The sequence below is a fragment of the Aotus nancymaae genome, unplaced genomic scaffold (assembly GCF_030222135.1).
Source record: "Aotus nancymaae isolate 86718 unplaced genomic scaffold, 86718_ANA_hifiasm-v0.15.2.pri h1tg000267l, whole genome shotgun sequence".
Lineage (NCBI taxonomy): Eukaryota > Metazoa > Chordata > Mammalia > Primates > Aotidae > Aotus > Aotus nancymaae.
The window spans coordinates 584,609-645,556 of record NW_026988682.1 but is presented as its reverse complement, the minus strand read 5'-3'; the positions used below and the strand labels follow the sequence as shown (position 1 = coordinate 645,556).

The window sequence follows — 60,948 nt, the reverse complement described above, 5'->3', positions numbered from 1 at the left end:
TCATGTCAAATGGTAATCTGAAATGTTAAAAGAAAGGTCTGGTGGTTGGTGATTGGATCATGTGGGTGGATTTCCCCGTTGCTATCCTGGTGATAGTGAGTTCTTACATGATCTGGTGATTTAAAAGTGAATAGCACCTTCCCGTTCTTTCTCTTCCTCCTTCTCCTGCCCTGCAAAATAAGCCTGCTTCCCCTTTGCCTTCCAACATGATTGTAAGTTTCCTGAGACCTGTGCAGTCATGTTTCCCGTACAGTTTGCAAACCTAGGAGACACTGAAACCTCTTTCCTTTATAAATTACCGAGTCTCAGGTACTTCTTTATAGCAGTGTGAGAATGGACTAATACAACTGTGGTCCCATCCTCCTTTTATTGTAAAATATACAAACACAAATAATGATATAAAAAAATAAATGCACAATGTAAATTTATAGTAAATAGAATTATAATAAATCAAACATCCTTGTAATTCACCACCAAGTTACAAAATAGAACTTTGCCAATGGCTGTACCCAATTATAACACCTTTTCTCCCATTCTAAGACACCACTGTCAGGATATTTACAGTAATATTTTCCTTGCTTTGCATTATGGTATTAGTATGTGAAAATGTATCATTAAAGTACATAATTTAGTTTTACCTGCTTTGAAATTTATACAAATGTAATAATGTAGTATAAATTTCCGTTGTGTGACTCCTTCCATTCAATGATTGGTTCAAGTAAGTACTGAGGTCAAGACTGTTGGGGTCCTGCGCTCCTCAGGGCAGGCAGGCTCCTTTCCCGGGGTGGGCCCCAGCAGCACCTGCACCATGTACCTGCATGGCCTCAGCATGAGAACACCAACTGCCGGGCACGCGAATGCGCATGCGCAAGCAGCAAGACACAAGCGCCAGCGCTGAGCCAGGGCTTGTGTTACAGTGACCGCCAATGTTGCGTGAGGAATGGTCTCAGTGGCTTGGCAAAGCAGTGGCCATCTGTGGCAGTGCCTCAGTGTTGGACAATGTCACCATCCCTGGGGGATCGTCGCCATGGTCCCGCGATTTTTGGAGACTGGCAGGCTGAACTAGGCAGAGAAAAGGTCCAGCAGGGCTTCAAGGATATCCAGGGCGATCTCCAAGGACACCCATGATGCTTCAAGCCTGCCCAGACAGTGTGAGGGTGCGTGTCCCTGAAAGCGGTATCAGCCAGGATTTCCAGGTATGGCCTGCCTCAGTGCTGATGGACTTCTCCCTCCCCGAGGAGCCTCCTGCAGAGAGCAGAAGCCCACAGCCTCAGGGGCCACCTGGCAGTGTGTTTCTGTGTGAGTGTTGGATGTCTCCATGTCTTTCTGTGTGTGTGTATGTGTGCATGCATGTATCTTTCTGAGTGTGTTGAGTGTGTGCATGTGTGTGTGGGTGCAACATGCTGACACGAATATGGCCAGTGCAATCCAGTGCGGTTTCTCTGTAGTCCACCTGCCTTCTGTTGGGGTTCTGCCTTCCTCAGGTTCTTCCTCCAGAAGGCTCCCCTTCCCCTGCCTGTGTCTGACTCCAGCTTTCCTTTCTGCCCCCTCTACAACCCTGTCACCAGTCAAGGCACATTCCATCCAGGTCCCCTAGTGAAGGGAGCAGTAAGGAAAGATGGATAGAGAGGAGACCATGCTGGACTTTGCACCAAGGCCCTCTTTCATAGTCCAAGCACCAAGTGGTGCTGACAGGAAGGAGGCTCAAACCCAGCAAGGGTGTTATGCTGGCCTCAGTTATGAGAAGCTCTCCATTTGCTCTGAAAACAAGAGATGCAGGGAAACTATATCTAGGGGAATAAACTTCATCTTGTCAAAAATAAGATAAAAAGGAAAGAAAAGGAGCTAAATAACAACTGCCTGAGCCGGGCACGGTGGCTCACACCTGTAATCCCAGTATTTTGGGAGGCTGAGGAGGTCAAGAGGTCAAGACCATCCTGGCCAATATGGTGAAACCCTGTCTCCACTGAAAATACAGTAAGTAGCTGGGTGTTGTGGTGCATGCCTGTAGTCCCAGCTACCCAGGAGGCTAAGGCAGGAGAATTGCTTAAATCCGGGAGGCAGAGGTTGCAGTGAGCCAAGATCACACCATTGCACTCCAGCCTGGTGACAGAGTGAGACTTGGTCTCAAAACAAACCCAACCAAACAAACAAAAACAATTGCCTGACAATGGGCAGTTCAGGGGAGTGTATAAACCTTCCTTTCCTGGGAAGCTGAGAAACAAGAATTGAACAATTAGTGGGGTGCAGAGGCTCACAGTTCTAATCCCAGCACTTTGAGAGGCCAAAATGAGCAGATCACTGTGGTCAGGAGTTCAAGACCAGCCTGGCCAACATGGGGAAACTCCATCTTCACTGAAAATACAAAAATTAGCTGGGCATAATAGTGTACGCCTATAATCCCAGCTACTCAGAAGGCTGAGGCAGGAAAATCACTTGAACCTGGGAGGCAGAGGTTGCAGTGAGCTGAGATCAGGCCACTGTACTCCAGCCTGGGCAAAAAATGAAAAATGAAAAATATTGTTAATCAAATGAATAAAAGAGAGTTTGTATTAAATGAAACACCTCAAAAATAGCCTCATAAACAGGAAATATATAGAACACAATAGCTTAAATGAGGTGAATTTGTTGTTTTGTAGGCATGAAATGGCTGAATATTGGGAGTTTCATAAGTGTTAAGCCGTAGATATTTAAGCCCAAAGATATTTTTGACAAAAAAAAAAAAAAAAAAACACACAAGTGAAAGTGAGTAAATCTATTTGAAAATGGCAGTGTTCAACTAAAAGTGCAAAAATGGTAGCTTTATGTTTTTCATAAGAAATGTGTTTTTTTTAAATTTAATTTAACTTTATTATTTTCTTGGAGACAGTCTTGCTTTGTTACCCAGGTTGAAGTGGATCTCAGCTCACTGCAACCTCTGCCTCCCAGGTTCAAGTGATTTTCCTGCCTCAGCCTCCTGAGTAGCTGGGATTATAGGCGTACACTATTATGCCCAGCTAATTTTTGTATTTTCAGTGAAGATGGAGTTTCCCCATGTTGGCCAGGCTGGTCTTGAACTCCTGACCACAGTGATCTGCCCCGTCTTGGCCTCCAAATGTGCCGGGATCACAGGCATGAGCTACTGCACCTGCCCAACAATTTCTTTTTCTAATATGGACCTGGATGATCCCCCACCAAACAATTTCCATAGGTTTCAAATACTCTTCATTTTGACATTGATAATATAATTTTCAAGTGCTTATTACATTATAATATTTATAAGCCAAAAAGCTAAAACTAAAGTAAGTTCAAATACTACTATACAATATAGAAAAAAATTTTTCAACACTAAAACAAACTTCAAAAATAGACTCTATAGGAAAAATACAACTGTTTAAAAGCATTTGATTAAAAATGAAATACTCATTATAAAGCTAGACAAGCTCAACACTTTCTTTTACAGAAAAGAGTGCTATATTGTATTGGACAAGGAATCTCTGATTCATGCAGCTTTGCTGCCCACTAACCTCAATCAATAACCCCCGCAAAACAGAAATCAATGTTTGCTTTAATAACAAAGCAATGGATAATACTAATGATAATACTATAAGATGGATTCATTCAATGTCGTTTCTAGTAAACAGAATCATTTTCCTTCCATAAGGCAGTGCATTACCAACTACAAGAATCTAAAGGGAATGAATTTGCAGAATGTAAGAACAACAATAAGAAAATCTGTAATAAAAGATCCCCTTTCAAGGTAACCCCAAAGTGTTTTAATGCCTTTTTTTATTACAACACACAGATGCATGCACACACATGTGCTCTCTATTATGGTAAGGTTGTGTGAAAGGAGAATATTTTGGGCCCCCCAAATCACTAAGCTAAAGGGAAAATTCAAGCTGGGAATTGCTGAGGGCAAACCTGCCTCCCATTCTATTCAAAGTTATCCATTTGCTCACTGAGATTAATGTCTGTCTGACTGCCTCCTTTGGAAAGGTTTATCAGAAATTCAAAAGAATGCAAGCTTTCGTCTGTCACCTCTTGTGCTCTGAATGTCCCCTTCCTGCTTTCAGTCTTTCCACCTTTGCTTTCCAGACCAAACCAATGTGCTTCTTACATATACGGATTGGTGTCTCATGTCTCCCTAAAATGTATAAAACCCAGCTGTGCCCTGACCACCTTGGGTTCCTGTCATCAAGACTTCCTGAGGCTGTGTCACGGGTACGCATCTTTGACCTTGGCAAAATCAACTTTCCAAACAGTAACTGAGGCCTGTCTCAGGTTTTCTGGGTCCACACTTGCATTGCCACAACAGTATGTTCAAGGGTCCACAGGAAGGACTAGGGGCCTAAATGCAGTGATACCTCCCAGTAACCCTGGTTTTCAGAAGCGAGACGGACACCTACATTACCAAAAAAGGAACTGGAGGCTGCAGACAGAACTTTGAGTAATGTCCTTGGTATGGAATAAGGTGATCCAGCTACATAAAGTCTTGAAGTGTCCCCAGTTCTCTGGCCAGATCTTCCCAGCCATGAGGTGAGCCACAGAAAATTGATGGCTGGTGATTTATTGGCTTAAAATCAGTTACTGGTTTTGCTTTGTTTTGTTTTTTACAATGATTCAAAGATTTAAAAGAGTTGAAGGGAGAGTTAGACAGTACTGGTTGGGTCATCTGTCAACTTTGAATTCAGGGTTATTCTAGACACAGGTGAGGCATTCTAATGGCGGCAGCCAGTGAGCATGTGGGAGGGACAAACTGCACAGGACCCTCCACCTGTCTGGGGAACCCTGAGGAGGCCCACTGACCACCTCAGAACTTATCAGAAAAGTTCTTTGTATGCATGTATTGTTAGTTCTTTTGATTTAATTTCCTTTTTTCATAATTTTTATATGATCATGGAAGATTCATGTTGCTTTTATCATTTTTTAATTTTTTTTAATTAATTTCTTTTTGAGACTCAGTCTCCACCCAGGCTGGAATGCAATGACAAGATCTTGGCTCACTGTAACCACCACCTCCCGGGTTCTTTTTCTGTTGTTTTGTTTTTTGTTTTGGGATGGAGTCTAGCTCTGTCACCCAGACTGGAGTGCAGTGGTACGATCTCAGCTCACTGTAAGCTCGGCCTCCCACATTCAAGCAATTCTCCTGCCTCAGCCTCCCCAGTAGCTGGAACTACAGGCACACACCATCACGCCTGGCTAATTTTTGTATTTTTAGTAGAGATGGGGTTTCACCATGTTGACCAGGCTGGTCTCAAACTCCTGACCTCAGGTGATCTGCCTGCCTCAGCCTCCCAAAGTGCTAGGATCACAGGCACGAGCCACGATGCCTGGCCACCTCTGGGATTAGGTGATTCTCCTGCCTCAGCCTCTCAAATACCCCCAATTACAAGCACCCACCACCACTCCTAGCTAATTTTTATATTTTTAATAGAGACAGGGTTTCACCATATTGGCCAGGCTGGTCTCAAACTCCTAACCTCAAATGACACACCCTCCTTGGGCCTCCCAAAGTGCTAGGATTACAGGCCTGAGCCACCACCTTGCCTGGCCTACTTTTATCTTTATTTTATTTCTTATTATTGCATTTGTTAGAAAAAGAAATGGGAGTGATTTTTTAAATCAAACCTTTCAACCCACTTTAAATTACTGTACAAATACAATAATTTTCTAAGTATGCCTTGTGAAAAGGCACAATGACAACAAATCTAGTTCAAAGCTCATAATGGGCTTTTATTAGCAATTCTAGAATCAGGCAGCACCTCATTGTATGAAACAGAATAAGTGTTCTGATGAGCTGAGTGGAGGTGGTGTGTTTTATAGTTGGACACAGAAAACAAAAAGCAGATGGGCATTTCAGAGTTACTTTCCCTATACGGTTAAAGCAAAGGAGACTTCCCTATTCTGATGACTGAAGTTGGCTGGAATCTCTCACTTTTTAGAAAACTGGCCCATTTCAGGCTGGGCATAGTGGCTCACGCCTGTAATCCCAGCAGTTTGGGAGGCTGAGGAAGGTGGATCACTTGAGGCCAGGGGTTTAAGACCAGCCTGGCCAAATGGCAAAACACTGTCTCTGCTAAAAATACAAAAATTAGCTGAGTGTTGTGGCAGGTGCCTGTAATTCCAGCAACTCAGGAGACTGAGGCATGAGAATCACTTGAACCTGGGAGACAGAGGGTGCAGTGAGCCGTGATCTTGCCACTGCACATTAGCCTTGGCAGCAGAGTGAGACTGTTAAGAAAAAAGAAGGGGATGGGAGGGAAGGGGAGGAAAGGGGATGGGAGGGGAGGGGAAGGGAGGGAAGGGGAAGGGAGGAGAGTGGAGGGAAGGGAAAAGAAAAGAGAAAATAAAAGAAAAAAGAAAACTGCCCCATTTCAAAGTTCAGTTGGATTACACAGTGCTCAGCAAGAATGAGTCCTTTCTGTCTTGGGCTGGTCTGCTGGGGCCCAGTGCAGGGGCCAGTCCTGGACAACAGCTTCCCATGAACCTTCTGTCACCACCTTGACATGGATAAAGTTGGGAAGTGCAGTGCTGGAAGGAATTCTCAACTGGGGATAGTAATTTCCCCCACCCTGGGGGCACTAGAATTATAGGGAGACCTACTGGGTAGCTGTGGTGCCTGGAGGGTGCTGCCAGTGGGTGGTGTCTGGGATCGGACATGTGCAGGGTAGCCTCCAGGATTATCACAGTGACCCCTTTGAGAAGCACCACTCAGAGCACAGAGCGCTGTCCTCACAGCAGCTACCTCTGAGGTTCCTGGGACAGCTGGAGGGACATATCCGAGGAAAAGGACTGAGCCACCATTTAGAAACCCAGGTTGTGACACTTCTTGCAAATGGCATATATATATCTCAGAAAGCTACATAGATAAGAGCCATGCCAAACACAGTCAACTTGGGCAAACCTGATGCAAACTATATCCTAATTTGTGGGCTGATAAGGCTAGAGTTTGCCTGTGTTCTGTGTTTTCTACATTCAGATCACCTCTTTTTTGAGAAGAGGGCTTGCGCTATCACCCAGGCTGGAGTGCACCCATAGCACCCTACAGCCTTGGGCTCCTGGGCTCAAGTGATCCTCTTCCTTCAACCTCCCAAGTACCTAGGAACACAGGTGTGCCTCACTGTGCCCCGCTCCATGTAGACCCTTCTAAAGAGGCTTCTCTAATATCAACTGTAGTTAAAGACTTAAGTGCAATAACCTGTTAGCAATGACTAATGGTGGCAGAATAAAAATGTAACAAATGAAAGAAAAGGTTACATGAAATTGGTTTTAAGTGGTAAGATGTAAACCTTCCTGACAATGGATTCCTTCAGTCTTTCAGTTTCAATTAATTCCACCCACATAGTTTAAGTGTTTGACATGGGTGAGATTCTCACAATTATTACCTGGCTTCCTCAAGAACTCTTCTCATCACTGTATTTTTTTCTTTCTGGTTGGCATCTTCATTTACATCAGTTCCACCAAAGATGATTCCAAAAGGGATTCAGTGGCCTGCAAAGCAATGACAGTCACAAAGCAGAATTTAGCCCTAGCAACAGCCTTAATCAACAATTCCCAAGCAAGAATTTTAAACACCGATGTTCCCAGATCACAGGAGCCATGTTCTGCTGTATGTTTAGCTGCATCCACCTCTCCTGAAGAGCAGAATGGGTATCACTACAATAAACGCAGCACCAAGAGCAATCACGGGAGGCCCCACCAGTGTTGTCAGGGCTATCCTTCAACTAATTCATCTTAAACTTTAGCAAATAAAAAATTTTGTTAGCCATCATCTATCAAAGCCAAGCTTATCATTCCTAGGAAATGGGCTAATCTGGAATCATTAAAATTCATGACAAAAAAAAGCACTCTCCAAATGAGTCCTGTTGTTCATCATCACCAGCAGGCACCATGCTAGCTTGGGATGAAAACAGGGGAGAGAGAGGCATCACCTTATGGATATCCTCAAGACCACCTTGATGATATCCTAAACTGTTCAGTACAGCAGGGGTGATGAATTATGAAAGGCACAACTAGGATGAGGGCCAAAATAATGCAAGGTGCTTAGGGCATAAAGTGGGAAGGAATTTGCAAAGGGAGTATGTGTTTTCCAAGTGACAGGCCCCTGTGCAGATGGGAGGCAGCAGGTGAGTCCATGCCCTGCCTCCTTGATGAACATTTCATGAGCACAGATGGGCAGGGCAGGGCATTAGGCCTGTCCATCCCAGGCTGAATGATGTGCTCATCAAAAGTGACTCCCCGAAAGGGCTCCCAAAGTTAACTAAAAATGTCAAGAGACTATTGCCAACAAATCACCCAGTAGACCAGATCTAACTGGAGTTCACCCAGTTAGATTTCTCAAACAAACTGTTTCTATCAAAATATTTAAAGGAGAAGAAACTGATCTTTTCTTTTATAGGGCTTTGAATTGTTTTTGTCATGTAAATTAGCAGATCTTGTCTTCTTTTTCTCTATCTAGTTCACTCGCACCCTAGAATTCCACTGCTATAAATTGAGGCTCCAGATATTGAGCCCAACAATAATACGTATGGCTCCAGCAAGGCTAAAAGTAGCACAATTTGAGAAGTAGCCTGTAGGTTGTGTGCATTGGTGAAGACCAACTCTTATTTTTGGAGCTGTGTGTGTGTGTGTACTCACACAGAAAGACTGGCCAAAAAAAGTGCATCTTGGTGAACAAAAGATTCTTGCACAAAAACAAAAACCATAAGCACACATTTCTTTATGCACAGAACATCTGTGACAGTACAGAAAATAACTGTTGTCACCTCTGGGGAAGGGACTTCGAAGGCTACAGATCTGGGATAGGCTGGTCACAGAGGCTCACACCTGTAATCCTAGCACTTTGGGAGGCCAAGGCGGGCGGATCATCTGAGGCCATCAATTTGAGACCAGCCTGGGCAACATGGCAAAATTCCATCTCTATTTTTGTAAAAATACAAAAATTAGCCAGGTGTGGTGGTACACACCTGTAATCCCACTAATCAGAAGGTTGAGGCATGAGAATCACTTAAACCCAGAAGGCGGAGGTTGCAGTGAGTCAAGATCATGCCACTGCACTCCAGCCTGGGCAATAGAGCAAGACTCTCTCTCAAAAAACAAACAAACAACAACAGAACAAAACAAAAAGATCTAGGATGGGAGTGAGACTTACTTTTCACTCTGTAACACTTTATGTTGTTGGAATTTCTTATTATAGACCTGTAAGAACTTTTCCAAAAACACTGAGAGACACAGAAATGCCCACCCAGCAGAGAGAGTTCACCATGGGTGATGGGTCTAGGCTTTGGGAGATGTTGTGACAGAATGAAGATTTTTCTCATATGGGAAGGACATGAATCTGTGGAAGAGAGAATAATTGCTCCCAGTGATGTCCACATCCTAATTCCCAGGACACATGAGGCTGTGACAGGGGAGGGCATTTTGGCAGACTATCCAGACAGGCTCAACATAACAACAGGGGTTGTTACCAGTGAAAGAGGGAGGCCAGGTACAATGGCTCATGCCTGTAATCCCAGCACTTTGGGAGGCCAAGGTGAGCGGATCACCTGAGGTCAGGAGTTCAAGACCAGCCTGGCCAACAGGATGAAACCTCATCTCTACTAAAAATACAAAACTTAGCCAAGCATGGTGGGAGGCACCTGCAATTCCAGCTACTCCGGAGGCTGAGGCAGGAGAATTGCTTGAACCCAGGAGGCGGAGGTTGCAGTGAGCTGAGATTGCACCACTGAACTTCAGCCTGGGGGACAAGAGCGAGACTCCATCTCAAAATAAAAAGAAAGAAATAAGTGAAAGAAGGAGGCCAGACAGTCAAATTCAGAGTGAGGAAGAACCCACCAGCCCGATGGCTCTGGAGATGGAGGAGGGCCATGAGCCAAGACATGTGGGTGCCCCTCAAGGCTGGAAAAGATGAGAAACCAGATTCTCCCTAAGAGCTTCCATGAAGGAGTGCAGCTGCGGACACCTTAAGTTCAGCCTGGGAGACCCACTTCAGCTTTCCAACCTCCAGATCCAGCTCCCTGGTCATAGCCTCAAGGGTCCTGGAAATTAGGATTCGGACATCTCTGGGAGCAATTATTCTCCAGAACTGGAGGTCAGGTGAGGAATTTGTGATGCTTGAAGCCACTGGATTTGTGGTAAATTATTACAGCAGCAGTGGGAACTGATACACTCTAATGCCACAAAGGGACTATATTAGGACATTTTCAAGCTGCTGATAAAGACATATCCAATTGGTATGGCAATTGGATATGTCTGGGCAATTTACAAAAGAAAGAGGTTTAATGGACTTATAGTTCCACATGGCTAGAGAGGCTTCCCAATCATGGCAGAAGGTGAAAGGCGTGTCTCACATAGTGGCAGACAAGACAAGAGAGCTTGGGCAGGGAAACGCCCCTTTATAAAACCATCAGATCATGTGAGACGTATTCACTATCATGAGACTAGCACAGGAAAGGCCCACCTCATGATTCAATGACTTCCCACCAGGTCCCTCCCACAGCACATGAGAATTGTGGGAACTATAATTCAAGATGGGATTTGGGTGGGGACAAAGCCAAACCATATCTGGAATGTTCCCCCAATAAAAACTGCTACTGAAGAAGGCTAAGGAAAATAATAGGAAAGTCTTTTTCAGTGAAATTGCCAAAGACAGAAAAATAGACACCTAAAAGATACACACTATCAACGAGGTTGTTTAAAAGGTGTGAGCATATTTAGTACTTAAGACGACAGCCCTTTCAGCAAACTCAATCAGCCCAGCAGCAATAACCATATTGTCAAAGCTAATTTGACCTATTTGGAGAAATCATAGGACTTTCACTCCAGACAGCCCCAGGTTAGAATCCTGGTTCTCCACCTACAAGAGGCATGATTTTGTGCAACTTACTCAGTTTCTCTGACCCTTCTGCTATATCATCTGTGAAATGGAGATCATATTAATTAGCTGACTGGTGAGACTATATATGACATTCTGGTACAAGGCAGACCTCGTGAGAGCTAGTTTCACCATGTTTTATACTAAAGAAGTTTTAAATACATGTATCCAGAAATTAGTACTTAGAAGGGAATATGGGATATTTCATTTTGCTTTCTATTTTTTCAATGCTCATTCTATTGTTAAGAAAATAAAGTTTTAAATAAGTAGCATGTTAGCCTTAATGGCAAAAGACTATTATAAGGCTGGGTGCAGTGGCTCATACCTGTAATCCCAGCACTTTGGGAGGCTGAGGTGGGTGGATCACTTGAGGTCAGGAGTTCAAGACCAGCCTGGCCAACATGGTGAAACTTTGTCTATACTAAAAATACAAAAATTAGCTGGGAATGGTGGTGCATGCCTGTAATCCCAGCTACCTGGGAGGCTGTGGTAGAATTGCTTGAAACTGGAAGGCAGAAGTTGCAGTGAGCCAAGATGGTGCCATTGCACTCTGGCCTGGGTGACAGAGTAACACTCTGTCTCAAAAAAAGGCTATTATAAATTCACCCATGATTGCAAGTGAAAAATTCTAGAAGTACTCTGCTATGGCATGATGTAGAGAAAATATTTTTGCAAACTCTCTTTTTGTTATTGTGTATATATATGGTGTACAACATGATGTTTTAAATTATCACTACATTGTGGAATGGCTAAATCAAGCTAATTAGGCCAAACCCAGTGGCTCACACCTGTAATCTCAGCACTTTGAGAGACCAAGATGTGGGGATTGCTTCAGCCCAGGAGTTTGAGACCAGCCTGGGAAACACAGCAAGATTCCATTTCTTAAAAAAAAAAAAAAAAAAAAAAAAAAAAATTAAGCTAATTAACATATGTATTACCTCACATATTTATCATTTATTTGTGATGAGAACACTTAAAACCTACTACTCTCTTGCAATTTTTAAATTTAATTTAATTTTTAATTTTTATTTTTTGAGACAGAGTCTCACTTAGTTGCCTAGGCTGGAGTGCAGTGGTTCTATCTTGGCTCACTGCAGCCTCAGCATCCTGGGTTCAAGGTGCTACTCTTGTCTCAGCCTCCCAAGTAGCTGAGATTACAGGCACCACCACCACGCCTAGCTAGTGTTTGTATTTTTAATAGAGACAGGGTTTCACCATGTTGGCCAGGCTGGTCTCAAACTCATGACCTCAAGTGATCTGCCCACCTCAGCCTTCCAAAGTGCTGGGATTACAGGTGTGAGCCACCACACCTGGCCCCTCTCTTAGCATTTTCAAGTATACAATACATTATTACTTACTACCATCACCATGCTGTGCAGCAGATCTTGAATGTTTTCCTCCTAACTGAAATTTTGTACTTTTTGACCAATCCTGAGCACCTGGTAGCCATCCTACTAACCTCTGCCTCTATTTGACTTTTGAGATTTCACATGCAAGTGAGATCCACGTGGTGTTTGTATTTCTGTGCCTGGCTTATTGTGTTTTGCATTATGTTCTCCAGGCTCATTCATATAGCTACAAATGACAGAATATCCTTCCTTTTCCATTACATATATATACACCACATTTTCTGTATCCATTTACCATCAGTGGACACAGGTTGATTCCAGTCCTGGCTATTTTGAATAGTGCTGCAGTGAACATGGGGTTGCAGATATCTCTTCCACACACGAATTTCATTTCCTTTGCACATATACCCAGAAGTGGGATGGCTGGATCCTATGGTACTTCTGTTTTTCATTTTTCAAGCATATAACTGCAAACTCTTATTCACTTTTCAAAACCCTATTCAGTCATCCCCTCATTTCTGAAGTCTTCTCCAAGTCTCTCAGAAGTAAATTATTTCCCTTCTATGTCATGCAATGTATCATAAGGTCTTGGGTTTTATTTGTAGACTGGAAGATTCTCTTATTTATGTCTGTACCCCTTGCTCTAATGTCATGGCTATTCAAAGTTAGGTCCTCAAACAGCATTTGCTGAAATGCACTGAGGATAAAGAGTGGTACACAGCTATTTTCCAAGGGGGTTGACTCAGAGCCACCCAGTAACTGGTCTTATTCATAAATCAGTGCTTGTGCTAGAATTTTGTCTTTTATCCCAGCTTTGCTGAGATAAACAGAAAATCATAGTTTCCTAAATGTGGCTTCTTAATCAGCCACCCGACCCTATCTGATTCCTCCTTAGGTTCAAGCCTAAAGCATATTCTTAAAAAGAAACAGAAGAGCTTCATTACCATACTCTCGGCCAGCATCAAATTAACTCGTAAGTTTTTCCTTGTGTGCCATTTAGGGAATATAGGCAAGAGCCCAGAAAGCATACTACCTGTGAACAGGTTCTATTCCGTCTCAGTTAAGGACACCTATAAAGTTCTGTTCTTATACACTTGAAATGATGGATTGGTATGCATGTCAAAAATATTTTACAGACATGCTCAAGAAGGAGAAATAAATACCATGTGTTACTTTGACATTCATATAGTAATTGGTCCATAACTGAAAGAATGAAAGTTGACATCATTCTTTAAAACATTTTCGGGCTGGGTGCGGTGGCTCAAATCTGTAATCCCAGCATTTCAGGAGGCCAAGGCATGTGGATCACCTGAAGTCAGGAGTTCAAGACCAACCTTGCCAACATGGTAAAACCCCATCTCTATTAAAATATAAAAATTAGCTGGTCATGGTGGCGCATGCCTGTAATTCCAGCTATTTAGGAGGATGAGGCAGGAGAATTGCTTGAACCCAGGAAGCAGAGGTTGCAGTGAGCCAAGATCGAGCCATTGCACTCTAGCTTTGGTGACAAGAGCCAGATTCCATCTCAATAAAACAAAAAATTTGCATTATACCTGCAATATATCTGTAATGTGTATTAATGTTGATAATGTGCTATTTTCCATTATTTTCATATACTACTTAGCTATTTTATTTATTTGCTCAGCAAATACTGATTTTAAACCAAAAAGCAAACTTCCACTTGTCCAAGCTGTTAATGTTTTACTTAGCAGTATTTAATATACACAGTTACATAAATGTGACTAGTTATTACTGACAATATGTATCAAAAGCTTTAAAGGTGCATATACTCTTTGATTCTGCAAGGTAATTCTGGAAAATCCTAAAGAAAGTGGGCTCCAAAGGTTGATGCAAAACCCTGTTCATCACATTGTTTATAACTGAGGGGAAAAATGGAAATAAGACATGACCATTCATAACTATGCTGCAGAAGAACATTCAATGACAGAGGAGATATATACAATCTAACATGTTGCAAAGTAGGTTACTAAATTATAAGTATACTATGATTGCAATCTTTAAGATATACACACAAACTACAGAGCAAGAGTCAGATACAGCAACATTTCTTCATTCAAAGCATTTATCAAAGTGCTTAGCTCATACTAAATACTCCATAAAGAATTTTTTAATATCTTATATTTAATAAATATATAGATACAAATATACATAAATAAACATATAAAATATATTTGTTTTAATATATAAATTTTTTTTGATATGGAGTCTCATTCTGCTGCCCATGCTGAAGTGCAGATGCATGAACTCAGCTCACTTCTACCTTTGCCTCCCAAGTTCAAGCGATTCTCCTGCCTCAGCCTCCCAAGTAGCTGGGATTACAGGCACCCACCACCACATCCAGCTATTTTGTGTGTGTGTGTGTGTGTGTGTGTGTATTTTCCATAGAGACAGGGACTTCATCACGTTGGCCAGGCTGGTCTCAAACTCTTGACGTCAAGTGATCTGCCTGCGTTGGCCTCCAAAGTGCTGGGATTAGAGGTATGAGGCACCAAGCCTGGCCTACAGATATTATTAAAAAGAAGATGCAAGCTTATATTGTAAAAGTATATCTTTTTTGCAAAGTCAATTTTGAATAAAAAACAAAAACACACACACAGTGGTCATCTCTGGGTGGCAAAATTGCAGGTGCCATATTATCTTCTTTGTATTTTTACCTAGTTTCCAAGTCACCTCCATACGTAATTTAATACTATGCAGCCATAAAAAAAACAATGAGTTTGTGTCCTTTTTAGGGACATGGATGAATCTAGAAACCATCATTCTCAGCAAACTGACACAGGAACAGAAAATCAAACATCGCATGTTCTCACTCATAGATGGGCATTGAACAATTAGAACAAATGGGCAGAGGGAGGGGAGCATCACACACTGGGGTCTGTTGAGGGGGGCTAGGGGAGGGACAGTTGGGGGGGAAGAAATGCCAGATATAGGTGATGGGGGATGGAGGCAGCAAACCACCTTGCCATGTAAGTGTCCATAAAACAACCCTTCATGATCTGCACTTGTACCCCAGAACCTAAAATACAATTAAAAAAATGCCACAGGGAATACACATGTTGGCATTTAAATTTATTGTTGTCATTCCTACATAATAAATTTTCGATTCTTTTGTTTAAAAATAAATATAAAAAAAATAAAAGTACTATCTGAAAAAAAATTAAAGTCAATAACTGCTATATATTTTAAATTACAGTTTAATCAATAGAAGGCTGTCTAAGAAATGCATAGTGTATGCATAGAATGAACTATCATACAGCCAGTTAGCCACAGAATAGAGCAACTCGACATCCGCAACTGTTGCAGAGAAAGTCCCCGACACCTTGGTAAGTGAAAAGCTCATGGTGCACAGGGCAGGTCTTCTTATTGACAATGGTGCTAGTGCTTTTTACACATTATGCTACACAGAGATTTAACCTTCAAAAACATAACCCTGAGGAATAAGCACTGTTAAACTTCCATATGGACAACAATCAGGAATGAACAAGCCAAAGTTTAACCAAATTTACTCAGAGTAGCATGGCTTCAGTTCTCAGTGTTTGTGAGACTGAACAATGCAATTGATTTTTCCCCTGGGAACAGGTTGGTTTTGCAGAGGAATACTCTCCACCTTCAACTCTTAGGAGAAGCAAACCTAACTTCAGATGATTTTGTGTTTATTTGCAGCAGAGATCAAGCATGGTAAAATTGAGAACTGTAAGTGAAGGAAAGAAAAACAAAAACCCAGCAACCTGACTAGGGGAGAAATAGGTTCTTGCCCATCTGAACTGGAATAACCCTTCCATACAGTAATTTGTCAGTGTCAATCAAAACAAAAATTACACAGCCCTTTGGCCTACAGGTTTTCCCAGGGATTTATATTTCTAACATCCTCATACAGTGGAGTAAAGAAATATAATAGAAAATATGCCAGTCTTCCTTGGAATAGCAAAAAAACCAAACCAAAACAAACAAACAAACAAACAAAAACAAGAGAAACAGTTTTAATAAGTACAGTGCATTCTTACAGTGGAATACCTCATAGCCAATAAAAAGAATATGATAGACATGGCTTTGTGGATTTGGAAAAGTAGCTAAGCTAGGAGTTAAATATACAGATTTAATCCCATTCATGGGAATGAAATGTTCCACGTATGTGCATAAAACACTTTAAAAGAAACAATAGGGGCCACACACAGTGGCTCATGACTGTAATCTCAGCACTTTGGGAGGCCAAGGCAGCCAGATCACCTGAAGTCGGGAATTTGAGACCAGCCTGGCCAACATGGTGAAAGCCTGTTTCTACTAAAAATACAAAAATCAGCTTGGCGTGGTGGTATATGCCTGTAATCCCAGCTATTCCAGGTATTCTGGAGGCCGAGGAATGAGAATCACTTGAACCTGCTAGGCGGAGGTTGTAGTGAGCCCAGATCATGCCACTGCACTCTAGCCTGGACCACAGATTAAGACTCTGTATCAAAAAAAGAAAAGAGAAAAAAAAAGAAGAAAGAAAATAAAAAATAGATATCACTTTACAGAAAACAACACAACTTATTGGGGGTGGGGTGGGAGGAGGGAGAGCATCAGAAAGACTAGCTAATGAATTCTGGGCTTAATACCTAGGTGATGGGATGATCTGTGCAGCAAACTACCATGGCACACGTTTACCTAAGTAACAAACCTGAACATCCTGCACATGTACTGCTGAACTTAAAAGTCAAAGAAGAAAAGAAAAGAAGGCAACATAACTCACAGTCAATAGAATCACTAAACTCAGGGCCAAGGCTTTGTGACTGCATAAAAGAGCTGCAACAGTCAGTGACCACCTTTCAAAGGTTCCTGCTGAGCTATCAGGGGTCCACCTTGGGACTTGAGGTCTCCCACCAATGGCCTGTGAGTGCACCGTCATAGATGCACATCTGCAAGCCCCAGTCAAACCACCAGACAAGACTGTAGCCTCATGGGAAACCCTGAGACAGACCGCCCAGCTAAGCTGCTTTTGAATGCCCTCAGGAACTATTAGATAACAAATGTACTGCTATAAGCAACTAAGTTTGGAGGGTAATTTGTCACATAATAATAGTTAACCAATACAGTATATATATATATATTTCTAGGAGAATATACACAAGAAAATGATAACTGTAGGTTGCCTCTGGAAATGAGAAATAATACAGTGAGGATAAGAGGTGGAAGACAGGCTTGCTTTTCATACTATACCACTCAGTTACATTTTACTCTACACTGGGGTAATTTTCATGTATTACCTGAGAAAATAAAGAACACATAGTAAGATGTGCCCATATATTGAAGAGACTGTTCAAAGAGGGCTCAACGTTCTAAGGCATAGGAGGCAGGAAAAACAGCTGGAGCTTAAATAAGGTTTGATACAGTGTAAAGAAATTTTTTTAAAAAATCACTGTTAGCAAAAAACTTCTAAAAATGTTAGAAGCATGACACATTTCTCTGACCAAAATTTAATCTGGTGTGTTGATGACTGGAGATAATTTTGATCCTCAAATGATATGCTATATATATTACCCTTAAAATGGTGCAGCACAAATGATACCACTACTGTGTCATTTAATTCATGTTTGAGGAAAGTCACTCAGGCTGAACAAAAGCAAAAATATCTGTCTTGCTTTATCTGTTGCCTCCTATACTCTCAGTAAAGTCAGATGGGTCTTAGGAGTGTTAAGAAAAATGTTCTGCAACCTGAAAAGAAGGTCAAGAATACAATAAGAATAAGTAAGGTGCACATGCATTTTCTTGCAATGTCCTAAGATGCCACATTTAAAAGGGTCTTCCAAAGATTAATTTTATGATAGAGTATATTGTTGTTTGACTTCATTATGTACTATTTATTCAGAGCTCATATTCTGTGAAGTTACGTTGAGTCATTTGTAGCTTCATGTCAGGGAGAGATGTAAATCATTTCTGTCCAGTAGAAAAGATATTTCCAAAGCTTGGGGCCCATTGCCTTGTTGGATGTCAGTCAGTTCTGCAACTAACCTAGTGAATTTACTCTGATATTCTTTATCAAATTGCCAATTTAAACTCCAGTTGCTCAAATGTGCCTTAAACTGGTTTTAACATCTTAGTAGTTTCCTCATAAATTGATGGGTTGACCAATGTCTTTCATAAGTGCTTTTTTATATTTGTAAAAGAATCCTTTTGAAAAAATATATTTTGAAAGATGAAATATGCATTGAAAAAATTCAGGGCCAGGCTTATGCCTGTGATCCCAGCACTTTGGGAGGCCGAGGAGGATGGATCACTTGAGTGTTGCCCCAGTGTAGAGTAAAGGAGTCCAAAACCTGCCTAGGCAACAATGGTGAAACTCTATCTCTGCAAAAATAAAAATAAAAATTAGGGAACATGGTGGCATGCACCTGTAGTTCCAGCTACTTGGAAGACTGAAGTGGGAGGATTGCTTGAGGCCAGGAAGTGGAGGTTGCAGTGAGCCGAGATTGCATCACTGCACTCCAGCCTGGGTGACAGAGGAAGACCCTGTCTCAAAAAACAAACAAACAAACAAAATTCAGATGATACTCTTACTATGGTAAAAAACAGCTTCAATATACATCTATTCTTTATTGACACAGTTATAACATTTAAGAAAATTATGTACTAGGAAAACAAATCGAAGAGATTATTGCATGTCTCCCATTTCTGAATTGAATAAATAGGAGACATTGTTTCCTGCATTATTGGACATTGCAGGCACTTCTGGTTTTCAGTATTTCTGGTATTTTACCTTTGAAGAGAAAGAGGGTTACCTTGCAAAAGGTGGCCTCCCCTATAGAGATGAAGAGCCAGGGCAGCCTCACAGTTCTCAGCCAAGATGAGATTTGCAATCTCAGATGGGCTTTCAAAGTCAAACGCATCCTTCAGAATGCACACATGCCCTGCAGCCTCTAGATGGGCACTTTATCAAAAATACAGAGAAAGGAGAGGATGAGGGGAGAATGTTAATATGTAAAAGGTTGCTGCTACAATTAAGGTTGTTGTTGTTGTTGTTGTTGTCGTTTTTTAGACAGAGTTTCACTCTTATTGCCCAGGCTGGGGTGCACTGGTGCAGTCTCAGCTCACTACAACTTCTGCCTGCTGGGTCAAAGTGATTCTCTTGTCTCAGCCTCCCGAGCAGCTGGGACTACAGGCACACAACACCATGCCTGGGTAATTTTTTGTATTTTTAGTAAAGACAGGATTTCACCATGTTGGCCAGGCTGGTCTCAAACTCTTGATCTCAAGTGATCCACCCACCTTGGCCTCCCAAAGTGCTGAGATTACAGAAATAAGACACTGCCCAGCTGCTATGATTAAGATTTTACATCAATTCTATAAGATTAATTATTTACTGAATTGCGCTTTGTAAGAACCCTGCCTTAAAATACAAGAGAAGGCCCAGAGTCAATGACATTAACCATTCATCTGCCAGTCTCAGATACGCAGGACTGTGGCTGGGACTGAGGCCACTGGAAGGAAGGCTGATTCTGGAGGCCTTGACAGCCTTCAACCATGGGACACCCACTGCCCTTTCCAGTGGCATTTGCCATACCAGATAGCTCCTTTTCAATCTCCTTAATTCCATGTTTTTTCTCCTGTCCCTGAACTGTGGTATCTAAAGATTGTTTTCAGGCCTCCGTTGCTCAGTCCTCTGAAAAGACTTCAAAAGTCACCTATTAATATAGCTTCAAAAAATACTTCCTGTTCTTTCCATTCTACCTGCTACACACACACACACATACACACACTCACACACACACACACACACAGCATGTATTTCAAACATTTCTCTTTCTCTCCACCTTAGTTTAAGTTTCTGGTAACATAAATATAAAAAACAAACCTCATAAACAAAAAAAATTTTTCCAAAAGTGACAACATAAACAAAATCAGAAGACAAATAAGAAACTGGGGAAAAAAACTATTTACAACTCTTACTAAAGAAAAAAAGTTCATCTGCTTAATATGTAAAGATCATTCATAAATCAATAAGAAAGAAAAAAAGTGGGAGAGAGATCCAAGATGGCTGATCACTAGCAGCTCGGGATTGTAGCTCTCAGTGAAAGTGCAGAGAACGAGAGGACGCCACACTTTCAGATGAATTTTTCTTGCTCACTGACCAGGAGATTCCCAGTGGAGGAGCCCCACAGGTCACCAGCGCGACTCTTGTTGCCGGCGCAGCGGTTTTGCTGGCGCCTCAGCACAGCAGTTCTTGGTGCAGAGTGAGCAGGTCAGTGTCCCCTTTTGGCTGATGTTGTTTGGAGCTCCAGGAAGACAGAGTCACCTATTCAGCTGATTGAAGGACGGACTCAAGAAGGGAGCTAGACTGGAGATTCCCTGGCAGAAAAGCACCATCAATCTTAACATCACTGTTTTGGCCGGCATAGTGGATTGCTCAGATTTCGGTGCTGGGAATCAACAAGTTGGACATCCACTCAGAGATCTAATTTGAAAGTCAGTAATCACAAAGACGACAGGTGGATAAATTTACAATGATGGGAAGAAACCAGCATAAAAAAAGCTGAGAATACCCAAAATCAGAATGCCTCTCCCTCTACAGGGGATCACAGTTCCTCATCAGCAATGGAACAAGGACTGATGGAGAATGAGTGCTTTCCATTAACAGAAGTAGTCTTCAGAAGGTGGATGATAAGAAACTTCTGTGAATGAAAAGAACTTGTTCTAAACCAATGCAAAGAAACTAAGAACTTTGAAAAAAGGTTTGATGAAATCCTAACGAGAATAGACAATTTAGAGAGGAATATAAGTGAATTAATGGAGCTGAAAAACACAACATGAGAACTTCATGAAGTATGCACAAGTTTTAACAGTCGAATTGATCAAGCAGAAGAAAGGATATCAGAGGTTGAAGACCAACTTAATGAAATAAAATGAGAAGTCAAAATTAGAGAAAAAAGAATAAAAAGGAATGAGCAAAGTCTCCAAGAAATATGGGACTATGTGAAAAGACCTAATCTACATTTGATAGGTGTACCTGAATGTGACGAAGAGAATGAATCCAAGTTGGAAAATACTCTTCAGGATATTATTCAGAAAAACTTTCCCAACCTAGTAAGGCAGGACAATATTCAACTCCAGGTGATACAGAGAACACCACAAAGATATTCCTCAAGAAGACCAACCCCAAGGCACATAATCCTCAGATTCATTAGGGTTGAAATGAAGGAGAAAACACTAAGAGCAGCCCGAGAGAAAGGTCAGGTTACCCACAAATGGAAACCCATCAGACTTACAGCAGATCTCTCAGCAGAAACCCTACAAGCCAGAAAAGAGTGGGGGCCAATATTCAACATCCTTAAAGAAAAGAACTTTCAATGCAGAATTTCATATCCAGCCAAACTAAGCTTCACAAGTGAAGGAAAAATAAAATCTTTTGTGAATAAGCAAGTACTTAGAGATTTCACCATCACCAGACCTGCTTTATAAGAGCTTCTGAAAGAAGAAAGGAACAATATATACATATAAAGGAACAATCAGTATCAGCCTTTCCAAAAATATTCCAAAAAATATATCAAAAAGTAAACAGCATTAACATAAACTTACATCAACTAATGGGCAAGACAGCCAGCTAGCATCAAATGGCAGTAAATGAAATATTGGTTGGCTGCTTGTTTGTTATTTTCTTCCCTTATTCCTTTCTGTCTCCATTGTTAAGCACAATTATTGGCATAAAAGAGGTTTTCAATTCCCATTTTTAGACTGCATTCTAGCCTGGGCAATAAAGCAATACTCCCATTCTCTCTCCCTCTTTCTCTTCCTTTTTCTTCCTCTTTTTCATTATTTTTTTTTCTTTCTCTCTTTCTTTATTCCTTTTTTTTTCTTTAAAAAAAGATTAAATGAACTAATGGATATAACTAATGCTTAGAACAAGCCCTCAATGTGCTATAATTATTACCATTACTGTTACTATTACTACTACTACTACTACTAGTAGTAGTAGTATTTTTGCTGTAGGAAAGAGATAGTTGTTGTATTACCAGGTGGAGTCAGGGTCTGCTGTTCCTGACCTTGCCTCTAAGAAGTTTCTCCTGATTCCTAGAGTTTAAATTAGGTGTTCCTTCCCTGTGATCCTCTGGCAACCTAAACTGGCCTGCAGTTACACAGCATTGTGTTGTCTGTTTACTTGGCAATTGTCTTCATCAGCTCAGGACACCACAACAAAATATAATAGATTAGATGGCTTGAACAACAGACATTTATTTCTCACAGTTCTGGAGGCTGGGAAGTCCAATTTCAAGGTACCACCAGATCCAGAGTCTGATGAGGGCTCCCTTACCCTCCTGCAGACAGCAACCTTCTCAGTTTATCTTCACAAGATGGAGAAAGAGAGTTCTGGTCTCTTCCTTTTCTTAGAATGATGTTAATCCCATCAGGAGGACCATAGTCTCATGACCTCCTCTAAACCTAATTATCTCTCAAGGACCTCATCTCCAAACACCATCACATGGGCCTTAGGGCTTCAACATATGAATTTGGGGAAAACACGAATACTCAGTCCATCACATTAATCTTCCTGGATAGCTTAGGACCTCTGTGAAGGCAGAGAGAGCCTTATTTTGCTTACTAATTTATCCTCCTCTGGGCCAAATGCAGTGCCTCACACATAATAGCTACTGGAACTATATTTATTCTCTTAGATGAGTGTGAATCAGTGTCCACATATCTCTTCTCACTCCTTAAAAAAAAAAAAAAAAAAGAAAAAAGCTAACAACACAGGAAAATAGAGATGAAGGCTGGGTGAGATGGCTCACGCCTGTAATCCCAGCACTTTGAGAGGTTGAGGCAGACAGATTGCTTGAGCCCAGGAGTTTGAGACCAGCCAGGACAATACAGTGAAACCCCATCTCTCCAAAAAAAAAAAAAATGAGCTGGGCATGGTGGCACATTCCTGTAGTCCTAGCTACTTGGAAGGCTGAGATGAGATGACTGCTTGAGCCTGAGAGGTTGAAGCTGCAGTGAGCCATGATTCTGCCACTGTACTCCAGCCTGGTGATGGAGTGAGACACTGTCTCAAAAAAAAAGGGGGGAGCCAGCCTCAGTAGCTCAAGGCTGTAATCCCAGCACTCCAGGAGGCCAAGGCAGGCAGATCACTTGAGGCCAAAAGTTCAAGACCAGTTTGGCCAACATGGTGACACCCCGTTTCTACTAAAAATACAAAAATTAGCTGGGTGTGGTGGCATGTGCCTGTAATCCTAGCTAGTAGAGGGGCTGAGGCACAAGAATCACTTGAACCTGGGAGATGGAGGTTTCAGGAGCCAAGATCACACCATTGCACTCCAGCCTGGGCAACAAAGTGGGGCTGCATCTCAAAAAAAAAAAAGAAAAAAAGAAAAAAGAAAGAAAGAAAAAAAGAAAAGAAGGAAGGGAGGGAGGGAAGGAGGGTGAAAAAGAAAAATAGAGGTGGGCACAAAATTGCAGTCCATAGAAGAAGAAATACAACTGAGCTCCTGAAAAAAGAAAATGATGCTCAACATCAGCCATCCTTTTAACCCAGAAAATCTGTAAAGATTAAAAAATTGACCTGAGACACCAAAAGCATTGGCAACAAAAGCCAAAATAGACAAATGGGACCTACTCAAACTCCACGGCTTCTGCACGGCAAAAGAAACAGTCATTAGAGTGAATCGGCAACCAACAGAATGGGAAAAAATTTTTGCAGCTTACCCATCTGACAAAGGGCTGATATCCAGAATCTACAAGGAACTAAAACAGATTTACAAGAAAAAAACAAGCCCATTCAAATGTAGGTGAAGGATATGAACAGATACTTTATAAAAGAAGACATACATGAGGCCAACAAACATATGAAAAAATGCTCACCATCACTGTTCATTAGAGAAATGCAAATCAAAACTACATTGAGATACCATCTCACGCCAGCTAGAATGGCGATCATTAAAAAATCTGGAGACAACAGATGCTGGAGAGGATGTGGAGAAATAGGAACACTTTTACACTGTTGGTGGGAGTGTAAATTAGTTCAACCATTGTGGAAGACAGTGTGGCGATTCCTCAAGGACCTGGAAATAGAAATTCTATTTGACCCAGCAATCCCATTACTAGGTATATATCCAAAGGATTATAAATCATTGTACTATAAGGACACATGCACACGAATGTTCATTGCAGCACGGTTTACAATAGCAAAGACCTGGAACCAACCCAAAGGCCCGTCAATGATAGACTGAACAGGGAAAATGTGGCACATATACACCATGGAATATTATGCAGCCATCAAAAATGATGTGTTTGTGTCCTTCGTAGGGACATGGATGAACCTGGAAACCATCATTCTCAGCAAACTGACACAAGAACACAAAATCAAACACCGCATGTTCTCATAGGTGGGTGTTGAACAATGAGAACACATGGACACAGGGAGGGGAGCACTACACACTGGGGTCTGCTGGGGGGAAATAGGGGAGGGACAGCAAGGGGTGGAGAGTTGGGGAGAGACAGCAAGGGGAGAAATGCCACATATAGGTGAAGGGGAGGAAGGCAGCAAATCACACTGCCACATATGCACCTATGCAACAATCTTGCATGTTCTTCACATGTACCCCAAAACCTAAAATGCAATAAAAAAAAAAGAAAAAAAAATTGACCTGGGGCTTCCTGAAATAAACACTCCTGTACATTATCTGTGAGAGAGTAAATTGGTACCTCTCTGGTGGGCAATGCAACGGCAGCTAGACAAGCTGAAATGCACAAACCCTGTATCCTTTGCTGGAAAACCAGCCCAGGAGGTCCTGCCTCCAGCCTTTTTATGGTAAAAGCCACCACATGCCCTTCATTGTCGAAGACAATTTGGGTTGAGTGTTCAATTCAACTGAGCTTTCAATTCAATTTAATTACTTGAGGTGAAGGATCGCTAACCCACACCACCATCATAACTTAGCGCCCTTATTATTAGTTTATACAGAGTCCATCGCAGTCTCTCCTGCCCTCAGTCCTTCCACTATGATAGTCTTTTGGCCTCCCCAGAACTCCAGACCAGTGACCTCTACCCGCTATGACTCCGGCCTTTTCTCCCAATTCTGGTGAGATTCCATGCTCCACCATTTCTATTACTGTCCTGTCAACGTCTTAACCACTCCCATCCCCCAGTCTTTCTGTAGCAAGCGTGAGAGCATCTGGCACGACGCCAACCCTGGAGACTCTACAGGTCAGCTTTCTCCATGGCAGTCCCGGGTGCTGGTGCCTGCCGGGGAACCCCCAAGGCAGAGGGTAAGCCCTGGAAATGTGAGATGGGGTCTTACGGGGTTCACTGCTGCACTGGCACCTCCCCTGCATTTTCAGTGAGCAGGTGCACCTGCTGTATGCCCAGCATCATCAGGGCACTGAGGGTTCAGTAAGGAACAAAATATGAACAAACACTTGATTCCGGGGAGGCAAAAGGTCCAACATTCTTTTTTGGGGGGGAGGTGAGGGGACAGAGTTTCACTATTGTTGCCCAGGCTGGAGTGCAATGGTGTGATCTCAGCTCACCGAAACCTCTGCCTCCTGGGTTCAAGTGATTCTCCAGCCTCAGCCTCCCGAGTAGCTGGGACTACAGGCACCCACCACCATGCCCAGGTAATTTTGTAGAGATGGGGTTTCTCCATGTTGTTTCAGGCTGGTCTCAAATTCTTAACCTCAGGTGATCCACCCACCTCGGCCTCCCAAAGTGCTGGGATTACAGGTGTGAGACACCACCAAGGCCAACTTTCTAGAGCAGGGAAAAGGTCAATAAGCCAGAAAATTCAGCCAGATCTCCTCTATGTCAGAGGCAGGTTTGTGCTCTGGAGGAAAACCAACAGCTCCAAGGAGGCAGGGAAGAGTGTGTGGGGAAAGGGGCTGCTGTTTGAGAAGGGTGGGCAGGGGAGGTCCCACTAAAGAAGCTGACACTGGAATAAAAGCCTGAAGGTGGCTGGCATAGTGGCTTACACATCTATAATCCCAGCACATTGGGAGGCCAAATTGGGTGGATCATCTGAGGTCAGGAGTTTCAGACCAGCCTGGCCAACATTATAAAACCCCATCTCTACTAAAAATATATAAAATAGCCAGCTGTTGTGGTGCATGCCTGTAATTCCAGCTACTTGGGAGGCTGAGGCAGGAGAATCACTTGAACCAGGGAAGTGGAGGTTGCCATGAACCAAGAAAGTCCAGCACACGGAAGTGGAGAGCAGATTGGTGGTTCCCAGAGGCTGCTGTGGGGCATGGTGGGGGGCAGAAGGAGGAACAGGGTGTACAGCATGATGATCATCATCAATAATAACATATTGTATATTTCAAATTTGCTTATTTAAAAAAAAGATTTTAGGCCAGGTGGGGTGGCTCAGGCCTGTAATCCCAGCACTTTGGGAGGCCGAGGCAGGTGGATAACCTGAGATCAGGAGTTCGAGACCAGCATGGCCAACATGGTGAAACCCCATCTCTACTAAAAATACAAAAATTAGCTGAGTGTGGTGGCAGGGGCCTGTAATCCCAGCTACTCAGGAGGCTGAGGCAGGAGAATTGCTTGAACCTGGGGGATGGAAGTTGCAGTGAGCTGAGATCTTGCCACTGCACTCCAGCCTGGGTGACAGAGTGAGACACCCTCTCAAAAGAAAAAAGATTTTATAGGTTTTCACTACAAAAAATACTAAGTACAGTCGTCCCTGGGTATCTGCTGGGGACTGGTTTCAGGACCCTCGTGGATCACAAAATCCAGGGATGCTTAAGTCCCAGATATAAAATGGCACAGCATTTGCATATCACACACACTCCTCCTCCCATATACTTTAAATGATCTCTAGATTACTTATAATACCTAATACAATGGAAATGCCATGTCAGTAGTTGTTATGCTGCATTGTTTTGGTGGGTATTTTTTTTTTTTTTTTTGAGGCAGAGGTGTCTCACTCTGTTGCTCAGGCTGGAGTGCCGTGGCATCATCTCAGCTCACTGCAACCTCTGTCTCCTGGGTTCAAGCGATTCTCCTGCCTCCTGAGAAGCTGGGATTACAGATGCATGCCACCACACCTGGCTGATTTTTGTATTTGTAGTACAGACAGTGTTTCACTGTGTTAGCCAGGCTGTTCTTGAACTCCTGTGACCTCATGTGATCCGCCCAACTTGGCCTTCCAAAGTGTTGGGATTACAGGCAAGAGCCACCATGCCCAGCCTGTACTGCTTTTTATTTGTATAATTATTTTAACATTTTGAACTGTAGTTGCTTGGAGCTGCAGACATGGAACCCACAGATACTGAATACCAACTGTCTTCCAGGCGATAGACATGTTCATTAGTGTGATATAATCATTCCACAGTGTGTAGGCAGACACACACAGACACACCGACACACCCTGACACGCATACGCACACAGGCAGACACAGGCAGACACAGCAACACACCCAGACATGCATACACACACAGGCAGACACACGAACACACCCAGACACACATACGCACACAGGCAGACACACGGACACACCCAGACATGCATACGCACACAGGCAGACACAGGCAGACACAGCCAGACACAGGCAGACACACGGACACACCTAGACCCACAAACACACACAGGCCGACACAGCTACACGCAGAGACATGCAGACACACGGACACACCCAGACCCGCAAACGCACACAGGCAGACACACGGACACACCCAGACCTGCAAAGAGGCCGACACACGCAGACACACGGACACACCCAGACCCGCAAACACACACAGGCCGACACAGCTACACGCAGACACACGCAGACACACGGACACACCCAGACCTGCCAATGCACACAGGCAGACACACGGACATACCCAGACCTGCAAAGAGGCTGACACACGCAGACACATGGACACATCCAGACATGCAAATGCACACAGACCGACACAGGCCGACACACGCAGACACATGGACACACCCAGACATGCAAATGCACACAGGCTGACACAGGCAGACACACACAGACACATGGACACACCCAGACACGCAAAGGCACACAGGTCGACACAGGCAGACACACGCAGACACACCCAGACATGCATTCGCACACAGGCAGATACCCAGACATGCATATGCACACAGGCCAACACAGGCAGACACACACAGACACACGGATACACCCAGACATGCATACGCACACAGGCTGACACAGGCAGACACACGCAGACACACGGACACACCCAGACATGCATACGCACACAGGCAGACACACACAGACACACAAACATACACACACAGGCAGAAACACACAGACACACACAGGCACACAGACACATACGCACACAGGCAGACACGGAGACACACACACAGACACGCAGACACAGGCAGACACATGCAGACACAAAGATACACAGACACACATACACACACAGGCAGACACACGCAGACACACAGACACACAGACACACATACACAGGGAAAAGAAAACAATGAACAGAAGAGAAGGTGCCTTACAGACTGAAAGAAAACTATGGAAAATCCTGTCTTTGAAAGGGGTCATTATAAAATATGTGCAAGAAACTAACACTACCATGTGGGGGGAAACAAAAACAGAAACAAAAACAAACACCCAAGCTAAGTCTGGGCAAAGGACCTGAATAGACATGTCTGCAAAGTAGACGTGAAACACTCACAGGTAAAAGAAAAGTCTCTCAAAAGCGCTAATCCTCACAAGAATGTCAAGGAAAACCACACTGAGATACCACTTCCATCCACATAGAATGAATGTTACCTAAAACAGAAATAAAAGTTTTAAAAGGAAACAACTAGTATAGACTTTCAGAAGGGGAAACTCTTCTCATACACTATTGGTGGGAATGTCAATGTCTACACACACTAGGAAAAACAGCTGGAAGTGCCTCAAACAAAGTAAAAACGCCATTTCATCTAGCCATCATTCCATTCCCATGTGGAAGAGATACCTGCCTTGCCCTCTGTACTGCAGCACTCACGATAGCCAAGATAGGAAATACACCTACCTGTTCATCCATTGATGAAGGGATGAGGAAACTGCAATATACATCCAGAGCAGAATATTCTTCAATCATAGAAATGAGTGAAATCTCGTCACTTGCAGCCACGTGGAAAAACCTAAGGAACATTATGTTAAATGAAATAAGCCAGGCAGAGAAAGGCATGTACTGCATGATCTCATGCATGTGGAATCTAAAACGCTTGACCTCACAGAGGTAGAAAGTTCAACAGTGGTTACCAGAGGCTGTAGGGAAGGGGGGCCTAGGCAGGGATTGGTAATGGGTACAAAGTTACACTTAGAAAACAGATCCTGCCCTTCTCTTCTATAGCAGGGGAACCAGGGTTAATATTGCAGTGAATTTTCCAAATGGCTGGAAAGGATTTTGAGTATCATCTCCACAGACAAATAATGCCTAGAGGACTTCATAGATGCTAAATATTGTGATCTGATCAATATGCTAAGTGTACCCATATCAAAATGGCCCCTGTATCTTCTAGTTATAATCTCTAGGGTAATCTCTTTTTTTTTTAATTAAAAAAAGGATACCAATGACACTAAAATTTACATGGAACCATGAAACGCCCTGAATTTCAAAGCAATCCTGAAAATACAAAGTACATGGAATGCATCACTGTCCTCCATTTGAAATTATATTGAAAAGCCAGTTATCTAATCAATAGATGACTGGCACTAACCGAGAAACCCAGACCAACAGACAGAATGAGGGAGCTCAATCACAAACCCAGATTCCTAGGTAGTGTACACGTTTTGTAAAAGAACAATGAAAGACACAACAAAGAAAGGGGAATCTGTTTAGTAAATGGATTTGAAAACTGGACATCCCTACATAAGTAAAATAGGACCCCTATTGTGTAAAAAGACCAAAGATTAACTCAAAATGAATTGAGACTCATAAACAAAAGTTGAAAGCATCAAACTGTTCCAATGAGAAGACGTACGTGTGTGTATATTTAGGTCAATGTGGATCTGTGCTCATAATGTGCCAAAACAAAATAAAAAATACAGGGGGAAAAACCCATAGGTGATGGATTAGTTTGCTCATGATTCTGTTTTTCCTCATCAGTCAGCTACATCAAAGGACAACAAGAAAACAGACACACGTGGGACTGCATCATATATTAGAGTTTGTGCCCAAGCAGATTGTTTTAAAAACTGCAAATAAAATAAAAAATTATCCTGAAGTTTACAAGAAAGGTTTTGGCAAACCTACATCTGATGAAAGGTTGTCTTCAAAATGTCTAAGCAACAAACACTACTTACTAGCAAAAACACAAAAGAGAAATTAATAACTAAACAAAATGGGGCCAAAGAACCTATATAGACATTTCTGCAAAGAAGATATAACATTGAAAACAAGTTTTAAAAACTTAGATAATATCAAAAATCATGAGAAAGATGTAAATCAAAGCAACACACATCATCTCACTATAATTCATAGGGATGTTATCAAAGCAATAAAATACATTAAAAGAGACACAAATGCTGGTGTAAATTTCCACAGAGGAACTCATTTGGTAAGAATGTTAATCAGTATACATACTACAGAAACCAATGAGAGGTTTCCCCAAAAGTTTAACCTATAACTACCACTTCATCTAACAAGTCTACTACTAAGTATACTTTCAGGCAAAAGAAATCAGTCCATGCAAGAGGCATCTGCCATCCTATGTGGACTGCAGCACTATGCACAATTGCCAAGACAAAGAATAGACTTACCTGCCCATCCACAGATGAAGGGATACCTGGTGGATGTACACAAATAGAATCATCTTCAGCCAGAAAACCAGAATGAAATTTCATCATTTCGAGCCACACTGTTGAACCTGGAGGACATCACAGTATATGACCTAAGATGGGAAGAAAAAGAAAAACTAATGTAGAATCCAAAATAAACGGCTTTATTGCATAGGTCTAGAAAGCACAATAGTAGTTACTAAAGGTTGGAGGGAAGAAGGGGCACGGGCAGAGATCAGAAATAGGCAGGCACAAAGTTACACTTAGATGAGAGGAATGAATTGTTTCTCACTGTTCCACAGCCAAGTGACCAAAGGTTAACACAACATCACACCCTTTTCACAAAATCTGGGAGATTCCAAATGTTTTCACCACAAAGAAATTAACAACTGTTTCTGATAATAGAGACTCTACATATCCTGATTTTATCATCCCTCTGTGTCTGCATTAATCAAAATGCCCCACTCTAACTCCCTCCATTGTATACCTTTACTATATGACCAACCTTTTAAAAACTATGTAAATACGCAATGCTAAAATTCATGTGGACCACAAAACACACTGAATTTCCAAAGCAATCCTGAGAAATCCAAACTACCTCAGTTGTGTCACACTTCCTGATGTTAAATTTCATTGAAAAGCTAGGAACCCCATTCCACACAGAGCAGTGGAACAGATTAGAGGACCCAGACGTAAACCCTCACCCCTAACACCATCTGATCTTCAACAAAATCCACAAAAATAAGCTTTGGAGAAAGTACTCTCTCCTTTCAATAGATGGCACTGGCATAAATGACTAGCCAGCTGCAGAAGAAAAACAGTGGGCCCCGTGTCTCACAGTGTACAGACATAAACTCAAGATGAATGAAAGATGTAAATGCAAGACCTCAAACTATGAAGAGCCTGCAAGAGAACCTAGAAGCACCCTTCCTGACAGAGGATCTGGCACAGCATGGATGTGTCTCAGTCTCCAAAAGCAAGTGCAACTAAAACAATTATTGCTCAGTGGCACCTAATACACAAAAGAGCTGCTGCACAGAAGAAATGACCAACAGAGTGAACAAACAGCCTGCACAATGAGAGAAAATATTCCCACATATGCATCTGATGAAGGCTAATATCCAGAATCTACCTTAAAGATATTAAGAAAATAAATCAGGAAAACGAAAACTCAGTGAAGAAAGGGCAAGTGGTATGAAAACATGCAGCTCAAAAGAAAGCTTTCAGCAACCAACAGACATGACAACATTTCTCTACCTCGGTCATCATGATAAAAAGGCAAAGCAAAAGGCCCACGAGATAGTATTTCACACTGGCCAGAATGACGATTAGGACACAGTCCACAAGAACAAATGCAGGTGAGGCAGAGAAGAGGGATGCTGCTCTGCTGCTGGTGGAAATGCAAACCAGTTCAGACACCATGGAAAGCAATGTGGGGATTTCTCAAATGACTTTCTCCATATCACTAATACTCACAAAAACATCCATGAAAACCATGCTAACATTCCGTCTCCTTCCACTCACTATGAATATTACCAAAAACAAAACAGAAATTTTTGAAGGCGCCAGCCAGTGTAGACTTACAGAAAGGTAACCTCTTCAACACTATTGGTGGAGGTGTAAACTAGTACACACACTATGAGAAACAGCAAGAGGTTCCTGAAAAGCTTCACAGTACAACTACCATGTCAGCTGGCAGCCCCACCACTGGTTCCACATTTAAAGCAGTTGAACTCTCTGGGCTGAAGAGAGCTATCTGCCTTCCAAGGGTACTGAAGCCCTCGTAACTGTGGCCAAGGTACAGAACCCACCTACCTGTCCACACACAGCTGCAGGGATGAAGAAACCACCATACAGATACACCACAGAGTATGTTCCAGCCATAAAGCTTCGGGAAATCCTGCCATCTGCAGCCACATGAAGAAACCTGGAGAACATCAGGTCCAACAAATGAGCCTGGTAGACAAAGTCCCATTTCACACGATCTCAAGCATGCAGACTGAAAACATCTTCATCTCCTAGAAGCAGAAAGTTCAATAGGGGTTACTAGAGGTCACTGGGAAGATGGAGAGGGCCTGAGAAGGAATCAGTAATGGGTAAAAAGTTACCCTCAGATGACAGCAATCAATTCTGGTACTCTATTCCACAGCAGGGTGACTGGCCTTAACACAAACATATTATATGTTTCAAAGCAGCTAGAAGAAAATATTCTGAATGTTGTTACCACACAAAAAAATCATAACTATATGAGGTGAAGAGATGCTAAATAACCCAATTTGATCATTACTCAACATACACATGTATCAAAATCTTCCCTGAACCCTCTCATTATATACATTTACATATGGCAAATGGTGTTTTAAGATATATAAAGAAAACAATGCCAAAACTCTCATGGAAATGTGAAACACCCTGAATTTCCAAAGTTATCCTGAGAAACACAAACCATGTGGCAGGTATCACATTCCCTGAGTTCTAATTAAATTAAAATCCCTAATTAACCAACCCATATGTTACTGATAAACACAGAGAAACACAGACCAGTGAGCAAAATGAGAGCGTTCAATAATAAACACAAATTTATATAGAGTGAACACATTTTTCAAAACACTACCAAACTGACACAATGGGAAAGGTTTTCAAAACTAGGTATCCATATGCAAAAGGATAATTCAGGGCTCTTATGGTATGAAATACACAATAATCAACTGAAAAGTATTAAAGATTATACACAAAACTTGCAACCATAAAGCTCCTATAAAGACAACCTTGAGTGTGTGTACATTTATGGCAACTTGGATGTATGCTCACGATTTGCAAAAAACAAAAATACAAGGAAAAGAAAATTATCGACAATGGACTGCTTTGGTAGTGATTTTGTTTTTTCTTGATTAGTAACCAACAGCACAGCTAACCAAGAAATTATACACATGTGGGGCCTGAAGAGTTTGTGCCCAACAAAGGAAACAATGAACAAAATGAAAAAGCATACTAAAAATTATAAGAAAAGTTTGGGCAAACATTCAGTTGGATAAGGGGTTATTTTTGAAAAGATACGAGCCAGTAACACTACAAGCTGGCCAAAAAAAAAAAAAAAAAAAAAGGCAGAAAAATAACCAAACCAAATAACCTGAAGAGATATTTATGCAGACAAGAAACTGATGCAACATTTGCAAAAATGTGGTTACTATTACTATGCATGAGAAAAATGAAGATCAAAGCCACACTCAGATCTTATCTCACTCCAACTAGAATGCACATTACAAACAGATTAAAATATCTAAAAAGACAACTTCTAGTATGAATTTCCACAAAGGGGAACTGTTTGTGGAAACGTAAATTAGTATTAATGCTATAAAAAACAGTTGGGGGTCCTGCAAAGAATAGAAAAGAAAAATACCATACCACCTACCATTCCCACTACTGGGTACATTCAACCTACCTGTCCATCCACAGATGAAGGGATCAAGAAACTCTCATATACATACACTAGGGAATATTCTTTGGCCACCAAAATGAACCTGGAAAACATTATGTTAAATATAATGAGCTGGGCCAAGAAAGACAAACACTAAATCTTAAGATGTCTATCTTAAAGAGGTAGAAAGCACAATATTGGTTACCAGGGTCTGGGAGATAGAGGGGGAGTAGGGATTGGTTATGGAAGCAAAGTTCTCTTCTTAACCTTAAAGGAATAAATCTGAGTGTTCTCCTCCTCAGCCTGGTGACTGGAGTTAACAATATTATATTTTTCAAAAGAACAAGAAAGGAGAATTTTGAGTGTTCTCTCCACACAAAAATAATACCTTATGAGGGAATAGAGATCCTAAGTACCCTGATTTGATCATTACCCAATCTGTATGTGTGAAAATGTACCCCTAATTTTGCACCTTTATGTTGTGATAAAAAATTAAAAGAAATAAATACATATTGCTAAAAATCACAGGGAACCATAAAAGCAATTCATATCTAAAGGAATCCTGAGAAATACAGTCAAAGTGAGGACCCACAATCCTTGATATTAAATCTCACTGCCAAGCTGCACTTATGCAGCAGATATATGGTACTTGCATAAAAACAATACCTAGAACTGTGGACAAAAACAGGGAGGACAAAACAAGATCAACACAAATATGGACACAGTCAACTCACTTTGATAAAGACCACCACAGTGTGGAAGGCAGAATTGTTCAATGAATACCTTTGAGAAAAATGTTATCTGGATGCAGAAGAGAGAAACAGGACCCTGATTTTACATAATATATGAAAATCAACCCCCACACCCCCCGCAAAAAACAAACAAACAAAACCCTGAAGACCAGCGCAAAAGACCATAAACCACAAAATGTTTTTAACTAAAATACAGGTTGAGCATATATTCTGGGTCACTTGAATCTCTGCTCACCTTGGCAAAGAGAAAAAGAAACAAACACCCTGGAAGAAAAACCTCATTGACAATTCAATGCTTTGTCACTGATATGTATTTTCTTATATGGGTGACCAAAATTACATGCATAAAACGCAAAAGTAAACATGGACTACATCAACCTGAAAAGTTTCTGCACAGCAAAGAAACTACTTTCCAAACAAAAAAAGCATCCTATAGATTAGGCAAAAATTTCAGGTAATCATGTAATTCATGAGTTGTCATCTAAGGTGTACCCAAAAAACACTACAAAGTAGCAAAAGAATCTAATATTTCGCAAAGGACCTCAACAGACAATTCTGTGACATAAAATCGAACAACAGACAAAAGGTCCTCAAAATTAACGATCCAACAGTTAACTAACTGCATGTGGTTTAATTGAAAACCACACACAGATAATCTCACACTTATTGAATATTCCTAGAATGTTTCTTAAAAATACGAGAGGCCAGGCTCAGTGGCTCACGCCAGTAATCCCAGAACTTTGGGAGTCCGAGGCAGCAGATCACCTGAGGTCAAGAGTTTGAGACCAGCCTGATCAATATGGAGAAACCCCGTCTTTACTACTGATACAAAAATTAGCCTGGCGTGGTGGCGGGCCCCTCCTGAGTAGTCCCAGCTACTCAGGAGGCTGAGACAGGAAACTTGCTTGAAACCGAGAGCGCAGGTTGCAGTTGGGCCAGATGGCACCACTGCACTCCAGCCTGGGCAAAGCGAGATTGTCTCCAAAGAAAAAAGAAAAAAAAAAGAAAGAAAAGGAACACGGGTATGGTTTTGGAGAAAAGAGAATTCATACACTGTAGATGAAAATGAAAATCAGAATACACACCACAGAAAACAGCTAAATACCTGGAGACTCCTCAGAGAATTGACACTACAGATGTCCCCTGCTCTATGGTGCTCTAGGGAGGTCTTTCTAAAGTTTCTGAGACATCAAAATAACCCTGGACCTCAGCTCAGAAGCCCGTGGGGCTCGGAGGGTCCCAGGTCCTGCGCTTCACCACAGCCTCTGGGCCAGGCGCTCCTATACGCTGGACACGGGTCACACACTGTTCCCGGCCAGGGTGTGGACGCTGGGGCGGCCAAGACCCCACAACCGCCGCCACGCCGACTACTGGGGCCCAGACGCCCACAAGGAGTCAGGGCCCAAAACTGAGCGGCGGGGAAGGAGCAGGGAGGCTCGGAAGGTTCCTGGTGGGGTCCGTGCCCTGCCACTTACCGCGGAGACCTGCCTCCTGCTCCCCCATCACATGGAAGCCACCACGGCTTCTCCGAAGCTCGCTGGGACCGCGCCGCCGCTTCCGGACTCGCCGCTTCTTCTCGCTGGGACGCCGACTCCTCTTCTGCTCACTAGGACTACGCCGCCGCCTCTGGCCGCCGCTTCTGCTGGCTGGGACCGCGCCGCCGCCTCTGGCCGCCGCTTTCGCTCCCTCGGACCACATCGCCGCCGCCTCTGCTCGCTTCAACGACGCCGCGGCTTCTGCCGGACCCCCACCGGAAGCGCTGTCTTGGCTTCCATAGAGGCGCGCACACTGGCAGCGTCCCTAGCAACAGGCTGAAGCACCACCCCCTCTTAAAGGGGCCGCGGCTCGGACTGCACAGAAGCAGCTTCACATTGCTGCGCAGGCTGAGCCTCTGCCCAGCCCCAGCGGTGGACGAAAGGCTCCAGTCTCTCCTTCCGGCTCTAGGGCCCTAGAGGTGGCAGGAGTGGAGCCCTGTGATCCCAGCCCCGAGATCTGCTCCCTTTGCCTCGGGAGTTTCCAGGATCTGCCCCTGCCCTCCTCTGGACCTCAGCTTCACGATCCGGAAAGGAAGCAGCCTGGCTAGAGCTCTGGGGTCCCTCAAGCGCGGCGCCTCAGGATGCAGGACGGGCTCCCTGGTTCCCCTGCAGAGGGGGCCCTTAGAACCACGGAAAGCTGGGGGCTGGAGGGACAGTCTCGAGGGCAGCAGGGCCTCCCCGATCTCCCTGTCCGCATCCGTCCTGTGGGAGCCTGGGGCCTCGCTAGGGCCCAGACATCGTGGCCTCACCGGGGCTGCCTGGGTCACCGGCTCACCAGAAGGCAGGCAGGGGCCCTGGGGTCCAGTGCTGCCGCTCCTCAACTCCATCCTAGGTCAGCCCCGGAGGGGCCCTGCGGACTGGACCCAGCCCGCCCCTTCCCAGGGGACCCACATCACATCTGTCTCTGTGACACCCACGGGAGGGCCGTGCTGGCCTCTCCCGGGGATCTGGGGCGAGGCGGGGCAATCCCAGCCACCTGGACATCATGCTGAAGCCTCGTCTCTACTACAAACACAAAAATTAACCGGGCGTGTTGACGCCCACCTGTAATTCCAGCTACTGGAGGGGCTGAGGCAGGAGAACTGCTTGAACCCGAGGAGGAGGTTGCAGATTCGGTTCACTGCAGTCTCCACCTCCCAGGCTCAAGCAATTCTCCTGCCTCAGCTTCCCAAGTAGCTGGGATTACAGGCACCCGCCACCATGAGCGGCTAATGTTTGTATTTTTAGTAAAGACAGGGTTTCACCATGTTGCCCAGGCTGGTCTCAAACTCCTGACCTTGTGATCTGCTGTCTCGGCCTCCCAAAGTGCTGAGATTACAGGTGTGAACCACCTTGCCTGGCCGGGTCAGCAGTTCAAAACCAGCCTGATCAACATGCAGAAACCATGTCTCTACTAAAAATATAAAAATTAGCTGTGCATGATGGCACATGCCTGTAATCCCAGCTACTTGGGAGTCTGTGGCATAAGAATCACTTGAACCCGGGAGGTGGAGGTTGCAGTGAGCTGAGATCGAGCCACTATACTCCAGCCTGAGCGACAGAATGAGACGTCATCTCAAAACAAAAACAAATACAAAATAATACTCAAAATAGTAAAGACAAAGTAGAATGGTGGTTGCCAGGGGCCGGAGGAGGAGGGAACAGGGAGTTTGTGTTTAACTAGTAGAGAGTTTCAGTCTTACAAGAGAAGAGCCATCCGGGCATGGTGGCTCACACCTGTAATCCCAGCACTTTGAAGTGCTGAGGCTGGCAGATCCCCTGAGGTCAGGAGTTTGAGACCAGCCTGGCCAACATGGAGGTACCTCGTCTCTACTAAAAATACAAAAATTAACCGGGCATGGTTGCGGATGCCTGTAATGCCAGCTACATAGGAGGCTGAGGCAGGAGAATTGCTTGAACTCAGGAGGTGGAGGTTGCAGTGAGCCATGATCCTGTCACTGCACTCCAGCCTGGGTGACAGAGGGAGACTCTGTCTCAAAAAAAGGAAAAGAAAAGAGCCATGGAGACGGATGGTGATGATGGTTGTGTGACATTATGAATATGTTTAATATGTTTAATATCACCCAACTCTGTACTTAAAAATGGTCAGAATGGTAGATTTTATGTTAAGTATAAATTACCACAATCATAGCTCGCTGCAGCCTCCAACTCCCAGGCTCAAGCAATCTTCCTGCCTTACTTAGCCTTCTAAGTAGCTCCTGAGACTATAGGCATGCACCACTAAACCCAGCAAATTTTTTTTTTTTTTTTTTTTTTTTTTTTTTTGTTGAGTTGGAGTCTGTCTCTGTTGCCCATGCTGGTCTCAAACTCCTGGGCTCAAGCAATCTTCCCACCTTGGCCTCCCAAAGTGCTGGAATTACAGGCATAAGCCACCATGCCTGGCTTCTCTTTGTAGTTTTTAAATGACTAATGACTAATAAATTTGAGCATTTTTTCATATGTTTTTTGACCACTTAGATGTTCTATTTTGTGAAGTGCCATTGAAGTCTTTTGCCCACTTTGAAAAATAGGTTAAGCCTGGGCAACATAGAGACCTCATCTCTTCCAAGAATAAAAATTAGCCAGGTGTGGAAATACACACCTGTAGTCCCCCCTACTTGGGGGACTGAGGCAGGAGGATTGCTTAAGCCCAGGAGTTAGACGCTGCAGTAAGCTATGATCATGCCACTGCACTCCAGCCTGGGTGACAGAGTGAGACCCTGTCTCAAAATAAAAAATAAAGAAATTTGAATATAATTATCTTTTTTAAAAAAGATAATGGATGCCGGGCGCGGTGGCTCATGCCTGTAATCCCAGCACTTTGGGAGGCTGAGGTGGGTGGATCACAAGGTCAAGAGATCGAGACCATCCTGGTCAACATGGTGAAACCCCGTCTCTACTAAAAATACAAAAAATTAGCTGGGCATGGTGGCGCGTGCCTGTAATCCCAGCTACTCAGGAGGCTGAGGCAGGAGAATTGCCTGAACCCAGGAGGTGGAGGTTGCAGTGAACCAAGATTGCGCCATTGCACTCCAGCCTGGGTAACAAGAGTGAAACTCCGTCTCAAAAAAAAAAAAAAAAAAAAAAAAAAAAAGATAATGGATTCTGTTATTTTATTATTGTCAGAACAGAGAAAATGCTCATTTTAAAAAACCTAGATGAGGGGTGGACCAGTAAACATCACTTGTACACACAGAACCTGCTGACTCACCAGGCAAAAAAGAGGCCTCCAGTGAGCAAGTCTACCTGCTAGATGCTATGTCATCTCTAAACTTCATGCGATCTGGCCAGGCACAGTAACTTATGCCTGTAAATTCCTGTAGGCTGAGGCAGGAGGATTGCTTGAGGCCAGGAGTTTGTGACCAGCCTGGGAAACAGCAAGACCCTGTCTCTACAAAAAACTTTTTAAAAATTTAGCTGGGTGTGATGGTGTGTCCCTGTGGTCCCAGCTACTTGGGAGGATGAAGGGAGAGGGTCACTTGAGCCCAGGAATTTGAAGCTGCAGTGAGCAATGACCATGCACTACAGCCTGGGCAACAGAGCAAGACCCTGTCTCTACAGATAAATAAATAAACATCAAATGATCTGTACTAGGATACAGGCAGGTGTTATTATCCCCACTTTTCATCCTCAACTCTGAGTTGAGTCAAATATCCACTCTGATGGCCTTTGCTTCCACTCCCCTTAAGGCATCCACAGGAACAGCTACTTTACATAGAAAAGTAAATCTCAGAGGGTTGAATAACTTGCCCAATTACTGTAAAAGGTAGAGCTTCAGTGATCATCCAGGCCTGTCTGATGCTAGTATTCTCTCTCCAGCCCTCAGTGTGGCTTCTGTTTATTTATTTTAATTTTTTTTGAGATGGAGTTTTACTCTTGTCCAGGCTGGAGTGCAATGGCATGATCTTGGCTGACTGCAACCTCCACCTCCTGGGTTCAAGTGATTCTCCTGCCTCAGGCTCCCAAGTAGCTGGGATTACAGGTGTCTGCCACCACATCCAGTTAATTTTTTGTATTTTTAGCAGAGAAGGGGTTTCACCATGTTGACTAGGCTGGTCTTAAACTCCTGACCTTAGGTAATTCACCCACCTCGACCTCCCAAAGTGCTGAGATTACAGGCATGAGACACTGCACCCTGCCTTGGCTTCCCTTTAATAAATTAGCACTGAATTTGATACGGAGGCTTTGTTTATTCCCAGAATACAATGAATTAACTATTTTGCAATTCAATTCCTCTGTTTTATCTATCAGTGTAATCAAGAGCTAGGGTCTTCCCTTGTGCTTGCCTCAAGGTGAAACAGAGATAGATCCCCTGTGCTCTGAAGCAGGCTAGACCTAGGCTGAAATCCTGAAGCGTGCTGAGACTCTGCTGCACACTGCCATCCTGAGGCCCCTGTGGTGTATCTCAACTGGGGTTCTCTCCCTCCAAGCCCTATGAACCCCGGAGCTGGCACCCTGGCCACCAGCGTAAACTTAGTCTCAGAGCTCAGTAACCTTCAGGAACCCTGAAGTCCATGACTTCTCACACCCCTGCCAGCCTAGTCTTAGTTCTTTACTGTATTAACTCATTTCACACAGACAAAGTTTTTTTTGTTTTACAGACAACGAAACTGAGGCTTGGAGAGGAAATATAGCCTGCTCAAAATCACATGGCTAAAAAGTTCCAGAACTAGAATTTGAACTCCAAGTGTTTCTCCTGGACCCAAGGTCTTAAACCCTGTGCTATGAACTAATAACACATGGAGAATTTTGATTATTTTCTTTAGCATTTGCCACCATATAGCATAATATGTATTATACTTATCTATCTTGTTTATGCCTCTCCCACTAGACTATAAGCCAGACAAGGGCAAAGATCTTTGTTTTATTAACTGTATCAGCAACCAGAATAGGTCCCAACCATAGAGTAGGAACCCAGAACCTATATATATATTTCCGATGGATCCCTGTGGTACCAGGCACGAATGGGCAGCTTGAGGACCAAGCGAGCTCCCAGGGCCTTTCTGCGGCTTTCTCTACCCCTATATTTTGCTCAGCTTTCTAATTTGACTCGGCTCTAGGTAAAGTTGGAAACTTCTCCCGCAAACAGACATTCAGCTTCTCCAGTGTGGGTATGTGTTCAGGGAAGGAGGGTCTCCCTTTCCCACTTATGCAGTTGGGGCACTCACAGTATTTGGGGCATTTCTCGGGTCCTGCAGGGATGGTCCACTTCCTTCAGAGGGTCTGTGGGTCCTCTCAGGATTGATGGTTTGTTCTTGCCATCAACTTGGAGCTAAAATTCACAGTGAAAGCCTCCACATGTTGCTCTGTGTGGAACTGAAATCTCCTGCCTCCCGTCCTCCAGGATCCTGTGAATTACCTTATATTTTATTTTTCAATTCTAGTTCATAAAAACCACTTTTCCTCAAGACTTAGCATAAATGCCCTCAAAAACCTCACTAAAAATACATTTGATATTTCACCAGAGTGTATGACATGAATTAGAGTGTGTGATCTGGTTACCCCACAGGGAGGGAGAAAAAAAAAATTAGAATTCTTACCTGTGTTATTTTATCTAATTTCTTTATTTTTTTAATTGAATTCTTTAATAGCCAGCATAAAGAAGATAAATTCTTTATTTCTTTATGAAATATGACTTATAAACAGTATATATATAATAAGAATCTATATAAATTTCAGTATCTATAAATCACTTTCCTAATATAGTACACTTTACATGTATATATCCAGGACAATAATAAGAGATAGTAATAGCAATATTATTCATTGAAATTGTAGATCTATAAAGGGTTCTGACACAGAGACATCTTGTTTAAGATATGGAGAATTATCTTTACTATTAGAGAAATTAGCATTTTTCCAAAGCATGAGAATGTATTCCTATATGAAGTCTCAAGAAAACAACCACCGTGAAATTATTTTAATCCAAATTTATTGATGTCATAAAGTAGAGAAAGGTAGTTTGTGTCCTCTAACATTGAGAGCTGGATTTTAGCAATTTTCTCTTGAGATTAAAAAAAAATTAAATTTTTCTCTGGGATAGAAAGAAAACTTGATTAGAGCCAGGAGTATTTTAAAGAGATGTAGTTAATTAGCCCTGTGGTAAGTGAAATAATGCCATTAAACATGCCTGTGTCTCTCCCCAGGACCTAGGGATGTGTCAGGGTATGTGACAATACAGAATTAAGGCTGCGGGTGAAATAAGGGTGGATGATCAACTGACTTAAAAATAAGAATATTAACTTGAATTACAAGTTTGGCCTAATGTGTTACAAGGCTCCTTAAATGTAAAAGAGAGACTAAGAAGAGAAACAGTGAATGCTGTGATGTGAGGGAGTCTGTTCGGTTTTTAATTTTTTTTTTTCATTTAGTGACTCTTCTTTCAAATAAAATTTATTTTACTTTAGTTCAGATATACAAACACTCATGAGGTATTTTTATATGACTATCACTCATCTGGTTGATGAATATTAGGCAAGAGACACTAGAATTACAAAAAATGTTTTCTAAATAGTGTGCCCCAGAACTATAGTAGTATAGATAATGGGCATTCTATACAGGTGATTATGAATGTGCTGGTGTTCTCTCTGTGTGCGTGTGTGTGTGATTGTGTGTGTGTATCACTATATATAATTTGGTATACAAAATAATGTGACTGTCCTTTTAAAATTTTATGACACAACTAATCAAGATAACATGTTGAATGTTTAACTTCTTGAAAACTAAAAAATAAAAAAATGTAAAAAAAATCAAGAAAACATTGAATGGGTTAAAAAAGATGTCATTTGTGATAATTGTGAGCATATAATAAATAACATTTATGATGTAAAGTCTATTTTTTGGATATATATATTTCTCTAGTTTTCCCTTCCATATTTTACTATGAGGTAGTAGTTTCTTATTTTCACATCAATATTTATATTTACTTATTTTTGAACACTATGCATGTCTGAATTAAAAGATTCATATCTGGTTTTAAATTTTATTTTATACAATTATTAGTTGTTGATTGTTGTGTTTTATTCTTTTTACATATTCCAGTGAAGTAACTGAATATGTTCTCCTCCTTCCTATTCTAGTCTTTACATATCTGTATTTATGTTTTATGTCAGTTTACCTTTTTCACTGTAGCTTCGTTCTGCTTCATCTCCCAGTGCACTATTCCTCTCAGCAACTCTTAGAAAGTTAATAGTGAAACCATAGGACATATATTCAAATTCTATACCTTATTTTTTAGCTATTCAACTTATCTTTGGCTCTTTTCACACATGCTCTTCAACTTTAAGGTTTTTTTTTGCTCTTTCAACATTATTTTGGTTTCGTATTTTCCCACTGTATTGACTTAAACATTTGTGACAGTTACAATGTCAGAAATGTATGTGGAATCAAATTTACTCTGGTAGCTTAAATTCTGGTAACTTATTTTCTTGTATGCTTCAATCTTTACAATTTAGTTCTCATATCAGGGAGATCTAATATTGTAAATATTTTCGATCTGTATGTTTATGTATTTATTCTAGTTGGCCTGGCACGAGATTGCCAATGTTTCTGTGTTACCAGCCATTGACTTTTCACATTTACAACTCCTCTGAATTTTTTCTTGCCTCATTTCTGGTCCTAAGGAATTCTGATATTTTCTCCTCAGCTCCATTGTACATTTTAGGGATTCTTGAAACTTTTGATCCACAAGCATCCACACTGTCTACATAAGTAAAATATTTTACTTAGATATTTTCTAGCAGACACTGAGTTCTCATAAGAAATCCGTGGTCTCTTTATTTGGAACACCCCCTCCCCAATAGTCCATATGGAGTAGTTATGTGTAGAATGTGATTGCTTCATTAATATGTCAAAGTATAAATATATTTTGAACACATTTCTGAAGTTCTAATTCCTTTCTTCATGAATAATGTCTGCATGTGAATGGAATTGATGTTTTCTCTGAAGCAGTCAGTTAGCACTGGTAGACTCTGCTCTGTAATCCCAGGTCCTTGGGCCCCAGTGTCAATGCTTCCTCTTTAGGTCCTCACTGACCCTTTAAATTTAGCTCAGTATGGATTTCTTAATCTAATAGTTATTTAAATTGATATTCAATTACTTTGTATGTGGCTAGATATTATTTATGGGTTATATTCTAATTCACATCTTCTGATATAATTTCACAGTGCCTAGAAAATATTACCTATTGAATATCTACTTCCATGCAGTCAGTGATACATTTTAGTTCTTAAACTTCAATGTTTAAAATATTTGTCTCTGGAATTTGAATATAATGTGTATGCCTTGTTTACTGCCTAATAAGGCTAATTACTTGTTTATCTGATTAGTAATCAAACTTTCTAAAATTTAATAATTTATTTGTGTTATATAAAATTGTATTTCTAGGACAGTTTCAGTGTCACCAAATATTATTTTCAATGCTGTAATTTTTATTTATATGAATGTTTGTGTTATATATTTTAATGTCATTGGTATTAAAACTGTATGTGCAAATAGCTTGAAATAGTACCTAACACATCATGGATTCTATGTAAATATTCACCACTCTGTTTTATCACATTTTAACCCATTGATATTATTCTTCATTTGCTAACATTTTGTTTCTCCTTATTCAAATTTATGTTGGTGTCCTGCCTACATCATAATAAAAGAGAGGAGGTAGGCTCAGACTTCCATCTTGATTAAATACTAAGACAAATGGCACATTTTCTTAGTTCTCTTTAGACACAACATGACATTTGTCTCACACTATTGAGTATAAGCGCAGCAAGAATAATAACCTTCTCCTTCCTACAACAGAAGTTGGTTTATTCATGAATTGTCCACAGCTTTCTTCTCCCAACATTATTTTTATTCTTACATCTCAACTGCCATGAAAACCCAGAAGCATGAAATACTGCAAATTAGAAACAAATTTCCTTCTGTACACAAATTGTAAAATTAAACTCAAGAAGAAATAGAATATATACACACTCATATGACAGGTAAATAGATTAGGCAAATGAAAACTCTTCATGCAGAGAAAAGCCCAGGCTCAGATAGCTTCACTAGTGAAAGTTGTTAAACACTTAATGAATAACCAATCCTTCACAAACTCTTGCAAAACAGGGAAGAAGGAAAATATGAATTCATTTTTGAGGCCAGTATTATCCAGATAACAAATCAGACAAAGTATCACAAGAAAATAAATGTGCAGACCATTATCCCTCATGAACAAAGACAGAAATCTTTGAAAACTCCAGCAAAGTAGATTCAGAAACACAAAATTGTTAGCCAAGCCTGGCATGGTGGTGCACACCTGTAGTCCCAGCTACTTAGGTGGCTGAGGTGGCAGGATTACTTGAGCCCAGGAGTTTCAGGCTATAGTGAGCTATGACTGTCACATTCCACCCCAAACTTCGTGACAGAGGGAAGCCTCATCTCTAATAACAACTAAAAAAAAATTAGAAAAGAGTGTTAGACAATATAATCAAGTGGAATTATCTTACAACTATAAACTTTAAAATCAATCAGTATAATACACCATATTAATAAAATAAAGGACAAAATCATGATCATTTCAATGGACATCTGACAAAGTCTGACACTCATTCCTGATAAATCTCCCAGAAATCTAGCAATAGAAATAACTTCCTCAACCTCCTAAAGGACATCATGAAAATTTAATAAATTCCAGTAAAGCATATTGAAAGATGTATTGATACTTCCAACTCTAGGGCTTTAAAAATTAACAATAAAATGGTAACAAATAATAGTAATCTATTCATCTGGAAAACATTAAACACTTTTCTAAAAATATTACTTTTGCATGTAATAAAGGTAAAAAATTCAAGTTTAATAAGAAGAATGCTCCTGAGAAGATTGAAATTTGGTGTTCCTAATTTTTCTGACTTATTAGCAATTAGAATCTAATAATTCCAAGAAGGCAGGAGTACTCTCCTCAGCCAAAAGGCATGATCACATGGAATCCTTATGTTAGGCATAACAGCATTTCATATTTGAATCATTTAATAACATTATCATTATCACTGTATTCTCCTGGAAATAACACACAATACCTACTTCAAAAAATCAGAGCTTTTGCTGGGAATATATGCTCCTTCCAAAGGTGATTGTGTGCAGTATTCTGAGAATTCATTTCTCCAAAGGTAAAGTGTGGCTATCTGGGCTTCTGGAAATACTCTGAAAATCCACGTATTCTAAAAATCTTTTCCACTGCAAACTACGATAAATGCCAGGCAACAGAATGTGTGCTCAACTGTGTAAATTATTCCTAAGTGGGGAAGTGAAAATGAAGAAACACAGGTGGCAGGAAAGAGTGAGGATGAGAGCATAGCTGGCAGGGTGGGGCTGCCCATGATGGTGCCATCATAATAGGGGCATCCTCTGTTGGGTTTTAACAGCATTTGGGTGTAAATACAATGCTACACAGCACAAGAGAAGAGGAGAAGAAACTGACCAGCCTAACTAAAGCAAAAGCATCAAAGTTCCACAAATCTAAGAAAAGTGACCTAGAACACACAGCCTGCAGTCAAAGGAAGATAAACAGCAAAGCTCTTCAGGCTATGCCTTGGCTGATTCGGAAGGAAGGCAGCCCACTGTTACTTTGGGGCTTTTGTACACAGTTATTGCACAGAAATATTTGTTAATATAAATTAATTCAAATGTTTTCCAGGTGGATATTGAGGGAGAAACAGAAAAATCCAAGACAATCCCCTGTGGAAGAAAATTCTGTAACCTAAAGCTCAATTGAACCCAAAGCTCAAGCCAAACCACTGAACAGCACATCAGTCAAGGCCTGTCAAATATAACACAATCTAATATTTTAAATATTCCAAATGAAGGGCACCAAAGTCAATATCATTCGGAAATAGCAACAACAAAACTGGAGCAGTACAATTAGGTCTCAAGGAATTCCAAAGTAGTATATTACGTATATAGAAGATATGTGTAATCAGAAATGTTTACAGAAATTAGAGGTACAGGCAAAGTAAAAAATATAAGCTAAAATATGAGTAAAAGAATGAGCTACAATCAATACTTAGATGTCAGGACAAGGAGAAAAATGAATAGAAAATATAAACTAGAGGTGAAATAATTGAAAATGGAATGAAAGGGCTATTTCCAATAAATTTTTGAAACAGAAATTTAAATAAATGGAAGAAAAAATAGTAGAAAATAAGACATTTAAACATTTTAAAGAATAATGAAATACATACTCATCCAATATCAATCAAGGAAAGCACAAAAGGTATACATATCTAAAAATATCATAGCATATGAAAAGGTTAACACCAAAACAAGAGAAATGAATTAAGCTAATTGAAATATAAAATGCAAATTAACTACGGAGCAATAAATTTTCATCTTGTTTCTCAACTTCTTTATGAAATTGATATGTTAACAGATAGTATGCTTGAAGTTCTAAGTTAAATATGTGTCAATTTGGAATTGTATACCTAGCTAAAATATTTTTCAAGATTTGGGGAAAATATAAATTAATTCATATAAGTAATATAAAGTCTTTAATGTGATTATTCACATCTTTAAAAAGTATAATATTTTAAATTACTGCATTTTATTAATGTTTATGAATGATACTATGTTTTTTTTAAAAAAAGAAGATTTGGCCTCTAAAACAGTTAACAATTTCAGTAAAGAAGAAAGGAAAAAATCAATGTTTGATATACATGCATAAAAAAAATTTTCATGAAAATAAAAGATCTATGTGATGACAGAATCCAAATTATGTAAAAGATAGAAAGTTCAATATTTGTTTTTACACATTTGAAGGAAAAAGCAACTCTAGAAAATAATGTTAGTAAGTTTTGAGTTTTCAAGTCCTTCTCAGTGACTTTGGCACTTAGAGAAGTGCTGGCTAGCACAGGCTCAGGACTCCCTACCGGGCATTTCCACCAAGGAGACAGTCTCATGGAAATGGAGCAGAAAGCTACCGTGCACAAGATGGATGGATGCTCCCCTCCCAGAGACCAGCAGGGGCATGTGTAGAGGGAGCAGGCCAGGGAGGGGCTGTGAGCACCAACCTGGGAGAGGTGTGTGGACCTCCACTAGACCCTCCTGCAGGCAGGGTCCTCCAAGGGTTCCAGAAGAGGTGAATCCATGGCTGGCTCCTGAGACTTGCTCAACCTGCCAGCTGTTTCCACAAAGACAGCAGGATGGCAAACCCAACCCAGCACTCTCACAGAGAAAGGGGATTAATGTCAGGGCCCACGGCCATCCTGGCCTGTTCAGTAACTGTTTAATTACCTAGTGAATAGGTTAGGCCACAATGTGCTGCTGTGGCCTCTGGGATCACATCCCTGGAGAGAACTTTCCTGGGGTTATGAACTGAAGGGGGAGACTGGACAGCCCACTTGGGGTTCAGTGAGCTGGGACTTAGTTCTCAGCTCAGTTCCCTCTGCCACTCCTGGGGGACCTGGGCTTGTCTAGAGCAGGCATTGAGGATGGCAGACAGCAGACATGCTGAGCTGTCAGGTGGGTGGCAAGGGGTGAGCATGAGGCATGCTGAGGGCTGAAGCCATCAGAAGGCCCTGAGGTCAGCCCAGAGCCAGCCCCACCTCTGTACCTGGAGCTGCAGGGTAGGCATGTGCAGTGGACTGGTCAGAGGCGAGTGAGAAGCCAGTCAGGGAGGGGCTTTCACTGCCCATTTTCCTGCGGTGCAAATCAAGTTCCCAACGCCACAAGCCAGGGGGTGGGGCAGAAACACTGGGCTGAGGCATCGCCTTCTCTCCTCTTTGGCTCACATAGGCCCCTGACTTTCCTGGGCTTGCCTGAATGTGAGAGAAGATCCCTCTTCTTGTGAGGGTGGACACAGAAGTCACCAGTCACATGGATGAGGGGGGCCCAGGCACCTCCAGAGTCTTTGCAGGGCAGCACCCAGTACTTGCTGGCTGGACTGGAAGGCCAGTCTGGGACATTCTGGGAACTGAGGTCACCAGTCCCTGCTATGCCTGGAATCTGTCCCCACCCTGCAACCTTGGGCCAGCTCAGGCTCTGCCACTAGCTCCCCACATTGTCCCTCAGAGCGCTAGGGTGGGTTCCCCCTACCTGGTGTCTCTGGCCCCTGCTCTCCATTCTGAGACCTCAAGCACCCAACCTCCAAACTTGTGTCTTCCTGGGGGAGTAATTGTTGGGACCTCTGGCACAGAACTCACAGCTTAGCTACACGTGTGTCCCAGACTTGCTTCATCAATGCCTCAGTGAACCCGCTGCTTCTGGGGTTGGGCCTCCTGCATTTCGTGGGTCAGGTAGATAGGCTGCATCCCCTTCACCCCCAGGTGTCTGCACACACAGTTATCTCCACCTGCAATTTGCTCCTGCCTTTTTCCACCTGAAAAAGACCTGCTCACACCCCAGGGGTCAGCTCCGTGGCTCCTTCTTGGTAAAGCCTCCCTGACATCACCTCCCTCACCAATCCCACCCTCTGAATCCCAGCACAGTCCCAGCTGAAGTCACAGGCTGTGCAACAGAGGCCTGTGCTCAACCTCGCTGTGCACACAGCAGGGTCTGCCCTCGGTCCCATCCTCTCCCCTAACGCCCCTGCCTCCCAGCCCACGGCCCCCAGGAGGAGCCAGTTCCCTAGCTGTGGAGCCAGGGTGGGCGCTGCCTGGGAATCGGGTGTGGGAAGCTGGCCCACAGGGTCGCCCCAGCAGAGACCCACCAGAAGCGCATGGGGAGCTGAGGCCGCAGCGCCGCGGGGACAGCTAGCTCCTCGGAGACCCAGGCAGCGGGTCAGGTGCCAGCGGCCCCCAGGTCTGAGCGCGGGGCCGGGACGGCGAGAGAAGGGCCCCGGCACCCGGCGGGCTCTGATCTCCAACGGTCCCGGTGGCGGCCTTCGTGGGCGCGGCTTCCCGCTCTGGAGAGTTTATGGCCCCTGTCCCGGGAGGGCTCCGCAGCCGCCAGGGAGGGACCAGAGGGACCGCGGCGGGGAGAGACGGAGGCGCCAGGCGGCCCCAGAGCTCTGGGCCGGCCGGTGGGCAAAGAAGTCGCGAGCAGGAGCCTGGACGGCCGCTTCCGCCCCTGCGCCGCCCTCCTGGTCGCCCTCCCCGGGGAGCAGAGCTCGCCTCCGCTGGGGCCGGAGCCGGGCGTGGGGGTCGCAGGCCAGGGCCGCAGCCTGAGGACGCCACGGCCTCTGCTCCAAGGGCCAGGCAGGGCGGCTGTCGCAGGCTGGGGGGGGCCGCAGTCCCGCAGGGTCCGAAGGGGCATCGGGTCCTGGCAGAGCCCGTGGGAGGGCAGGAGCGGGTGCGCCGGCCACTGCAAACGTGCAGCCAGGCTTCCGGACCCCCCACGGCTGAATTCCCTGGTGCAGCCAGCTCCGGGAGTCGCGGGAGGGCGGCGTCCCTGTCCCCAGCCAGGCGGCAACGTGAAGCTGCTTCCCTGGGTGCCGGGGCAGGCGTGGCCCAGCAGCCCGAGTGCCTCACTAGTGAAAAAGCGGGGTTGGAGCTGCCACGGGGGACGTGTGGGGGCCTAGGGGGCTCTGTCTGGACCTTTTGGGTGTCCGCCTCGGACCTCAGGTTCCTCACCTGCCCCAGAGGACTGATGGGCTGCTATGGCCGGGTTGTTTGGAGGATTAGGCCGGATAGTTCCAGTAAAGCCCCGTTAGCCCTTCTGGCCTCTGGATTTTTTTTTTTTTTTTTTTTTTCTAATTTTTCTGGCTTTCTTTAAAAAAACTTTGCAGAACGTGCCCATGTCCCAAGCGGGAACGCTGGACCCTCCCTCATGGCGTTGGGGTTCCTTCCAGGTGCCCACTCTTATTAGGCTCTTTTCAAGCACATACCTGGCAACATGTACTCTACCCAAGAGCACTTCACAGATCTTCCTGTGGGTCTAAAACCAGAGGCTTTGTTCCCTGACCCGGCCCTCACATTACCCCAAACCCAAGTCTTTCGGTGGAGCTGGCTTCAGACTCGAGTCTCAGTTTAATGCTTGTTCTCTCAGGTTTGCCCAGGGCTCTTATGTCGGGGCATCCTTCCACTCCATCCCACCCTGTGCCTCCCCCAGGGCGCTGGGGCCTCAACTGCAGGGACTTGGAACTGGGAGCTGTCCTCCGCAGGCTGGCCTGGCCATGGACTGGTGGACCTCAGTCCCAGGGCAAGATACCCTGAGCAGGGACTCTCAGCCCAGCTTTTGTACACTTCAGCCATTTAATCTGGTGTAGTGGCCTTGCTGTATCCCCAGGTCTGTGGGCAGGATTTCTCTCGTGTCATAGTGGAGGAAACTGAGGCATAGGGTCGGTGAATGACAAAGTCAGGGAGATGCTCTGACTGTGAAATGCCCCTGAGGCCCTGCAGGACACAGCATTCCTCGGGCTGCTGCATCAGTGGGCTGTTGGCTTGGGCAGCCCAAGCTCAGCACCATGTGGGGATGATGCTGGGAAATGTGGGTTGGTGATATTCATTCCTCACATCGGCACAGCGGATATTACTTCTCTGATGTGTGTGAACACCGCTGTATGTGTGGGTGTGGGTGGGGTCCCCATTTTGTTGATTAAGAAAGAGCCCTTCCTAGGGCCTCAGGGGAAGTGAGGGGCACCGTGTGTGCCTGGCAGATGGTTGGGGTGTGAAGGGGCTTGGCCGGCCTCTGTCCGGTTGTCACCTTTTCAGGGCCAGCTAGATCCTGAATTCTTAGTGCCAGTCATGCCCAGTTGCACACTGCCCTTCACTTGGCATCCCCCTGCCTGACTCCCCCAGTTCAGCCCCTGCCTGGCTTTCTCAGGCCTCTGTGGGCCCTGGTTGAGATCCCAGGAGATGAGAACTCCACTGCCTGCCTCTCTGCCTGTAGCCTGGGGTCCCTGCGCAGGGTAGGTGAGCAGGTCAGGGGTCAGTTTTTGGCTGAGTGTGGGAACCTTTCCTGCTCCCCACCCCACACTGCTAGAAACACTGCAGGCTGGCCTGGGGGCTGCACTGGGTCCCCCAGCCTCCTATTGGACCTGATTGAAGAGAATGCTTGTGTACATGGCTTGACCAAACCAGACCTGGGCCCTGGCCCCAGGTCCTAGGCCTGAGACTGTCATGACCAGCCCATTCTCTGCCTTCTTGGGAGCAATCAGTGGCCAGTGCTTGGTGGTCCCCAAAAGACATGGAGAGCTGGGGGTTAGGTCAGAAGATCCCCTGATCATGGAGGTCCACAGGGGCTGTCCCTGAGCTGTGGGTCCCTATAAGATGCAGGCATGCATGGATGCTTTAAGAGATTAGGATGGGTCCTTCTGACTGGCAGGATCTTGGTGGGCACTGGGTATGGGGGGCCAGGTTAGGTGTGATGGGCAGAACTGGACCTGTCTGGGGAGTGTGATTGATGTGGCCAGAGTGTGCAGCTGAGCCCTCACATCTAGGCTGAACATTGGCAGAATGACAAGCGCAGGTCAACCATCCCAGCTGGGTCTGGGGAAGCAGGCCTACCCAATAGGACCCCCATCTTTTTCCTAGCCCCAAGCCAAGACTCCCTGCCTGCACCAGGCATATCTAGCCTTGTCAGGAAAGCCCAGGTGTGATGATCAGGTGTGTGTCTCTGAGTCTCAGGCCTTGGTGGCCCCTTGGGAGATGGGCAGGCACTGGGTAGGGGGAGGGTCCTCGGAGCCACCCTTATGCATCTGCCCTCAGATGTGTGCCCCCACCCCAGCTTCTCAGCCCTCAGGGTGATGTGACCAGGGCTCCTCTCCTGCTCTGTGGCTCTAGCTCTGACCCCCTTGCCTAATGACTGACAGTCACTTCCCTGAGTCTCTGGGGACTTTATATGGGTCTTAATTTGTGAGTTGGGGGGTCCCAACTTCCCTGTAAGAAGGAGCCCACCACCAACCACCCTAGTAAGCCTACCTGGGCCTCCTCACTCCACTAGCCGGTGAGACCCAACTGGCCAGAACTGGTGTCCTATTTGTATTTTGCTCTTTTTTTCAGTGTGTGTTTTCTGTAATGACTGCCATGTGGCACTTCCACATAAGCTGCAGGGTAGAGACTGCTCCTTGCCCCAGAGAACCCCCACACCTCCTGGGCCGATTGTGTCTGTGCTCACCTTGGTGTAAAGGGTGCCTGCAGTGTGCACTGTTGAGTGGATCTGTCCACATGCTGCCTGAGCTGGCATCTCCATCCTTGTTGCTAAGGCCTGTTCTGCTCCCTCACTCTCTACCTGAGCTGCTCTTGAAGCCAAGATGAGGAATGAGGAGTGGGTGCTGAGAGGGACCTCTCCTGGGGTGAAACTCCACTGTGAGGGTGCTGGGCTTTCCCACCCTGTCATCCACTCCTCTGCGCTCCATCTCAGCCAGAGGTCAGCCAAGTGCAGCCTGGCCCCACCTGCTTTTGTGTTGCAAGTGAGCTAAGAGTGGATTTTACATTTCCGAATGTTCAAACAAATCAGAACAACTATACTTCATGACACTGTGGAATTTGAATGTTGCCTGTTCATGCATAAAGCTCTACAGGAGTCCAGCCATGCCTGTTTGTGCACAGGTGGTCTGGGGAAGGCTGCTATCTGGCTACCATAGCACACTCAAGTCCTTGGCATGGAAAATGGTTGCCAAAGCTGATAATATTGACTCTGGGCCCTTTACAGGAACAGTTTCCAGTGCAGAGTTTGAGGGCTGTCTGGCAGGACCCGAAGTTCTGGGTCAATCCTTCCTCACTCACAGCTGCCGTGGCCTCCACTGGTGTGCCTGTAGAGAGGAGGTGCCACAGTGTCTCCTGAGGGCCTTGTGTGTCAGTTTTCCGTGTGTTTGCTTCAGTTACTCATTGCACTCACTGAGGTCCCGGGCCTGAGGCAGGCCTGCCTGCAGAAACAGTTGGTCCTCAGCAGTGGGAACTCGGTGGAGCTGAGCTGCCACCCACCTGGAGGGTGTCCCATGGAGCTCACTGCTTGGGTCAAGGGTGGTCTGAGGCTGGTGTCCTGGACCACATCCTGCTGGGCCTCAGCTACTCCTGGTGCTGACTTCCTCCCATGAAGAAATCGGAGCCAACAGCTGCATCACCTCACCCAGTGCATGCCGAGCCCCTTCCATGTCCATGTGACAGAGGGTGCCTGCTGGGTCCGTAGCAGGCTGCTGGGAGAAGGCCTTGGTGGCTAAGTTTACTGAGTGACTGCCTGGCCCAGGAGTGGCCAAGGGGTCTCAGGAGGTGTGGCTTTAGCATCCCCTCCATGAGGGTCTCTCTGATGACTGGAGAGGAGGGTACCCCCAGGAGGTGCTGCCTGAATAAGGGGCTCCGATCCCATCAATGAGGGGCAACTGGGGCCCTCCTGGGAATTGTCAAAGGCTGAACCCCAGGACAGAAGAACACTGCCCTCAGCTGAGTAGCAGCAAGCACCTGGACGTGGCCATCACGGGGCTGAAGTGCACATGCACTGTCTCCTGCATTGCAGGTGCCCCATTCCAGGGAGGTGAGGGAGATGGTAGGTCGAGCTGAAGACACAGGCAAGACCAGACTCCAGGCATGTAAGGCTGGTCTGGGATGAGACCTGACCACTGACGATCAGGTTCCCTTAGGGTGGAGGAGGGACTGGGACACTGACATGGCTCTGGATGCCTGGCCCATGGGGCTCATTGTGTGGCTGAGCTGGCTCTGGGTATTAAGCTGTGAGTGGCAAAGGAGCACCCACTTTGTAGATGGGAAGACTGAGGCACATGACTCTAGGGGTTCCAAGGCAGTGGTAGAGAGGGAGAGCAGCCTAGCTGCGGGCAAGAGGCTGGGAGTCCCTGAGGGAGCCTGGCAACAACAGCTGGGCAGAGCTCTTGGGGCAGCAAGGTGCCACTGCTGACTTAAAGGCCCAAACTTGTCTGATCTCTGAAGCTAAGCAGGGCCGGGCCTGGTTAGTACTTGGATGGGAAACCAGCTAGGAATACTAAGTGAGGTAACCTTTTGGCTTCCTGCTCCCTCCCTCTTTCCCCCCTTGTGTCACCGGGCTTCCCAATTGTCCCTTGACTCTACTCCCTCTTTTTTGCCCACCTGGGCCCCCTGCTGCAGCCCGGTACCTCCTCCTGGGGGTCCTCCACTGCAGCACCACCAGGAAGCAGCATCCCACCTCTTCCGCCTGGCCACAGTCCCACCCAGAGCCCTGCTCCAGCTAGGGCAGGGTGGGCTGGGACTGACTCTGAAGGCGCAGGCGCATGTTTCCAGCAGTCCCGGGGGTCTTCCCACTCCTGAAAGGCCCAGGCAATTCAATTCACTAATGCAGCACCTCCGCAACTGTCCAAGCCCAGAGAAGGGGCGGGCAGGGGCAGCAGGTCATGCAGACGCCAGCCAAGACCTCCGCCCCAGAACGCATGAGCTACTTTCTCTAGGGGAAGGACATTGCCTTCTTAGCTGATGGGAAAACCATTTCTGTGCACCTGGATTCCCATTGCCACCGACTAGGTGTAAATTCCAGTCCTGAGGACTAGAGAGAGATCCAGGCCTCAGCCCATGCACAGGCTCGGAGCCACCGCCCCCACCAGATGGAAGGGCACACTGTACAAATCTCGGGGCACACTGCACCAAGAGGACAGAAAGGAGCCAACCAAGGAAGAGCCCTAGGAAACGCACCCCCAAGTCAACCAACCAATCCAAGAAAATACATTTCTCAGGGCTCCTTTGGTCCTCCTAGATTAGGTGACCCTCTCACCCATCTTGGCCTGGCCCAAGCACCTTCACCCTACCCCAGCCTTCTCAAAGGGGCCCTGTCTACCAGAGCACAGCCTCCCTCTGCAACACTATATCGGTCTCATTCTCTAGCTCCCTCACCCTCCCCCTTTCACTTCTTGTTCCACCTCGCACTATTTCTGTCCCCTTCTCTCTTCCACCTCCCTCTTTGTCTCTCTATCACTGTCTCTTTCTCTCCCTCCATTTCTATCTCTCCATCTCTCTCCCTTGCTGTCCTTCAAGCTGTGTCTGTGTTTTTGTGTGTGTGTATGTGTGTGCCCGTGCACGTACACCGTGTGTGGCTGTGTGTGGGAATGGGTTTGCTCGTGGTGGTGGTGGGGTGTGTCTGGGTGTCCGTCAGTCCCTCCCTCCTGGGACCAGGCTGTGGGCTGTAGTGCCAGCTCCCAGCAGAATGAGTCCCCACCCTACGCCCCCTTGCCCACTGCCCGAGTCCTCATCGTGACAAGCGATGGTGGTAGGGGCGTTGTGAGAAAAAGGGCCCACGGTGCTGGGCTGGCTGTTGGCCCCTGGGCAGCCCTGGCAGCTCTGGGTAGGTGGGTCAAAAGGGAGTTTTGCAAGAGGGATGGTGTTAGATCCAAAACAATCCCTCCGTGGCAAGGCAGAGGACCGGATCAGGACCGTGGGCACTGGGTCCCAGCACCCTGGAGCACACCCCGTCCTTAGCAGGCTGATGTGGTGGGTGCTCGGGAGCTCAAGTGCCAGGGGGAAGACCTAGAGCCTCCGTGGAAGGGAGGCCTGGAGAGCGGTGAGCCTGGGCCTGGGACAGAGGTCAGAGGTCTCTGGTGCCCCCACATGGCAGTAGGTCCAGCGCTGGCCTGGCCACCAGCAATCGTGGGAGGATGGGTGAAGCCAACCTAAGGTGCAGGACAGTGGCCGGAAGTGCTCCGGCCTAGAGGAGGAGAACAGCCCAGTCCCTCAGGGGAGTGAGCGGCCTGGGGGTCACCAATCTGAGTCCCTTGGCCCCTGGGTGGCAGTGGTGCCTGGAGTCCGGTGGCCGTGGCTGGGCCGGGTTCTTGTGGCAGCCAGGAGCCACTGCCGGTTTCTAGGGTCACACCACCCTGAACACGCTCCAACGTGCCAGATCGTGTCTGATCCCAGAAGCTAAGCAAGATTGAGCCTGGTTAGTACTTATATGGGAGATCGCCTGGGAATACCAGGTGCTGTAGGCTTTTGGCTTCCCTCTCCCTCCCTTTTTCCCATGCTTTCCAACCTACCCCTGATTCTGCTCTGCCTTTTCTGTCACGGGCGCCCCCTGCCCCAGACCGAAACCTCCTGGTGGGGGTCTGGGACTACAGCTCCGCCAGGCAGCAGCATCCCACCTCTTCCACCTCCTTGAGGCCCCACCAGGAGCCTGGCCTTAGAGGGTTGGGGCAGGCTGAGACCCGACCCGAAGGCACAAGTGCTAGTATCCTGCTGTCCTGGGTGTCTTTCCTGCTCTCGGGACACCCAGCAATTCAATTCACTCATCTGTGCCACAGCAACCTTCCAAACCAGGTGAAGGAGCAGGCAGGGGCAGAAGGTCCAACAGACGCATGTGCTCACATGCCCCTGTGTGTCTGTGTGTGCATCAGGGGGTGGGTTTGCTCGTGGTTGTGGTGGGGTGTGTCTGGGTGTCTGTCAGCCCCTCTCTCCCAGAATCAGGTTCTAGTGCTAGTGCCATGCAAAGCAGGACCCGGCCATCCAGGTGTCCAGGGGCTGGGTTCTCCTAGAGACAAGTGACAGTGGTGGGGGCGTTGTGAGAAAAAGGGCCTGTGGAGCCGGGCAGGCTGTTCCCCCTGGGCAGCCCTGGTGGATCTGGGTGAATGGGGCAAAAGAGGGCCTTGCAGGAGGGGTGGGGAGGGATCCAAACCAATCCCTCTGTGGCAAGGCAGGAGACCGGAGGGGATCCAAGGACCCGTGAGCCCTGAGCCCTGAAGCCTCAGAGCACAACCCGTCCTGAGTGCCCCATGTGGTGGAAGCTCAGGAGCTCGAGAGCGGGAAGAAGGCCTGGAGGGTCGACGGACAAAAAGCCTTCCGGAGAGGCCAGAGCCTGGGCAGGAGACGGAGGCCTTTGTTGTCTTGGCGCGGCCACAGGCTGTGCAGCGGTGGCCCCCTGCTCCTTCTGCCCGCCAGTGACCACAGGAGGCTCCTAGAGGTCGCCAGAAGGTGCAGCGGGGTGCTGGTAGTGCTCAGGTTGTAGAAGGGGAGAGCAGCCCAGCCACGGGGAGAGCTGGAAGGTCCCTGACCCGAGCCCCGAGGCCCTGGGGTGGCAGTGATGCTTGGAGTACGGTGGGCATAGCCACGCGGGGCTCTTGTGGCTGCCAGGGTCCACTGCCGGCATCTCTGGCCAGACCACCCTAAAGGCGTCGGGTCTTCTCTGATCTTGGAAGCTAAGCAGTGTTCGGCCTGATTAGTACTTGGCGTGGGAGACTGCCTGGGAAAACCGGGTGCTGTCAGATTTTGGCTTCCCGCTGCCTCCCTCCTTTCCCCTTTCGTCCTCTTGCTTCCAACCGCCCCCTGACTCTGCTACCGCTTTTCCACCCACCTGCTCCCCCACCTCAGCCCAGGACCTCTTAATGGGGGTCCGCCGCTAACTGGCCACCAGGCAGCAGCATCCAACTTCTTCTGCCTTGCCGCAGCCCCACCAGAAGTTCAGCACAAGCCTGGACGCGGAGGGGCAGGCCGGGACCCGACGCAGAAAGTGCAGGCGCTGATTCCCAGCCATTCCTGGTGTCTACCTGCTCCTGAGATGCCCAGGCAATTCAATTCACTCATCTGGCACCGCTGCAACCATTCAAGCTGGATAAAGGGGTGGGCAGGGGCAGCAGTTTCCACAGATGCCAGCCAAGACCTCCGCTCCAGAATGCATGGGCTGTTTTCCCTGGGGAAAGATCATTGCCTTTGCCAGCCACCATGAAAACCCTCCCGGCGCACCTGACTCCCATTGCCACCGGCTTCGTGTAAACTTCAGTCTCGAAGACACGAGAGACACCCAGGCCTAGGGGCCCATGGTCATGCTCTGTGCCATGGCTCTCACGAGAAGGACCGGCACACTCTACAAATCTCGGGGCCCACTGCACCAAGAGGGCAAGGAGGAGCCAACAAAGCAAGGACCTATAAAACGCACCATCAAAGCAACCAGCCAATCCAAGAAAAAAACATGTCTCAGGGCTCCCTGGGTCCTCTCACGTGGGTGGCCCTGCCACCCAGTTCTGGCCCGGCCCAAGCACCTTCCACCCTACCCAGCCTGCTCAAAGGGGCCCTGTCTATCAAAGCAGAGTGCTCCCTCTCCAAGGCTCTATGCTCTCGCTCTCTAGCTCCTCATTCTCTCTCTTTTTCTTCCGTCTCCATATGGCACACTCTCTGTCGCATCTCCCTCTCTCCCTTCCCTCTCTCTCTTTCTCTATCACTGTCTCTCTCTCCCTCCATTTCTATCTCTCCATCCCTCTCTCCCTTACTCTCTTTCAAGCTTTGTCTGTGTCTTTGTCTTTGTGTCTGTGTGTGCGCCTGTGTGTGTCTGTGTGTGGGGGCAGGAGGGTTTGCTAGCGGTGGTGGTGGGGGGTGGGAGGTGTCTCGATGTCCATCAGTCCTCTTTTCCCAGAATCAGGCTGCCGGCTCTATTGCCAGAGCAGGTGTCGAAGTTGCAGTGATAGTCTCACACACTCAGGTGTGTGGATCTCGTTAATTTTCATGTAGGAAATGAGAGTGAAATCACAGAGAATGATTACTATTTCCCTGCAGCACGGGGAGTTTCCAGTATGGCCTGTTTGGAAACTGGAAAAGGGAGCACTGGCATGATGCTGATTTTCCACACTTCCCTGGAAGTCTCTGTGTCCCCACAGAGCTCGGGAAATAGTCCGCAGGATCACTTCTTCTCTCCTTCCCTCCCTCCTTCCCTTCCTCCTTCCCTCCCTCCCTCTTTGCTTCCCTTTCTCTCTCAGTTCTTCCCTCCCTCAGTTCCTCACTTTCTCCCTCCCTCTCTTCCTCCTTCCCTCCCTCAGTTCCCACTTTTTATTTTCCTCCCTCTCTCCCTCCAAAGGTCCCTCTATTCATCTGTCCTTTCCTCTCTCCATCCCTCCCTCCCTCTCCGTCTCCATTCCTTTCCTCATCTCTGCCTGCCTTCCCTCCCACCTGGAAAGGGCTGCACCAGGGTTTGTGTGGGGTCTCAGGGTCTACGTTTTGCTGCCAAGTGCTCCACGGTGATGGCGAGTAGGCTGGCGGGACACTGCAGGGTGAGTGACGGTGGAGCGGGAAGTCAGAGAAGGTGAGCTGTGGAAAGGAGAGCAAGCCTGGCTGTTGCCCAGGCTTGGCGTTTCACAGACAGACGTCTCTGCCCACCCCACTGAAGAACACAGCGGAAAAAGGGATGAGACCTCTGCTTGGGCTGGTCCGGAAGCCTGGCCTGATGTCTGTGGAGCCCTGTGACTCAGCTTGAGTGGACCCAAGTTGTCCCACTAAGCCTGCTCCCAGCAGGCCGCCGTGCTGCGGGTCCTGGTTCCCCAAGTCTGTTCGGGTGCAGAGGTCACTGAGGAGTCTTAGGGTGCAAACACCACTTCCAGAGGAGTCAGGGCAGCGAACTGAAAAGTCCCCAGTGCTGGGGGAGGTTGGGAGATTTCTTCTGCCTGCAAAGCCTGGCTGGGCTGGAGCAGAGGGATGGCCCTTGCTCCCTGGCTCACAGAAGCCTGCTGTGCAAATCCTGGGCTCTGAAAGGC

General features: G+C 45.1%; 3 long non-coding RNA genes across 3 annotated transcripts; all 3 read right to left on the bottom strand.

The window, feature by feature from the left end:
• Positions 1-6,684: 6,684 nt before the first annotated feature.
• LOC135273114 (uncharacterized) lies at positions 6,685-31,029 on the bottom strand. The gene is made up of 3 exons (XR_010340973.1): positions 30,913-31,029; positions 29,180-29,291; positions 6,685-7,473 (listed from the first exon to the last, which is right to left on the bottom strand). It is a non-coding gene; the product is annotated as an uncharacterized LOC135273114 (long non-coding RNA).
• A 1,798-nt stretch (positions 31,030-32,827) lies between these two features.
• Positions 32,828-36,658, bottom strand: LOC135273119 (uncharacterized). The gene is made up of 3 exons (XR_010340975.1): positions 36,576-36,658; positions 34,373-34,451; positions 32,828-32,948 (listed from the first exon to the last, which is right to left on the bottom strand). It is a non-coding gene; the product is annotated as an uncharacterized LOC135273119 (long non-coding RNA).
• Positions 36,659-45,370: 8,712 nt separating this feature from the next.
• On the bottom strand, positions 45,371-51,193 carry LOC135273125 (uncharacterized). Its single transcript, XR_010340976.1, has 3 exons — positions 51,158-51,193; positions 49,201-49,405; positions 45,371-46,034 (listed from the first exon to the last, which is right to left on the bottom strand). It is a non-coding gene; the product is annotated as an uncharacterized LOC135273125 (long non-coding RNA).
• Positions 51,194-60,948: the final 9,755 nt, after the last annotated feature.